The sequence below is a fragment of the Acipenser ruthenus genome, chromosome 40 (assembly GCF_902713425.1).
Source record: "Acipenser ruthenus chromosome 40, fAciRut3.2 maternal haplotype, whole genome shotgun sequence".
In the NCBI taxonomy this organism is placed as follows: domain Eukaryota; kingdom Metazoa; phylum Chordata; class Actinopteri; order Acipenseriformes; family Acipenseridae; genus Acipenser; species Acipenser ruthenus.
In genome coordinates, this window is record NC_081228.1 from 10,366,773 (window position 1) to 10,422,346 (window position 55,574).

General features: G+C 41.6%; 3 protein-coding genes and 1 long non-coding RNA gene across 4 annotated transcripts; all 4 read right to left on the reverse strand.

The window, feature by feature from the left end:
• Positions 1 to 11,480: 11,480 nt before the first annotated feature.
• On the reverse strand, positions 11,481 to 12,439 carry LOC131708052 (erythroblast NAD(P)(+)--arginine ADP-ribosyltransferase-like). The gene is made up of 3 exons (XM_059009968.1): positions 12,196 to 12,439; positions 11,861 to 12,076; positions 11,481 to 11,529 (listed from the first exon to the last, which is right to left on the reverse strand). The coding sequence occupies exons 1-3, from the start codon at positions 12,432 to 12,434 to the stop codon at positions 11,481 to 11,483; spliced, it is 504 nt and encodes a 167-aa protein (XP_058865951.1). The 5' UTR covers positions 12,435 to 12,439.
• Positions 12,440 to 18,187: 5,748 nt separating this feature from the next.
• On the reverse strand, positions 18,188 to 21,430 carry LOC131708124 (NAD(P)(+)--arginine ADP-ribosyltransferase 2-like). Its single transcript, XM_059010312.1, has 3 exons — positions 21,325 to 21,430; positions 20,338 to 20,995; positions 18,188 to 18,470 (listed from the first exon to the last, which is right to left on the reverse strand). The coding sequence occupies exons 1-3, from the start codon at positions 21,409 to 21,411 to the stop codon at positions 18,445 to 18,447; spliced, it is 771 nt and encodes a 256-aa protein (XP_058866295.1). The 5' UTR covers positions 21,412 to 21,430; the 3' UTR covers positions 18,188 to 18,444.
• A 6,009-nt stretch (positions 21,431 to 27,439) lies between these two features.
• Positions 27,440 to 29,743, reverse strand: LOC131708113 (uncharacterized). Its single transcript, XR_009311261.1, has 3 exons — positions 29,708 to 29,743; positions 28,704 to 28,820; positions 27,440 to 27,827 (listed from the first exon to the last, which is right to left on the reverse strand). It is a non-coding gene; the product is annotated as an uncharacterized LOC131708113 (long non-coding RNA).
• Positions 29,744 to 41,259: 11,516 nt separating this feature from the next.
• On the reverse strand, positions 41,260 to 41,916 carry LOC131708053 (NAD(P)(+)--arginine ADP-ribosyltransferase 2-like). The gene has a single exon (XM_059009969.1). The coding sequence runs from the start codon at positions 41,914 to 41,916 to the stop codon at positions 41,260 to 41,262; it is 657 nt and encodes a 218-aa protein (XP_058865952.1).
• Between the last annotated feature and the right edge of the window lie 13,658 nt (positions 41,917 to 55,574).

The following is a 55,574-nucleotide window of genomic DNA, read 5'->3' on the forward strand; positions in this document are numbered from 1 at the left end:
CTAGGCATCTTTAATCGTCAAATACCTTTGAATCAATTGAAAAGTCATTCAATCAATTCCTTTATTAAGGGGGCCTGGGTAAAACAAAACCAGGAGGGTCTGTCTGTGGCACTCCAGAGCCAGGGGGTGATTTGAATTCCTCTTCAATCGCCCCCACCCCGCCCCGTCCCGAATATGCAAAACTACAGACCCATCTCTTTGGTGTATTTCATTATCGGAGCTATAACATAGGAGAAAATAAAGAAACCTGCAGTTAATGCTTATTTGAATACTGATAGAAAGTGTGTATGAATATTGAAGAGATTAGTAAATGGATGATTGTACCATTGCCGATAGTAAAATTGGTTTCAATTGCAGGTATTTTCTGTGAAACAGCTCATTTTAGTAACTGCAGCATTTTAAATAAAAGTCCTATTTTTTTATTTTTTTTTAATAATGTAAGAAGAATTGAGTGTACTGCAGTCTCATTGAAACTGCTGTGCGATAGGAGTCTCATTGAAACTGCTGTGTAATGGGGAGTCTCATTGAAACTGCTGTGTAATGGGGAGTCTCATTGAAACTGCTGTGTAATGGGGAGTCTCATTGAAACTGCTGTGTAATGGGGAGTCTCATTGAAACTGCTGTGTAATGGGGAGTCTCATTGAATGTTATGTAATGTGCAGTCTCATTGAAACTGCTGTGTAATGGGGAGTCTCATTGAAACTGCAGTGAGATAGGAGTCTCATTGAAACTGCTGTGAGATAGGAGTCTCATTGAAACTGCTGTGTAATGGGGAGTCTCATTGAAACTGCTGTGAGATAGGAGTCTCATTGAAACTGCTGTGTAATTGGGAGTCTCATTGAAACTGCTGTGCGATAGGAGTCTCATTGACACTGCTGTGTAATGGGGAGTCTCATTGAAACTGCTGTGTAATGGGGAGTCTCATTGAAACTGCTGTGTAATGGGGAGTCTCATTGAAACTGCTGTGTAATGGGGAGTCTCATTGAAACTGCTGTGAGATAGGAGTCTCATTGAAACTGCTGTGAGATAGGAGTCTCATTGAAACTGCTGTGTAATGGGGAGTCTCATTGAATGTTATGTAATGGGCAGTCTCATTGAAGCTGCTGTGCAATAGGGAGTCTCATTGAAGCTGCTGTGCAATAGGAGTATCATTGAAACTGCTGTGCAATAGGAGTCATATTCCCACCCGTGAAGTGCATGAATGCCAGATTATGCTCTATAGTTAAAGTAATAACTCCACACAGACGCACAAGTGATTTTTGAATGATGCTCAAAAAGCTGTTTTATTGCAGAAAGAAAACGAAAGAAAGACCACATCAAAAGCCACGGAGAGAGAGAGACTCCATACAATGCTTTTTCTTTTTTTTTTTTTACATTTCATGTTCTGAACATTCAAACACGGACCCTCTATTTCTGAATGTAGCTTTGCTCTTATAAAAGCTGCCAAGTCTTTGACTTAAAAAAACAACAAAAAAAAACAAGTCAATTTGTGTCTCTCCATCTGTTTGAAATGGTTAATACAGCGCACAGCAAATGGCCCACAATGAATGAATTTAGATTGAATATCTGTATTGTGCAGCCTGCGTTGGTCACATGACTCGTGTCACATGACTGTAGACTCAACTCTGACATCACCCGTGTGTCTTTCCTTTATGCACTGCAATGAAAAAGAGAAATAAATGACAAGTGGGTAGCAATGTGAAACACAGACTATATTCATGCAAAAACTGTTCAAGTAACGCTAAGCTTTCTCAAACAAAACCTGCAAAACTAATGCAATTACTAGTTAACATTTTTGTTTTATTTGGAATCAGCAATTATTTTAACCACGTTTTCTCCCCAATTTGGAATGCCCAATTACTTTAAAAGAGCCTGTCTGACCACTGCAACTTCCCCCCCCACTCCCCCCTGCAGTGACTCAGCTTGAAGAGACGAAGACAGACAAGTATGGCAAGCCGTTTTAACATTTAATCCTCAATTGCTGATATCAAGAATGGTATTATTGATATCACGAATGGCATTTCTGATATCAAGAACTGTGTTATTGATATCACGAATGGCATTTCTGATATCAAGAATTGTGTTATTGATATCACGAATGGCATTTCTGATATCAAGAATTATATTATTGATATCAAGAATGGCATTTTTGATATCAGTAATGTAATCGTGTTCTTGATGTCAAAAATAGAATTGTTTATTGGAAATACAATTGTTGATATCAAAATAAAAGGTACTATTTTTGATATACACAATTGTATTTCCGATATCAGCAATTCTAATTTTGATATCAACAATTCTATTTTTGATATCCTGAATTGTATTTCCAATATCAATAATTCTATTTTTGATATCAAAAAATAACATTGAGAATTGTTGATATCAAAAATAGAATTGCTAATATCAGCAATACATTACTGATATCACTATTAAAATTGCTGATATCAGCAATTGAGGATTAGATGTTAAAACGGCTTGCCATAGACAAGCGCACTCAAGCTTCAGTCCTCCGAAACAACAACGTGCTTCAAGCTGTCAAGTCGAGCTGCCTGCTTTCTTTCACACTGCAAGCCAGCTGTGAAGCCAATCGAGCAATCTAAGAAACCGCTGTCACTGTAATGACCTACTGCCCAGTTTGTAATGTACCTGGCGTAGGTAGGTTGTTTTTCCACATCGCTCTCTGTCTGGAAATTATTATTATTATTATTATTATTATATAAATTGGTTTACTTATTGTACATATCGTTATTATAGTGTTTGTATACTGTAATATGTGGTGGGAAAGCTTTGTTTTTAGTCTTTATTTTTTATTATTGTTCTCGAATCTATTTAGAAAATAAAACCGTAACGCAAATAAATACCAATGTATATAGAATACAATAATTATGTTTATTGGTAAATGTTCTCATGTAAAAATGGAAAATTACAATGAGAAAACATTTAAAAAGTATATGTATAAATCAACCGCTAGCGGTATGATGCGTGTGCAGTTCACATTTGAATGTGTGTGTGTGTGTGTGAATGAACACTGTATAAAGTAATAACCGTTATTCTTTATGGATGTATATTTTGTTTTATATTATTATTTTTGTCTAGCAAATTAATTGTTTTCCTTTGATCCTTTGAAGTATGTAGGTGTGGTATTGAAGGAGGGCCACTTAATTCATCCTTTTCTTCTTTACTTTTGCCTTGAAACAGACAGGCCGTATGATACGGTAGACTCAATAAACAGCTGTTGGTGAATGACTAATCCAGGACTGATTCTTTAAAAAAAATAAAAATAAATTACACAAAGCAAAATAAGGCCAGCTACACTTGGTCAATTTGCCACCCCCTGGGACCTCCTAGCTTCAGCCGACAATGGCATAGCCCCGGATTCGAACCAGCGATCTCCTATAGGGCGCATCCTGCACGCCAGCAGATTGCCTTTACTGGATATGCCACTTGGAAGTCTGCAACCAAGAGTTAAAGGTCAAACTAAACTTCCTGCGTTTTTGAGCCAGATGGCCTGCCGCAAGATCTCTCTCCTTACCTGCCAGACAGTTGTAAATGCTTGTGGTTTTTGGCAGTGGTGTCAGTCTGATTTGATTCCCGTTGACGTCCTCCACTCGGAACCTCTCGAATGGCGGCACCAGCACCTCGTCTTCAGCTGGGAACATCGAATAACTTTGAATCGATGCGCCCTGGCATGTGCGCATGTGGAAAATTGTTCCGGATCCAAAATGCATGGCTTTTTGTAGGCTTCGTGAAGTGGAGGTGAACTGGCCGAAGCGGACAGTTTTACCCTTGCCCACGCTTGTGGGCTTGGAAACGCCCCTGTACACATGATAACAGTTTTTAAATTTGGTTTTCAGCTTCTTCAGGGCATCGGTTATGTAAAAATGCATCGCCTTGAACGGGAACCCCTTGTAATTCTTTCCGCCTCCGTTTCTGACCGCTGTGTTGAAGTCACTGTAAACGCCTGGCATTGTGTAAGCGTAGATGGCAGTGGCTTGTTCTAGAGTCAGATATCCCAGCGATTTGGATTTCATTGCCGATTTTGCGTTGGACCAGGCGGAATTAAATTTTGGGTTCTGTTTCAGTTCTCTAGGCAGGTAAACCTTTTGAACTTTTTGTAACATTGCGTTTCTGCAGCCTTTATATTGATCATCCAGGGAATGTTTTGAGAAGTCCATCGGTATTGGAGAATTCTGAAAATAGGAAAAACAAAATGGCCGCCTGTGGCGGAGTGTCCTGCCCCTATTTATTATTATTTGTATTTTTGTTTGCGGCGCGGGTAAAAGCGCTGCGTCTTTTATTATTATTTAAAAACCCCGTGAGGATGCATGGCTGATCAGCTACTGACTATTTAAATAGCTGACAGTCATGCATCCTTACCAAACGCGTGCAGACTCTGGCCGGGGGATAATAAGATAATTACCAACTAGTTAAATCCCTCGGCCAGAGTATATAAACCAGCAGCACTCTGCACTCGGGGTTGGGGTGTTGGAGTAGAGAGTACGGGGAGCGGAGAGAAAGCAACATTTAAAAAAACAATTGCTAATACGTGCTGGATCATCCAGCACGGCACTTACTTGTTTGTTTGTTCATTCGTTTGGCCCTCGTGCCCTTTTGTTTTGTTGTTTTGTTTAAATCTTGTTTTTGTTTTGTTTATTAAATTCGCTGAGTGCACGAGCATTCAGCTTCACCCGCCCATCCACTGTTTTTGTGTCAGTAACTTCCTGGTCCGTGACGTCATCACACTCACCACTGCGAGCCAGACTGTCACATATGGTGGCAGCGGTGGGATAAACAACGCCTCCAACAGCCGGACCAGGAACAGCAAAGGAAGTTTTTTTTGTGTTCGTTTTTTTCAAATAGTGTTTTTTTGTGTTTGGGAAAAAAAAAAAAGAGACTGCAGAGGAGTGGATCCACCTGAAGGCCATACCATCGCCACAGGTGGATCAGGAAACCTGCCTCACCTGCCTCAAAGAGGAGGAGGAACCAGCCCAAAGGAGGAAGGTGAGGAGAAGGAGGCAGAGAGGGGGAAAAGTGAGGAGGAAGCAGAGGGAGCCAAGGTGGTGCACCATGTGCATTGCCTATGGGCATGAGGACAAGGACTGCCCAGAGCAGGAGCCAGGGGATGAGGAGCCCGCACGTCCTGCGCCTGAGTGGGAGGAGCCCGAACGTCCTGCGCCTGAGTGGGAGGAGCCCGAACGTCCTACGCCTGAGTGGGAGGAGCCCGAACGTCCTACGCCTGAGTGGGAGGAGCCCGAACGTCCTAAGCCCAAGAGGGGGGAGTCGGTGCGTCCACAGCCCAAAAGGGAGGAGTCGGTGTGTCCACAGCCCAAAAGGGAGGAGTCGGTGCGTCCACGGCCCGAAGAGAGGGAAGTCGGGGCTTCCACAGCCTTAGGACCTAAGCTGCAGTCCCAAGAGCCAGAAGGGGAGGAGTTACAGGCTCAACCCCCTGAATTTTTCTGGGGGGGAGAAGGGCAGGATGCTGGTGTTCCCCAGCAGCCTCTATTTATGCTGCTGAAGGGAGCACGGCACACACCAGCCCAGCCGCCACAGCCTCCCTCTGAGTGGCCAGCATCCGCCCCATCGCCTCTGCCTCCACCACCACCAGGAGCAGAGCAGCGGGAGCTGCCTCTGCCTCCGCCACCTCCACCGCCAGGAGCAGAGCAGCGGGAGCTGCCTCTGCCTCCGCCACCTCCACCAGCAGAGGGTGAATGCCTGCTGGTTATGCCTCCACCGCCGTGGGAGGACGACGTGTTGCTCCCGCCTCCGCCAGCAGAGGGTGAGTTCCTGCTGGTGCCACTTCCACCCCCGTGGGAGGACTATGTGTTGCTCCCGCCTCCGCCAGCAGAGGGAATATGCCTGCTGGTTCCGCCTCCCTCGCCACCACCAGCAGAGGGAGCATGCCTGCTGGTTTCCCCACTGCAGCCTGAAGGGGAGGAAGCCCTGCGGCCTTGGCAGCCTGAAGGGGAGGAAGCCCAGCGGCCTTGGCAGCCTGAAGGGGAGGAAGCCCTGCGGCCTTGGCAGCCTGAAGGGGAGGAAGCCCTGCGGCCTTGGCAGCCTGAAGGGGAGGAAGCCCTGCGGCCTTGGCAGCCTGAAGGGGAGGAAGCCCGGCCGCCTTCGCAGCCTGAAGGGGAGGAAGCCCTGCCGCCTTCGCAGCCTGAAGGGGAGGAAGCCCTGCCGCCTTCGCAGCCTGAAGGGGAGGAAGCCCTGCCGCCTTCGCTGCCAGAAGGGGAGGAGCCGCCTTCGCTGCCTGAAGGGGAGGAAGCCCTGCCGCCTTGGCCGCCAGAAGGGGAGGAGCCCCTGTCGCCTTGGCCGCCAGAAGGGGAGGAGCCCCTGTCGCCTTGGCCGCCAGAAGGGGAGGAGCCCCTGCCGCCTTGGCAGCCTGAAGGGGAGGAGCCTTGGCCGCCAGAAGGGGAGGAGCCCCTGCCGCCTTGGCCGCCAGAAGAGGAGAAGCCCCTGCCGCCTTGGCCGCCAGAAGAGGAGGAGCCCCTGCCGCCTTTACCGTCAGGAGGAGAGGAGCAGGAGCTACCTCTACCTCCACCACCACCACCATTGGGAGAAGTGGAGCTCCTGCTGCCGCCTTCATGGCCAGGGGCTCCCCTCCCGCCGTCGGCATCGCCTAGGGTCGCCTGTGTCTCCTTTGCATCTCCTAGGGTTGCTGCCGGTCCTGCGTCGCCTCCCGAGGGTCCGCTGCCGTCGCCTCCCGAGGGTCCGCTGCCGTCGCCTCCCGAGGGTCCGCTGCCGTCGCCTCCCGAGGGTCCGCTGCCGTCGCCTCCCGAGGGTCCGCTGTCGTCGCCTCCCGAGGGTCCGCTGCCGCTGCCGTCGCCTCCCGAGGGTCCGCTGCCGTCGCCTCCCGAGGGTCCGCTGCCGTCGCCTCCCGAGGGTCCGCTGCCGCTGCCGTCGCCTCCCGAGGGTCCGCTGCCGCTGCCGTCGCCTCCCGAGGGTGCCGTCGCCTGGGGTCGCCAGGGATCCGGCTTCGCCTGGGGTCGCCACACTATGGCCGGAGCCCCACGGAGGGGAACTGCCGGCCATCAAGAAAGGGGGGGAGGTCAGGAGACCAGCTCCCCCAGCCGCACTTTCGCGGCAGGAGTTTGGGTGGTCAGAGCCCCACGGAGGGGAACTGCTGGCCACGAAGAGGAGGGGGAAGGTCAGGAGACCAGCTCCCCCAGCCGCACTTTCGCGGCAGGAGAGAGTGTGGAGGGAGCCCCGGAAGAGGGAGCTGCCGGCCACGGAAAATTGGGGGGTGCCGGAGATTCCACCATGGCCACCCCCCAGAAGCAACTCGCTTCCCCCTCGTCCGGGACTTTGAGACTGAGGGGGGAGGTGGCCGTTGGGGCCATGTGTGCTGCGCACAAGGGGGGGCATGTGTGGCGGAGTGTCCCGCCCCTATTTATTATTATTTGTATTTTTGTTTGCGACGCGGGTAAAAGCGCCGCGTCTTTTATTATTATTTAAAAACCCCGTGAGGATGCATGGCTGATCAGCTACTGACTATTTAAATAGCTGACAGTCATGCATCCTTACCAAACGCGTGCAGACTCTGGCCGGGGGATAATAAGATAATTACCAACTAGTTAAATCCCTCGGCCAGAGTATATAAACCAGCAGCACTCTGCACTCGGGGTTGGGGTGTTGGAGTAGAGAGTACGGGGAGCGGAGAGAAAGCAACATTTAAAAAAACAATTGCTAATACGTGCTGGATCATCCAGCACGGCACTTACTTGTTTGTTTGTTCATTCGTTTGGCCCTCGTGCCCTTTTGTTTTGTTGTTTTGTTTAAATCTTGTTTTTGTTTTGTTTATTAAATTCGCTGAGTGCACGAGCATTCAGCTTCACCCGCCCATCCACTGTTTTTGTGTCAGTAACTTCCTGGTCCGTGACGTCATCACACTCACCACTGCGAGCCAGACTGTCACACCGCCATTCATGGACAGCAGATTTTGTGCAGTTGTGCAGTTTTGTGTAGATTTTGTGCAGTTGCATAAATCATGACGATGTGATCACAAAATATACTTAATCTCCCAACCTAAACAATTTTAAAACATTTCCAATTAAGCAAATTGTTTTAGTTCAATTTAAGGGCTCAATGAAGTAAACTCCTCGGTTGGAACAAAACCCAGCAGAGACACAGACAGACAGTCTGTTAGTTTAGATATTCTTAGAAAAAAACAAATATATATATAAAAATAAATATAAATTAGGGCTTCTAGTTTTGAGTTTTTATTTTTGATAATCACCCTGTGACGACGTCCCTTTAAACATGTTTTGATATGTTAATCAAACTCTAATTACCAAAATAACTAGTTTCTTTTTACCCTCATATACATCTTGATTGATTTAACAAACGACATTGTGCAGCATTGATCTCTCCTGATTCATTTCGTTCTGGCTTCAGTCTAATTATTGCCTAATTCAGCCTTGCAGCTTGTTGTTTTCTAGGCATCTTTAATCGTCAAATACCTTTGAATCAATTGAAAAGTCATTCAATCAATTCCTTTATTAAGGGGGCCTGGGTAAAACAAAACCAGGAGGGTCTGTCTGTGGCACTCCAGAGCCAGGGGGTGATTTGAATTCCTCTTCAATCGCCCCCACCCCGCCCCGTCCCGAATATGCAAAACTACAGACCCATCTCTTTGGTGTATTTCATTATCGGAGCTATAACATAGGAGAAAATAAAGAAACCTGCAGTTAATGCTTATTTGAATACTGATAGAAAGTGTGTATGAATATTGAAGAGATTAGTAAATGGATGATTGTACCATTGCCGATAGTAAAATTGGTTTCAATTGCAGGTATTTTCTGTGAAACAGCTCATTTTAGTAACTGCAGCATTTTAAATAAAAGTCCTATTTTTTTATTTTTTTTTAATAATGTAAGAAGAATTGAGTGTACTGCAGTCTCATTGAAACTGCTGTGCGATAGGAGTCTCATTGAAACTGCTGTGTAATGGGGAGTCTCATTGAAACTGCTGTGTAATGGGGAGTCTCATTGAAACTGCTGTGTAATGGGGAGTCTCATTGAAACTGCTGTGTAATGGGGAGTCTCATTGAAACTGCTGTGTAATGGGGAGTCTCATTGAATGTTATGTAATGTGCAGTCTCATTGAAACTGCTGTGTAATGGGGAGTCTCATTGAAACTGCAGTGAGATAGGAGTCTCATTGAAACTGCTGTGAGATAGGAGTCTCATTGAAACTGCTGTGTAATGGGGAGTCTCATTGAAACTGCTGTGAGATAGGAGTCTCATTGAAACTGCTGTGTAATGGGGAGTCTCATTGAATGTTATGTAACGGGCAGTCTCATTGAAGCCGCTGTGCAATAGGGAGTCTCATTGAAGCTGCTGTGCAATAGGAGTTTTATTGAAACTGTTGTGCGATGGGAGTATCATTGAAACTGCTATGTAATGGAGAGTCTCATTGAAACTGCTGTGCAATAGGAGTCATATTCCCACCCGTGAAGTGCATGAATGCCAGATTATGCTCTATAGTTAAAGTAATAACTCCACACAGACGCACAAGTGATTTTTGAATGATGCTCAAAAAGCTGTTTTATTGCAGAAAGAAAACGAAAGAAAGACCACATCAAAAGCCACGGAGAGAGAGAGACTCCATACAATGCTTTTTCTTTTTTTTTTTACATTTCATGTTCTGAACATTCAAACACGGACCCTCTATTTCTGAATGTAGCTTTGCTCTTATAAAAGCTGCCAAGTCTTTGACTTAAAAAAACAACAAAAAAAAACAAGTCAATTTGTGTCTCTCCATCTGTTTGAAATGGTTTATACAGCGCACAGCAAATGGCCCACAATGAATGAATTTAGAATGAATGTCTGTATTGCGCAGCCTGCGTTGGTCACATGACTCGTGTCACGTGACTGTAGACTCAACTCTGACATCACCCGTGTGTCTTTCCTTTATGCACTGCAATGAAAAAGAGAAATAAATGACAAGTGGGTAGCAATGTAAAACACAGACTATATTCATGCAAAAACTGTTCAAGTAACGCTAAACTTTCTCAAACAAAACCTGCAAAACTAATGCAATTACTAGTTAACATTTTTGTTTTATTTGGAATCAGCAATTATTTTAACCACGTTTTCTCCCCAATTTGGAATGCTCAATTACTTTAAAAGAGCCTGCTGACCACTGCAACCTCCCCCCCCACTCCCCCTGCAGTGACTCAGCTTGAAGAGATGAAGACAGACAAGTATGGCAAGCCGTTTTAACATTTAATCCTCAATTGCTGATATCAAGAATGGTATTATTGATATCACGAATGGCATTTCTGATATCAAGAATTGTGTTATTGATATCACGAATGGCATTTCTGATATCAAGAATTGTGTTATTGATATCACGAATGGCATTTCTGATATCAAGAATTTTGTTATTGATATCAAGAATGGCATTTTTGATATCAGTAATGTAATCGTGTTCTTGATGTCAAAAATAGAATTGTTTATTGGAAATACAATTGTTGATATCAAAATAAAAGGTACTATTTTTGATATACACAATTGTATTTCCGATATCAGCAATTCTAATTTTGATATCAACAATTCTATTTTTGATATCCTGAATTGTATTTCCAATATCAATAATTCTATTTTTGATATCAAAAAATAACATTGAGAATTGTTGATATCAAAAATAGAATTGCTGATATCAGCAATACATTACTGATATCACTATTAAAATTGCTGATATCAGCAATTGAGGATTAGATGTTAAAACGGCTTGCCATAGACAAGCGCACTCAAGCTTCAGTCCTCCGAAACAACAACGTGCTTCAAGCTGTCAAGTCGAGCTGCCTGCTTTCTTTCACACTGCAAGCCAGCTGTGAAGCCAATCGAGCAATCTAAGAAACCGCTGTCACTGTAATGACCTACTGCCCAGTTTGTAATGTACCTGGCGTAGGTAGGTTGTTTTTCCACGTCGCTCTCTGTCTGGAAATTATTATTATTATTATTATATAAATTGGTTTACTTATTGTACATATCGTTATTATAGTGTTTGTATACTGTGATATGTGGTGGGAAAGCTTTGTTTTTAGTCTTTATTTTTTATTATTGTTCTCGAATCTATTTAGAGAATAAAACCGTAACGCAAATAAATACCAATGTATATAGAATACAATAATTATGTTTATTGGTAAATGTTCTCATGTAAAAATGGAAAATTACAATGAGAAAACATTTAAAAAGGATATTTATAAATCAACCGCTAGCGGTATGATGCGTGTGCAGTTCACATTTGAGTGTGTGTGTGTGTGTGTGTGTGTGTGTGAATGAACACTGTATAAAGTAATAACCGTTATTTTTTATGGATGTATATATTGTTTTATATTATTATTTTTGTCTAGCAAATTAATTGTTTTCCTTTGATCCTTTGAAGTATGTAGGTGTGGTATTGAAGGAGGGCCACTTAATTCATCCTTTTCTTCTTTACTTTTGCCTTGAAACAGACAGGCCGTATGATACGGTAGACTCAATAAACAGCTGTTGGTGAATGACTAATCCAGGACTGATTCTTTAAAAAAAATAAAAATAAATTACACAAAGCAAAATAAGGCCAGCTACACTTGGTCAATTTGCCACCCCCTGGGACCTCCTAGCTTCAGCCGACAATGGCATAGCCCCGGATTCGAACCAGCGATCTCCTATAGGGCGCATCCTGCACGCCAGCAGATTGCCTTTACTGGATATGCCACTTGGAAGTCTGCAATCAAGAGTTAAAGGTCAAACTAAACTTCCTGCGTTTTTGAGCCAGATGGCCTGCCGCAAGATCTCTCTCCTTACCTGCCAGACAGTTGTAAATGCTTGTGGTTTTTGGCAGTGGTGTCAGTCTGATTTGATTCCCGTTGACGTTCCTCCACTCGGAACCTCTCGAATGGCGGCACCAGCACCTCGTCTTCAGTTGGGAACATCGAATAACTTTGAATCGATGCGCCCTGGCATGTGCGCATGTGGAAAATTGTTCCGGATCCAAAATGCATGGCTTTTTGTAGGCTTCGTGAAGTGGAGGTGAACTGGCCGAAGGGGACAGTTTTACCCTTGCCCACGCTTGTGGGCTTGGAAACGCCCCTGTACACATGATAACAGTTTTTAAATTTGGTTTTCAGCTTCTTCAGGGCATCGGTTATGTAAAAATGCATCGCCTTGAACGGGAACCCCTTGTAATTCTTTCGCCTCCATTTCTAAACGCTGTGTTGAAGTCACTGTAAACGCCTGGCATTGTGTAAGCGTAGATGGCAGTGGCTTGTTCTAGAGTCAGATATCCCAGAGATTTGGATTTCATTGCCGATTTTGCGTTGGACCAGGCGGAATTAAATTTTGGGTTCTGTTTCAGTTCTCTAGGCAGGTAAACCTTTTGAACTTTTTGTAACATTTTGTTTCTGCAGCCTTTATATTGATCATCCAGGGAATGTTTTGAGAAGTCCATCGGTATTGGAGAATTCTGAAAATAGGAAAAACAAAATGGCCGCCGTTCATGGACAGCAGATTTTGTGCAGTTGTGCAGTTTTGTGTAGATTTTGTGCAGTTGCATAAATCATGACGATGTGATCACAAAATATCCTTGAAATCTCCCAACCTAAACAATTTTAAAACATTTCCAATTAAGCAAATTGTTTTAGTTCAATTAACGGCTCAATGAAGTAAACTCCTCAGTTGGAACAAAACCCAGCAGAGACACAGACAGACAGTCTGTTAGTTTAGATATTCTTAGAAAAAAACAAATATATATATATATATATATATATATATATATATATATAAATATAAATTAGGGCTTCTAGTTTTGAGTTTTTATTTTTGATAATCACCCTGTGACGACGTCCCTTTAAACATGTTTTGATATGTTAATCAAACTCTAATTACCAAAATAACTAGTTTCTTTTTACCCTCATATACATCTTGATTGATTTAACAAACGACATTGTGCAGCATTGATCTCTCCTGATTCATTTCGTTCTGGCTTCAGTCTAATTATTGCCTAATTCAGCCTTGCAGCTTGTTGTTTTCTAGGCATCTTTAATCGTCAAATACCTTTGAATCAATTGAAAAGTCATTCAATCAATTCCTTTATTAAGGGGGCCTGGGTAAAACAAAACCAGGAGGGTCTGTCTGTGGCACTCCAGAGCCAGGGGGTGATTTGAATTCCTCTTCAATCGCCCCCACCCCGCCCCGTCCCGAATATGCAAAACTACAGACCCATCTCTTTGGTGTATTTCATTATCGGAGCTATAACATAGGAGAAAATAAAGAAACCTGCAGTTAATGCTTATTTGAATACTGATACAAAGTGTGTATGAATATTGAAGAGATTAGTAAATGGATGATTGTACCATTGCCGATAGTAAAATTGGTTTCAATTGCAGGTATTTTCTGTGAAACAGCTCATTTTAATAACTGCAGCATTTTAAATAAAAGTCCTATTTTTTTTATTTTTTTTTAATAATGTAAGATGAATTGAGTGTACTGCAGTCTCATTGAAACTGCTGTGCGATAGGAGTCTCATTGAAACTGCTGTGTAATGGGGAGTCTCATTGAAACTGCTGTGTAATGGGGAGTCTCATTGAAACTGCTGTGTAATGGGGAGTCTCATTGAAACTGCTGTGTAATGGGGAGTCTCATTGAAACTGCTGTGTAATGGGGAGTCTCATTGAATGTTATGTAATGGGCAGTCTCATTGAAGCTGCTGTGCAATAGGAGTTTTATTGAAACTGCTGTGCGATGGGAGTATCATTGAAACTGCTATGCAATAGGAGTCATATTCCCACCCGTGAAGTGCATGAATGCCAGATTATGCTCTATAGTTAAAGTAATAACTCCACACAGACGCACAAGTGATTTTTGAATGATGCTCAAAAAGCTGTTTTATTGCAGAAAGAAAACGAAAGAAAGACCACATCAAAAGCCACGGAGAGAGAGAGACTCCATACAATGCTTTTTCTTTTTTTTTTTTACATTTCATGTTCTGAACATTCAAACACGGACCCTCTATTTCTGAATGTAGCTTTGCTCTTATAAAAGCTGCCAAGTCTTTGACTTAAAAAAACAACAAAAAAAAACAAGTCAATTTGTGTCTCTCCATCTGTTTGAAATGGTTTATACAGCGCACAGCAAATGGCCCACAATGAATGAATTTAGATTGAATATCTGTATTGTGCAGCCTGCGTTGGTCACATGACTCGTGTCACGTGACTGTAGACTCAACTCTGACATCACCCGTGTGTCTTTCCTTTATGCACTGCAATGAAAAATAGAAATAAATGACAAGTGGGTAGCAATGTAAAACACAGACTATATTCATGCAAAAACTGTTCAAGTAACGCTAAACTTTCTCAAACAAAACCTGCAAAACTAATGCAATTACTAGTTAACATTTTTGTTTTATTTGGAATCAGCAATTATTTTAACCACGTTTTCTCCCCAATTTGGAATGCCCAATTACTTTAAAAGAGCCTGTCTGACCACTGCAACCTCCCCCCCCCCACTCCCCCCTGCAGTGACTCAGCTTAAAGAGATGAAGACAGACAAGTATGGCAAGCCGTTTTAACATTTAATCCTCAATTGCTGATATCAAGAATGGTATTATTGATATCACGAATGGCATTTCTGATATCAAGAATTGTGTTATTGATATCACGAATGGCATTTCTGATATCAAGAATTGTATTATTGATATCAAGAATGGCATTTTTGATATCAGTAATGTAATCGTGTTCTTGATGTCAAAAATAGAATTGTTTATTGGAAATACAATTGTTGATATGAAAATAAAAGGTACTATTTTTGATATACACAATTGTATTTCCGGTATCAGCAATTCTAATTTTGATATCAACAATTCTATTTTTGATATCCACAATTGTATTTCCAATATCAATAATTATATTTTTGATATCAAAAAATAACATTGAGAATTGTTGATATCAAAAATAGAATTGCTGATATCAGCAATACATTACTGATATCACTATTAAAATTGCTGATATCAGCAATTGAGGATTAGATGTTAAAACGGCTTGCCATAGACAAGCGCACTCAAGCTTCAGTCCTCCGAAACAACAACGTGCTTCAAGCTGTCAAGTCGAGCTGCCTGCTTTCTTTCACACTGCAAGCCAGCTGTGAAGCCAATCGAGCAATCTAAGAAACCGCTGTCACTGTAATGACCTACTGCCCAGTTTGTAATGTACCTGGCGTAGGGAGGTTGTTTTTCCACGTCGCTCTCTGTCTGGAAATTATTATTATTATTATTATTATATAAATTGGTTTACTTATTGTACATATCGTTATTATAGTGTTTGTATACTGTGATATGTGGTGGGAAAGCTTTGTTTTTAGTCTTTATTTTTTATTATTGTTCTCGAATCTATTTAGAAAATAAAACCGTAACGCAAATAAATACCAATGTATATAGAATACAATAATTATGTTTATTGGTAAATGTTCTCATGTAAAAATGGAAAATTACAATGAGAAAACATTTAAAAAGTATATGTATAAATCAACCGCTAGCGGTATGATGCGCGTGCAGTTCACATTTGAATGTGTGTGTGTGTGTGTGTGTGTGAATGAACACTGTATAAAGTAATAACCGTTATTTTTTATGGATGTATATATTGTTTTATATTATTATTTTTGTTTAGCAAATTAATTGTTTTCCTTTGATCCTTTGAAGTATGTAGGTGTGGTATTGAAGGAGGGCCACTTAATTCATCCTTTTCTTCTTTACTTTTGCCTTGAAACAGACAGGCCGTATGATACGGTAGACTCAATAAACAGCTGTTGGTGAATGACTAATCCAGGACTGATTCTTTAAAAAAAATAAAAATAAATTACACAAAGCAAAATAAGGCCAGCTACACTTGGTCAATTTGCCACCCCCTGGGACCTCCTATCTTCAGCCGACAATGGCATAGCCCCGGATTCGAACCAGCGATCTCCTATAGGGCGCATCCTGCACGCCAGCAGATTGCCTTTACTGGATATGCCACTTGGAAGTCTGCAATCAAGAGTTAAAGGTCAAACTAAACTTCCTGCGTTTTTGAGCCAGATGGCATGCCGCAAGATCTCTCTCCTTACCTGCCAGACAGTTGTAAATGCTTGTGGTTTTTGGCAGTGGTGTCAGTCTGATTTGATTCCCGTTGACGTCCTCCACTCGGAACCTCTCGAATGGCGGCACCAGCACCTCGTCTTCAGTTGGGAACATCGAATAACTTTGAATCGATGCGCCCTGGCATGTGCGCATGTGGAAAATTGTTCCGGATCCAAAATGCATGGCTTTTTGTAGGCTTCGTGAAGTGGAGGTGAACTGGCCGAAGCGGACAGTTTTACCCTTGCCCACGCTTGTGGGCTTGGAAACGCCCCTGTAGACATGATAACAGTTTTAAAATTTGGTTTTCAGCTTCTTCAGGGCATCGGTTATGTAAAAATGCATCGCCTTGAACGGGAACCCCTTGTAATTCTTTCCGCCTCCATTTCTGACCGCTGTGTTGAAGTCACTGTAAACGCCTGGCATTGTGTAAGCGTAGATGGCAGTGGCTTGTTCTAGAGTCAGATATCCCAGAGATTTGGATTTCATTGCCGATTTTGCGTTGGACCAGGCGGAATTAAATTTTGGGTTCTGTTTCAGTTCTCTAGGCAGGTAAACCTTTTGAACTTTTTGTAACATTTTGTTTCTGCAGCCTTTATATTGATCATCCAGGGAATGTTTTGAGAAGTCCATCGGTATTGGAGAATTCTGAAAATAGGAAAAACAAAATGGCCGCTGTTCATGGACAGCAGATTTTGTGCAGTTGTGCAGTTTTGTGTAGATTTTGTGCAGTTGCATAAATCATGACGATGTGATCACAAAATATCCTTGAAATCTCCCAACCTAAACAATTTTAAAACATTTCCAATTAAGCAAATTGTTTTAGTTCAATTAACGGCTCAATGAAGTAAACTCCTCAGTTGGAACAAAACCCAGCAGAGACACAGACAGACAGTCTGTTAGTTTAGATATTCTTAGAAAAAAAGAAATATATATATATATATATATATATATAAAAATAAATATAAATTAGGGCTTCTAGTTTTGAGTTTTTATTTTTGATAATCACCCTGTGACGACGTCCCTTTAAACATGTTTTGATATGTTAATCAAACTCTAATTACCAAAATAACTAGTTTCTTTTTACCCTCATATACATCTTGATTGATTTAACAAACGACATTGTGCAGCATTGATCTCTCCTGATTCATTTCGTTCTGGCTTCAGTCTAATTATTGCCTAATTCAGCCTTGCAGCTTGTTGTTTTCTAGGCATCTTTAATCGTCAAATACCTTTGAATCAATTGAAAAGTCATTCAATCAATTCCTTTATTAAGGGGGCCTGGGTAAAACAAAACCAGGAGGGTCTGTCTGTGGCACTCCAGAGCCAGGGGGTGATTTGAATTCCTCTTCAATCGCCCCCGCCCCGCCCCGTCCCGAATATGCAAAACTACAGACCCATCTCTTTGGTGTATTTCATTATCGGAGCTATAACATAGGAGAAAATAAAGAAACCTGCAGTTAATGCTTATTTGAATACTGATACAAAGTGTGTATGAATATTGAAGAGATTAGTAAATGGATGATTGTACCATTGCCGATAGTAAAATTGGTTTCAATTGCAGGTATTTTCTGTGAAACAGCTCATTTTAATAACTGCAGCATTTTAAATAAAAGTCCTATTTTTTTTATTTTTTTTTAATAATGTAAGAAGAATTGAGTGTACTGCAGTCTCATTGAAACTGCTGTGCGATAGGAGTCTCATTGAAACTGCTGTGTAATGGGGAGTCTCATTGAAACTGCTGTGTAATGGGGAGTCTCATTGAAACTGCTGTGCGATAGGAGTCTCATTGAAACTGCTGTGTAATGCGGAGTCTCATTGAAACTGCTGTGTAATGGGGAGTCTCATTGAAACTGCTGTGCAATAGGAGTATCATTGAAACTGCTGTGCAATAGGAGTCATATTCCCACCCGTGAAGTGCATGAATGCCAGATTATGCTCTATAGTTAAAGTAATAACTCCACACAGACGCACAAGTGATTTTTGAATGATGCTCAAAAAGCTGTTTTATTGCAGAAAGAAAACGAAAGAAAGACCACATCAAAAGCCACGGAGAGAGATAGACTCCATACAATGCTTTTTCTTTTTTTTTTTACATTTCATGTTCTGAACATTCAAACACGGACCCTCTATTTCTGAATGTAGCTTTGCTCTTATAAAAGCTGCCAAGTCTTTGACTTAAAAAAACAACAAAAAAAAACAAGTCAATTTGTGTCTCTCCATCTGTTTGAAATGGTTTATACAGCGCACAGCAAATGGCCCACAATGAATGAATTTAGATTGAATATTTGTATTGTGCAGCCTGCGTTGGTCACATGACTCGTGTCACGTGACTGTAGACTCAACTCTGACATCACCCGTGTGTCTTTCCTTTATGCACTGCAATGAAAAAGAGAAATAAATGACAAGTGGGTAGCAATGTGAAACACAGACTATATTCATGCAAAAACTGTTCAAGTAACGCTAAGCTTTCTCAAACAAAACCTGCAAAACTAATGCAATTACTAGTTAACATTTTTGTTTTATTTGGAATCAGCAATTATTTTAACCACGTTTTCTCCCCAATTTGGAATGCCCAATTACTTTAAAAGAGCCTGTCTGACCACTGCAACTTCCCCCCCCACTCCCCCCTGCAGTGACTCAGCTTGAAGAGACGAAGACAGACAAGTATGGCAAGCCGTTTTAACATTTAATCCTCAATTGCTGATATCAAGAATGGTATTATTGATATCACGAATGGCATTTCTGATATCAAGAATTCTGTTATTGATATCACGAATGGCATTTCTGATATCAAGAATTGTGTTATTGATATCACGAATGGCATTTCTGATATCAAGAATTATATTATTGATATCAAGAATGGCATTTTTGATATCAGTAATGTAATCGTGTTCTTGATGTCAAAAATAGAATTGTTTATTGGAAATACAATTGTTGATATCAAAATAAAAGGTACTATTTTTGATATACACAATTGTATTTCCGATATCAGCAATTCTAATTTTGATATCAACAATTCTATTTTTGATATCCTGAATTGTATTTCCAATATCAATAATTCTATTTTTGATATCAAAAAATAACATTGAGAATTGTTGATATCAAAAATAGAATTGCTAATATCAGCAATACATTACTGATATCACTATTAAAATTGCCGATATCAGCAATTGAGGATTAGATGTTAAAACGGCTTGCCATAGACAAGCGCACTCAAGCTTCAGTCCTCCGAAACAACAACGTGCTTCAAGCTGTCAAGTCGAGCTGCCTGCTTTCTTTCACACTGCAAGCCAGCTGTGAAGCCAATCGAGCAATCTAAGAAACCGCTGTCACTGTAATGACCTACTGCCCAGTTTGTAATGTACCTGGCGTAGGTAGGTTGTTTTTCCACATCGCTCTCTGTCTGGAAATTATTATTATTATTATTATATAAATTGGTTTACTTATTGTACATATCGTTATTATAGTGTTTGTATACTGTGATATGTGGTGGGAAAGCTTTGTTTTTAGTCTTTATTTTTTATTATTGTTCTCGAATCTATTTAGAAAATAAAACCGTAACGCAAATAAATACCAATGTATATAGAATACAATAATTATGTTTATTGGTAAATGTTCTCATGTAAAAATGGAAAATTACAATGAGAAAACATTTAAAAAGTATATGTATAAATCAACCGCTAGCGGTATGATGCGCGTGCAGTTCACATTTGAATGTGGGTGTGTGTGTGAATGAACACTGTATAAAGTAATAACCGTTATTCTTTATGGATGTATATTTTGTTTTATATTATTATTTTTGTCTAGCAAATTAATTGTTTTCCTTTGATCCTTTGAAGTATGTAGGTGTGGTATTGAAGGAGGGCCACTTAATTCATCCTTTTCTTCTTTACTTTTGCCTTGAAACAGACAGGCCGTATGATACGGTAGACTCAATAAACAGCTGTTGGTGAATGACTAATCCGGGACTGATTCTTTAAAAAAAATAAAAATAAATTACACAAAGCAAAATAAGGCCAGCTACACTTGGTCAATTTGCCACCCCCTGGGACCTCCTAGCTTCAGCCGACAATGGCATAGCCCCGGATTCGAACCAGCGATCTCCTATAGGGCGCATCCTGCACGCCAGCAGATTGCCTTTACTGGATATGCCACTTGGAAGTCTGCAATCAAGAGTTAAAGGTCAAACTAAACTTCCTGCGTTTTTGAGCCAGATGGCCTGCCGCAAGATCTCTCTCCTTACCTGCCAGACAGTTGTAAATGCTTGTGGTTTTTGGCAGTGGTGTCAGTCTGATTTGATTCCCGTTGACGTCCTCCACTCGGAACCTCTCGAATGGCGGCACCAGCACCTCGTCTTCAGCTGGGAACATCGAATAACTTTGAATCGATGCGCCCTGGCATGTGCGCATGTGGAAAATTGTTCCGGATCCAAAATGCATGGCTTTTTGTAGGCTTCGTGAAGTGGAGGTGAACTGGCCGAAGCGGACAGTTTTACCCTTGCCCACGCTTGTGGGCTTGGAAACGCCCCTGTAGACATGATAACAGTTTTTAAATTTGGTTTTCAGCTTCTTCAGGGCATCGGTTATGTAAAAATGCAGCGCCTTGAACGGGAACCCCTTGTAATTCTTTCCGCCTCCGTTTCTGACCGCTGTGTTGAAGTCACTGTAAACGCCTGGCATTGTGTAAGCGTAGATGGCAGTGGCTTGTTCTAGAGTCAGATATCCCAGAGATTTGGATTTCATTGCCGATTTTGCGTTGGACCAGGCGGAATTAAATTTTGGGTTCTGTTTCAGTTCTCTAGGCAGGTAAACCTTTTGAACTTTTTGTAACATTGCGTTTCTGCAGCCTTTATATTGATCATCCAGGGAATGTTTTGAGAAGTCCATCGGTATTGGAGAATTCTGAAAATAGGAAAAACAAAATGGCCGCCATTCATGGACAGCAGATTTTGTGCAGTTGTGCAGTTTTGTGTAGATTTTGTGCAGTTGCATAAATCATGACGATGTGATCACAAAATATACTTAATCTCCCAACCTAAACAATTTTAAAACATTTCCAATTAAGCAAATTGTTTTAGTTCAATTTAAGGGCTCAATGAAGTAAACTCCTCGGTTGGAACAAAATCTAGCAGAGACACAGACAGACACACAGACAGACAGACAGACAGACAGACAGAAAGACAGACAGACGGGGGGAAGGGGGTCCCTAGGAAGGGAAATTACAAACTTACTTGTTTAGGGGCCACAAACCACTGAGGGGCCACAAACTGAGCGGCCAATAGGAGAAGAAAGCAGAATTTCAAGAGAGATGGAGCCATCTTCTTCACTGTCCTGTTAGTTTAGATACTCTTAGAAAAAACAAATGTATATATATATATATATAATCTATAATTAGGGCTACTGGTTTTGAGTTCTGGTTTCAGGAGTTATAATATACAGTATATATATATATATATATATATATATATATATATATATATATATATATATATATATATATGCACTGCTGTGCAAGAGTCTTAGACAATATTCAGGAGTTATAATAGATATGGCAGTTGTCAAAGGCTCCACTAGTGTTTTCTACTATTATAACAACTTTGACGGTTAGTTTGGGTGAGAAGAAACCAAACCTGTCAACCCCCATCCATCCATCCATCCATTATCTTTAACCGCTTCATCCTGTGATCACAACAACTCAATGCAAACTACACATGAGCAGCAGCAACTAACATGAAGTGCTGCAGAAACCGTCCAGCAAGGATGAACAACACTGAAGAGAACATCCAGCTTCACTCTTTACACCCAGCACTATTCCCGCCTGCTTTGTACTAGGCTCATCATTTAACATACAACTTCTTGGAAGCTTGTGCTATTTTCACATACAGTTTACCAATAGAAAGTCGTTTAAAAATCCTTTAAATTGATGTGAGGAACAGCAAGGATCAGATAAACGATGCAAAGAGTAGAAACATGCAAAGAAAGATGTCTAAGTTAACCTAATGTCTAAGACTTTTGCACAGCATTAAATTATCCATTTCTTAACATCTGGAAGAATTTCATTGTGATCAATCAGGTTGTGATTTTGTTAAATGAAATCATTTGGAGATCGTTTGAAACAAAAAAAGCTCTTTTTGTATGCATTGTATTTGAATCGCAGCTAACTGTGCCTGCGTTTATTAGTTCATACACAGTCCTGCTGCCTGTTCAGGGAGTTTTCAGGTTTAACCCTGAATGCAGATCCAATTAAACTGGGTAAAACCCTAAAATCAGACCCCTGAATTACAACCAATAGAAACTTTGTAGGATGTCTCTGTGGAGTTTGGAATTGCCCTTACCTGTCAATTGTAATGCAGTCCAGTAGCCTGTCTCTTCAAACACTCAAGGGGTGAGTTGAATTCCTCTTCAATCGCCCCCACCCCGCCCCGTCCCGAATATGCAAAACTACAGACCCATCTCTTTGGTGTATTTCATTATCGGAGCTATAACATATGAGTAAAGAAAGAAACCTGCAGTTAATGCTTATTTGAATACTGATAGAAAGTGTGTATGAATATTGAAGAGATTAGTAAATGGATGATTGTACCATTGCCGATAGTAAAATTGGTTTCAATTGCAGGTATTTTCTGTGAAACAGCTCATTTTAATAACTGCAGCATTTTAAATAAAAGTCCTATTTTTTTATTTTTTAATAATGTAAGAAGAATTGAGTGTACTGCAGTCTCATTGAAACTGCTGTGCGATAGGAGTCTCATTGAAACTGCTGTGTAATGGGGAGTCTCATTGAAACTGCTGTGTAATGGGGAGTCTCATTGAGACTGCTGTGTAATAGGGAGTCTCATTGAAACTGCTGTGTAATGGGGAGTCTCATTGAAACTGCTGTGTGATAGGAGTCTCATTGAAACTGCTGTGTAATGGGGAGTCTCATTGAAACTGCTGTGTAATGGGGAGTCTCATTGAAACTGCTGTGCGATAGGAGTCTCATTGAAACTGCTGTGCAATAGGAGTCTCATTGAAACTGCTGTGCGATAGGAGTCTCATTGAAACTGCTGTGTAATGGGGAGTCTCACTGAAACTGCTGTGTAACGGGGAGTCTCATTGAAACTGCTGTGCGATAGGAGTCTCATTGAAACTGCTGTGCGATAGGAGTCTCATTGAATGTTATGTAATGGGGAGTCTCATTGAAGCTGCTGTGCAATAGGGAGTCTCATTGAAGCTGCTGTGCAATAGGAGTTTTATTGAAACTGCTGTGCGATGGGAGTCTCATTGAAGCTGCTGTGCAATAAGGAGTCTCATTGAAGCTGCTGTGCAATAGGAGTTTTATTGAAACTGCTGTGCGATGGGAGTATCATTGAAACTGCTGTGCGATAGGAGTCTCATTGAAACTGCTGTGTAATGGGGAGTCTCATTGAAACTGCTGTGCGATAGGAGTCTCATTGAAACTGCTGTGTAATGGGGAGTCTCATTGAAACTGCTGTGTAATGGGAAGTCTCATTGAAACTGCTGTGCGATAGGAGTCTCAATGAAACTGCTGTGTAATGGGGAGTCTCATTGAAACTGCTGTGTAATGGGGAGTCTCATTGAAACTGCTGTGTAATGGGGAGTCTCATTGAATGTTATGTAATGGGGAGTCTCATTGAAGCTGCTGTGTAATGGGGAGTCTCATTGAAACTGCTGTGTAATGGGGAGTCTCACTGAAACTGCTGTGTAATGGGGAGTCTCATTGAAACTACTGTGCGATAGGAGTCTCATTGAAACTGCTGTGCGATAGGAGTCTCATTGAAACTGCTGTCTAATGGGGAGTCTCATTGAAACTGCTGTGTAATGGGGAGTCTCATTGAAACTGCTGTGTAATGGGGATTCTCATTGAAACTACTGTGCGATAGGAGTCTCATTGAAACTGCTGTGCGATAGGAGTCTCATTGAAACTGCTGTGTAATGGGGAGTCTCATTGAAACTGCTGTGTAATGGGGAGTCTCATTGAAACTGCTGTGCGATAGGAGTCTCATTGAAACTGCTGTGCGATAGGAGTCTCATTGAAACTGCTGTGCGATAGGAGTCTCATTGAAACTGCTGTGCGATAGGAGTCTCATTGAAACTGCTGTGTAATGGGGAGTCTCATTGAAACTGCTGTGTAATGGGGAGTCTCATTGAAACTGCTGTGCGATAGGAGTCTCATTGAAGCTGCTGTGTAATGGGGAGTCTCATTGAAACTGCTGTGCGATAGGAGTCTCATTGAAACTGCTGTGCGATAGGAGTCTCATTGAAACTGCTGTGTAATGGGGAGTCTCATTGAAACTGCTGTGTAATGGGGAGTCTCATTGAAACTGCTGTGCGATAGGAGTCTCATTGAAACTGCTGTGTAATGGGGAGTCTCATTGAAACTGCTGTGTAATGGGGAGTCTCATTGAAACTGCTGTGCGATAGGAGTCTCATTGAAACTGCTGTGTAATGGGGAGTCTCATTGAATGTTATGTAATGGGGAGTCTCATTGAAGCTGCTGTGCAAAAGGGAGTCTCATTGAAGCTGCTGTGCAATAGGAGTTTTATTGAAACTGCTGTGCGATGGGAGTCTCATTGAAGCTGCTGTGCAATAGGAGTTTTATTGAAACTGCTGTGCGATGGGAGTCTCATTGAAGCTGCTGTGCAATAGGGAGTCTCATTGAAGCTGCTGTGCAATAGGAGTTTTATTGAAACTGCTGCGCGATGGGAGTAACATTGAAACTGCTATGTAATGGAGAGTCTCATTGAAACAGCTATGCAATAGGAGTCATATTCCCACCCGTGAAGTGCATGAATGCCAGATTATGCTCTATAGTTAAAGTAATAACTCCACACAGACGCACAAGTGATTTTTGAATGATGCTCAAAAAGCTGTTTTATTGCAGAAAGAAAACGAAAGAAAGACCACATCAAAAGCCACGGAGAGAGAGAGACTCCATACAATGCTTTTTCTTTTTTTTTTTTTACATTTCATGTTCTGAACATTCAAACACGGACCCTCTATTTCTGAATGTAGCTTTGCTCTTATAAAAGCTGCCAAGTCTTTGACTTAAAAAAACAACAAAAAAAAACAAGTCAATTTGTGTCTCTCCATCTGTTTGAAATGGTTTATACAGCGCACAGCAAATGGCCCACAATGAATGAATTTAGATTGAATATCTGTATTGCGCAGCCTGCGTTGGTCACATGACTCGTGTCACATGACTGTAGACTCAACTCTGACATCACCCGTGTGTCTTTCCTTTATGCACTGCAATGAAAAAGAGAAATAAATGACAAGTGGGTAGCAATGTAAAACACAGACTATATTCTTGCAAAAACTGTTCAAGTAACGCTAAGCTTTCTCAAACAAAACCTGCAAAACTAATGCAATTACTAGTTAACATTTTTGTTTTATTTGGAATCAGCAATTATTTTAACCACGTTTTCTCCCCAATTTGGAATGCCCAATTACTTTAAAAGAGCCTGTCTGACCACTGCAACTTCCCCCCCCACTCCCCCCTGCAGTGACTCAGCTTGAAGAGACGAAGACAGACAAGTATGGCAAGCCGTTTTAACATTTAATCCTCAATTGCTGATATCAAGAATGGTATTATTGATATCACGAATGGCATTTCTGATATCAAGAATTGTGTTATTGATATCACGAATGGCATTTCTGATATCAAGAATTGTATTATTGATATCAAGAATGGCATTTTTGATATCAGTAATGTAATCGTGTTCTTGATGTCAAAAATAGAATTGTTTATTGGAAATACAATTGTTGATATCAAAATAAAAGGTACTATTTTTGATATACACAATTGTATTTCCGATATCAGCAATTCTAATTTTGATATCAACAATTCTATTTTTGATATCCTGAATTGTATTTCCAATATCAATAATTCTATTTTTGATATCAAAAAATAACATTGAGAATTGTTGATATCAAAAATAGAATTGCTGATATCAGCAATACATTACTGATATCACTATTAAAATTGCTGATATCAGCAATTGAGGATTAGATGTTAAAACGGCTTGCCATAGACAAGCGCACTCAAGCTTCAGTCCTCCGAAACAACAACGTGCTTCAAGCTGTCAAGTCGAGCTGCCTGCTTTCTTTCACACTGCAAGCCAGCTGTGAAGCCAATCGAGCAATCTAAGAAACCGCTGTCACTGTAATGACCTACTGCCCAGTTTGTAATGTACCTGGCGTAGGTAGGTTGTTTTTCCACGTCGCTCTCTGTCTGGAAATTATTATTATTATTATTATATAAATTGGTTTACTTATTGTACATATCGTTATTATAGTGTTTGTATACTGTGATATGTGGAGGGAAAGCTTTGTTTTTAGTCTTTATTTTTTATTATTGTTCTCGAATCTATTTAGAAAATAAAACCGTAACGCAAATAAATACCAATGTATATAGAAGACAATAATTATGTTTATTGGTAAATGTTCTCATGTAAAAATGGAAAATTACAATGAGAAAACATTTAAAAAGTATATTTATAAATCAACCGCTAGCGGTATGATGCGCGTGCAGTTCACATTTGAATGTGTGTGTGTTTGTGTGAATGAACACTGTATAAAGTAATAACCGTTATTCTTTATGGATGTATATATTGTTTTATATTATTATTTTTGTCTAGCAAATTAATTGTTTTCCTTTGATCCTTTGACGTATGTAGGTGTGGTATTGAAGGAGGGCCACTTAATTCATCATTTTCTTCTTTACTTTTGCCTTGAAACAGACAGGCCGTATGATACGGTAGACTCAATAAACAGCTGTTGGTGAATGACTAATCCAGGACTGATCCTTTTAAAAAAATAAAAATAAATTACACAAAGCAAAATAAGGCCAGCTACACTTGGTCAATTTGCCACCCCCTGGGACCTCCTAGCTTCAGCCGGCAATAGCATAGCCCCGGATTCGAACCAGCGATCTCCTATAGGGCGCATCCTGCACTCCAGCAGATTGCCTTTACTGGATATGCCACTTGGAAGTCTGCAATCAAGAGTTAAAGGTCAAACTAAACTTCCTGCGTTTTTGAGCCAGATGGCCTGCCGCAACATCTCTCTCCTTACCTGCCAGACAGTTGTAAATGCTTGTGGTTTTTGGCAGTGGTGTCAGTCTGATTTGATTCCCGTTGACGTCCTCCACTCGGAACCTCTCGAATGGCGGCACCAGCACCTCGTCTTCAGTTGGGAACATCGAATAACTTTGAATCGATGCGCCCTGGCATGTGCGCATGTGGAAAATTGTTCCGGATCCAAAATGCATGGCTTTTTGTAGGCTTCGTGAAGTGGAGGTGAACTGGCCGAAGCAGACAGTTTTACCCTTGCCCACGCTTGTGGGCTTGGAAACGCCCCTGTAGACATGATAACAGTTTTTAAATTTGGTTTTCAGCTTCTTCAGGGCATCGGTTATGTAAAAATGCAGCGCCTTGAACGGGAACGCCTTGTAATTCTTTCCGCCTCCGTTTCTGACCGCTGTGTTGAAGTCACTGTAAACGCCTGGCATTGTGTAAACGTAGATGGCAGTGGCTTGTTCTAGAGTCAGATATCCCAGAGATTTGGATTTCATTGCCGATTTTGCGTTGGACCAGGCGGAATTAAATTTTGGGTTCTGTTTCAGTTCTCTAGGCAGGTAAACCTTTTGAACTTTTTGTAACATTTCGTTTCTGCAGCCTTTATATTGATCATCCAGGGAATGTTTTGAGAAGTCCATCGGTATTGGAGAATTCTGAAAATAGGAAAAACAAAATGGCCGCCGTTCATGGACAGCAGATTTTGTGCAGTTTTGTGTAGATTTTGTGCAGTTGCATAAATCATGACGATGTGATCACAAAATATACTTGAAATCTCCCAACCTAAACAATTTTAAAACATTTCCAATTAAGCAAATTGTTTTAGTTCAATTTAAGGGCTGTGGCAATGTGCCCCGCCCCTGTGTGCATATTATGTGTTGTATGTTGCGTGCGTGTGTTAATGTTGGTGTATAGATTGGTACACGGGATATAAGCTGGTCTGTGTTTCACATGTGATTTAAAATTGTATAATAATATGTAAGCACGGGGATGCACAGAATTAATTCACGTGCTGGGATTCAAGTGAATAATTAATTAGTAATTGAATCCCAACACAACAGTATATATAGATGCACATTTCATTCAGTCAGGGTTGGGTGTTCGGTGAGTGGAGAACGGGATTGGAGAGGGAGGTAATTGTGAAAAGAAAGCGTAAATAGTTAAATCTGCTCACTGTGTTTTGTTTGTCTGTCTGTGCTCTGTTTAGTTCGTCTTGTTTGTCTTTTTATTTTGGCGTATAGTGCCGTGTCCTGTTTTGTGTTCCAACCTTTTATTTTCTGTTCTGTTTATTAAATGCTGAGCGAAAGCATTCGCTCAGCTTCACCAAACCACACATTTCTGTCTGTTTATTTCCTGCTTCTGGTCTGACGCCACCCACTCCGGCCGTCTTTGTGACAGGGCTCAATGAAGTAAACTCCTCGGTTTGAACAAAATCTAGCAGAGACACAGACAGACAGACAGACAGACAGACAGACAGACAGACAGACAGACGGGGGGAAGGGGGTCCCTAGGAAGGGAAATTACAAACTTACTTGTTTAGGGGCCACAAACCACTGAGGGGCCACAAACTGAGCGGCCAATAGGAGAAGGAAGCAGAATTTCAAGAGAGATGGAGCCATCTTCTTCACTGTCCTGTTAGTTTAGATACTCTTAGAAAAAACAAATGTATATATATATATATATACACTGCTGTGCAAGAGTCTTAGAAAATATTCAGGAGTTAAAATAGATATGGCAGTTGTCAGCATCAATAATTTACTCAAAGGCTCCACTAGTTTTTTCTACTATTATAACAACTTTGACGGTTAGTTTGGGTGAGAAGAAACCAAACCTGTCAACCCCCATCCATCCATCCATACATTATCTTTAACCGCTTCATCCTGTGATCACAACAACTCAAAGCAAACTACACATGAGCAGCAGCAGCTAACATGAAGTGCTGCAGAAACCGTCCAGCAAGGTTGAACAACACTGAAGAGAACATCCAGCTTCACTCTTTACACCCAGCACTATTCCCGTCTGCTTTGTTTTAGGCTCATCATTTAACATACAACTTCTTGGCAGTTTGTGCTATTTTCACATACAGTTTACCAATAGAAAGTTGTTTAAAAATCCTTTAAATTGATGTGAGGAACAGCAAGGATCAGATAAACGATGCAAAGAGTAGAAACATGCAAAGAAAGATGTCTAAGTTAACCTAATGTCTAAGACTTTTGCACAGCATTAAATTATCCATTTCTTAACATCTGGAAGAATTTCACTGTGATCAATCAGGTTGTGATTTTGTTAAATGAAATCATTTGGAGATCGTTTGAAACAAAAAAAGCTCTTTTTGTATGCGTTGTATTTGAATCGCAGCTAACTGTGCCTGCGTTTATTAGTTCATACACCGTCCTGCTGCCTGTTCAGGGAGTTTTCAGGTTTAACCCTGAATGCAGATCCAATTAAACTGGGTAAAACCCTAAAATCAGACCCCTGAATTACAACCAATAGAAACTTTGTAGGATGTCTCTGTGGAGTTTGGAATTGCACTTACCTGTCAATTGTAATGCAGTCCAGCAGCCTGTCTCTTCAAACACTCAAGGGGTGAGTTGAATTCCTCTTCAATCGACCCCACCCCGCCCCGTCCCGAATATGCAAAACTACAGACCCATCTCTTTGGTGTATTTCATTATCGGAGCTATAACATATGAGTAAAGAAAGAAACCTGCAGTTAATGCTTATTTGAATACTGATACAAAGTGTGTATGAATATTGAAGAGATTAGTAAATGGATGATTGTACGATTGCAGATGGCAAAATTGGTTTCAATTGCAGGTATTTTCTGTGAAACAGCTACAATGGGTTCTGAATCATCCCAATGTTACTTTGTTGTCAGTTTACAAATCGGAATGAAGAAATGGAAAGCAATCGCGACATTTTAATAACTGCAGCATTTTAAATAACAGTCCTTTTTTTAATAATTGGGTTAAAGAATAACTGAGTGTACTGCTGTGCAATAGGAGTTTTATTGAAACTGCTGTGCAATAGGGAGTCTCATTGAAGCTGCTGTGCAATAGGAGTTTTATTGAAACTGCTGTGCGACGGAGTCTCGTTGAAACGGCTGTGCAATAGGAGTCATATTCCCACCCCTGATGTGCATGAATGCCAGATCATGCTCTATAGTTAAAGCAATAACTCCACACAGACGCACAAGTGATTTTTGAATGATGCTCAAAAAGCTGTTTTATTGCAGAAAGAAAACGAAAGAAAGACCACATCAAAAGCCACGGAGAGAGAGAGAGACTCCATACAATGCTTTTTCTTTTTTTTTACATTTCATGTTCTGAACATTCAAACACAGACCCTCTATTTCTGAATGTAGCTTTGCTCTTATAAAAGCTGCCAAGTCTTTGACTTGAAAAAACAACAAAAAAAACAAGTCAATTTGTGTCTCTCCATCTGTTTGAAATGGTTTATACAGCGCACAGCAAATGTCCCACAATGAATGAATTTAGATTGAATATCTGTATTGCGCAGCCTGCGTTGGTCACATGACTCGTGTCACGTGACTGTAGACTCAACTCTGACATCACCCGTGTGTCTTTCCTTTATGCACTGCAATGAAAAAGAGAAATAAATGACAAGTGGGTAGCAATGTGAAACACAGACTATATTCATGCAAAAACTGTTCAAGTAACGCTAAGCTTTCTCAAACAAAACCTGCAAAACTAATGCAATTACTAGTTACCATTTTTGTTTTATTTGGAATCAGCAATTATTTTACCCCTGTTTTCTCCCCAATTTGGAATGCCCAATTGTTTTAAGACCGTGTCTCATCACTGCTGCTGCTGCTGCAACCCCCTGGCAGTGACTCGGGAGAGGTAAAGACAAGAGCCCTCAAGCTTTAGTCCTCCGAAACGTGCTTCAAGCTGTCAATCCACCCGCTTTCTTTCTTTCACACTGCAAGCCCCACACAGTGAAGCCAACCAGACCTATCACGCCTTCAGAGGACTAACGCAGATCCAGTGACAAGAAGAGAGCCAGCTCGCAGACAGACACCTGGTCGCAACAGGAGTCACTGGTGCGCCGCAGTGTAGAGACAGGGATTACCCAGCCGACTTCAGCACTCCCCATCTGGGCAATGCTTGGACAATTTTGCGTCGCCCCCTGGAAAGTCCCAGCCACAGCCGGCGATGGCATAGCCCGTATTCAAATCAGCGATTTCCAGGCTATAGCTCCTACACACACTGACACACACATATGCTCAACACAGCCAACTATCTCTCCTTACCTGCCAGACAGTTATAAATGCTTTTGGTTTTTGGCAGTGGTTTCAGGTTGATTTGATTCCCGTTGACGGCCACCACTTGGAACCTCTCGAATGGCGGCACCAGGACCTCTTCGTTTTTAATGAACCACGAATAATCATCGATCGATGTGCCTCGGCAGGTTTTCATATCAAACACAGTTTCCGTCCCGTAACCTGTTGCAACCTTTAGGCTTCGTGAAGTGGAGGTGAACTGGCCGAAGCGGATGATTTGACCCAAGCTCACTTTTGTGGGCTTGGAAACGCCCCTGTAGACATGATAACAGTTTTTAAATTTGGTTTTCAGCTTCTTCAGGGCATCGGTTATGTAAAAATGCAGCGCCTTGAACGGGAACGCCTTGTAATTCTTTCCGCCTCCGTTTCTGACCGCTGTGTTGAAGTCGGTGTAAATGTGTTTGGTGGAGTAAGCGAAGAGAGCCGTGGCTTGTTTTGGCGTCAGGCCTTTGAGAGGTTTGATTTTCATTGTCATATTAGCCATAGACCAAGCCTTTCTAAAGTTCTCGCTGTTTTTCAATTCTTTCTTCAGGTAAACATTTCACACTTTTTGGAACATTTGCTGTCTGCAACCTTTATATTCATCATCCAGGGATTGTTTTGCAAAGTCCCTCGGTATTGGAGAATTCCGGATATAATTCTGAAAATAGAAAAACAAAATGGCTGCCGTTCATGGAGAGCAGATTTTGTGCCGTTGCATAAATCATGACGATGTGATCAAATTGTTGATGTAAGCAAATTGTTTTAGTTCAATTAACGGCTCACTGAAGTAAACTCCTCAGTTGGAACAAAACCCAGCAGAGACACAGACAGACAGTCTGTTAGTTTAGATATTCTTAGGAAAAAACAAATATATACAGACGTGCTCAAATTTGTTGGTACCCTTACAGCTCATTGAAATAATGCTTCATTCCTCCTGAAAAGTGATGAAATTAAAAGCTATTTTTCATGTAAACTTGCATGCCTTTGGTATATCATAGAATAAAACAAAGAAGCTGTGAAAAGAGATGAATTATTGCTTATTCTACAAAGATATTCTAAAATGGCCTGGACACATTTGTTGGTACCCCTTAGAAAAGATAATAAATAACTGGATTATAGTGATATTTCAAACTAATTAGTTTCTTTAATTAGTATCACACATGTCTCCAATCTTGTAATCAGTCATTCAGCCTATTTAAATGGAGAAAAGTAGTCACTGTGCTGTTTGGTATCATTGTGTGCACCACACTGAACATGGACCAGAAAAAGCAAAGGAGAGAGTTGTCTGAGGAGATCAGAAAGAAAATAATAGACAAGCATGGTAAAGGTAAAGGCTACAAGACCATCTCCAAGCAGCTTGATGTTCCTGTGACAACAGTTGCAAATATTATTAAGAAGTTTAAGGTCCATGGAACTGTAGCCAACGTCCCTGGGCGCGGCCGCAAGAGGAAAATCAACCCCAGATTGAACAGAAGGATAGTGCGAATGGTAGAAAAAGAACCAAGGATAACTGCCAAAGAGATACAAGCTGAACTCCAAGGTGAAGGTACGTCAGTTTCTGATCGCACCATCCGTCGCTTTTTGAGCGAAAGTGGGCTCCATGGAAGAAGACCCAGGAGGACTCCACTTTTGAAAGAAAAACATAAAAAAGCCAGACTGGAATTTGCTAAAATGCATATTGACAAGCCACAATCCTTCTGGGAGAATGTCCTTTGGACAGATGAGTCAAAACTGGAGCTTTTTGGCAAGTCACATCAGCTCTATGTTCACAGACAGAAAAATGAAGCTTTCAAAGAAAAGAACACCATATCTACAGTGAAACATGGAGGAGGCTCGGTTATGTTTTGGGGCTGCTTTGCTGCGCCTGGCACAGGGTGCCTTGAATCTGTGCAGGGCACAATTAAATCTCAAGACTATCAAGGCATTCTGGAGCAAAACGTACTGCCCAGTGTCAGAAAGCTCTGTCTCAGTCGCAGGTCATGGGTCCTCCAACAGGATAATGACCCAAAACACACAGCTAAAAGCACCCAAGAATGGATAAGAACAAAACATTGGACTATTCTGAAGTGGCCTTCTATGAGTCCTGATCTGAATCCTATCGAACATCTATGGAAAGAGCTGAAACTTGCAGTCTGGAGAAGGCACCCATCAAACCTGAGACAGCTGGAGCAGTTTGCTCATGAATAGTGGGCCAAACTACCTGTTAACAGGTGCAGAAGTCTCATTGAGAGCTACAGAAAACGTTTGAGTGCAGTGATTGCCTCTAAAGGTTGTGCAACAAAATATTAGGTTAGCGGTCCCATCATTTTTGTCCATGCCATTTTCATTTGTTTTATTATTTACAATATTATGTTGAATAAAAAATCAAAAGCAAAGTCTGATTTCTATTAAATATGGAATAAACAATGGTGGATGCCAATTACTTTTGTCAGTTTCAAGTTATTTCAGAGAAAATTGTGCATTCTTTGTTTTTTGTGGAGGGGTACCAACAAATTTGAGCATGTCTGTATATATATATAAATATATATATATATATAAATATATATATATATATATATATATATATATATATATATATATATATATATATATATATATATATATATATATATATAAATATAAATTAGGGCTTCTAGTTTTGAGTTTAATTTTTGATAATCACACTGTGACGACATCCCTTTAAACATGTTTTCATATGTTAATCAAACTCTAATTACCAAAATAAATAGTTTCTTTTTATATACATCTTCATATACATCTTGATTGATTTAACAAACGACATTGTGCAGCATTGATCTCTCCTGATTCATTTCGTTCTGGCTTCAGTCTAATTATTGCCTAATTCAGCCTTGCAGCTTGTTGTTTTCTAGGCATCTTTAATCGTCAAATACCTTTGAATCAATTGAAAAGTCATTCAATCAATTCCTTTATTAAGGAGGCCTGGGTAAAACAAAACCAGGAGGGTCTGTCTGTGGCACTCCAGAGCCAGGGGGTGATTTGAATTCCTCTTCAATCGCCCCTGCCCTGCTCCTTCCTGAATATGCAAAACTACAGACCCATCTCTTTGGTGTATTTCATTATCGGAGCTATAACATAGGAGAAAATAAAGAAACCTGCAGTTAATGCTTATTTGAATACTAATACAAAGTGTGTATGAATATTGAAGAGATTAGTAAATGGATGATTGTACCATTGCCGATAGTAAAATTGGTTTCAATTGCAGGTATTTTCTGTGAAACAGCTCATTTTAATAACTGCAGCATTTTAAATAAAAGTCGTATTTTTTTATTTTTTTTTAATAATGTAAGAAGAATTGAGTGTACTGCAGTCTCATTGAAACTGCTGTGCGATAGGAGTCTCATTGAAACTGCTGTGCGATAGGAGTCTCATTGAAACTGCTGTGTAATGGGGAGTCTCATTGAAACTGCTGTGTAATAGGAGTATCATTGAAACTGCTATGTAATGGAGAGTCTCATTGAAACTGCTGTGTAATGGGGAGTCTCATTGAATGTTATGTAATGGGCAGACTCATTGAAGCTGCTGTGCAATAGGGAGTCTCATTGAAGCTGCTGTGCAATAGGAGTTTTATTGAAACTGCTGTGCGATGGGAGTATCATTGAAACTGCTATGTAATGGAGAGTCTCATTGAAACTGCTGTGCGATAGGAGTCTCAGTGAAACTGCTGTGCAATAGGGAGTCTCATTGAAGCTGCTGTGCAATAGGAGTTTTATTGAAACTGCTGTGCGATGGGAGTATCATTGAAACTGCTATGTAATGGAGAGTCTCATTGAAACTGCTGTGTAATGGGGAGTCTCACTGAAACTGCTGTGCGATAGGAGTCTCAGTGAAACTGCTGTGTAATGGGGAGTCTCATTGAAACTGCTGTGCAATAGGAGTTTTATTGAAACTGTTGTGCAATAGGGAGTCTCATTGAAGCTGCTGTGCAATAGGGAGTCTCGTTGAAACGGCTGTGCAATAGGAGTCAAATTCCCACCCGTGAAGTGCATGAATGCCAGATCATGCTCTATAGTTAAAGTAATAACTCCACACAGACGCACAAGTGATTTTTGAATGATGCTCAAAAAGCTGTTTTATTGCAGAAAGAAAACGAAAGAAAGACCACATCAAAAGCAACGGAGAGAGAGAGAGAGACTCCATACAATGCATTTTCTTTTTTTTTTACATTTCATGTTCTGAGCATTCAAACACGGACCCTCTATTTCTGAATGTAGCTTTGCTCTTATAAAAGCTGCCAAGTCTTTGACTTAAAGACTTGTGTCTCTCCATCTGTTTGAAATGGTTTATACAGCGCACAGCAAATGGCCCACAATGAATGAATTTAGATTGAATATCTGTATTGTTCAGCCTGCGTTGGTCACATGACTCGTGTCACATGACTGTAGACTCAACTCTGACATCACCCGTGTGTCTTTCCTTTATGCACTGCAATGAAAAAGAGAAATAAATGACAAGTGGGTAGCAATGTGAAACACAGACTATATTCATGCAAAAACTGTTCAAGTAACGCTAAGCTTTCTCAAACAAAACCTGCAAAACTAATGCAATTACTAGTTACCATTTTTGTTTTATTTGGAATCAGCAATTATTTTACCCCTGTTTTCTCCCCAATTTGGAATGCCCAATTGTTTTAAGACCGTGTCTCATCACTGCTGCTGCTGCTGCAACCCCCTGGCAGTGACTCGGGAGAGGTAAAGACAAGAGCCCTCAAGCTTTAGTCCTCCGAAACGTGCTTCAAGCTGTCAATCCACCCGCTTTCTTTCTTTCACACTGCAAGCCCCACACAGTGAAGCCAACCAGACCTATCACGCCTTCAGAGGACTAACGCAGATCCAGTGACAAGAAGAGAGCCAGCTCGCAGACAGACACCTGGTCGCAACAGGAGTCACTGGTGCGCCGCAGTGTAGAGACAGGGATTACCCAGCCGACTTCAGCACTCCCCATCTGGGCAATGCTTGGACAATTTTGCGTCGCCCCCTGGAAAGTCCCAGCCACAGCCGGCGATGGCATAGCCCGTATTCAAATCAGCGATTTCCAGGCTATAGCTCCTACACACACTGACACACACATATGCTCAACACAGCCAACTATCTCTCCTTACCTGCCAGACAGTTATAAATGCTTTTGGTTTTTGGCAGTGGTTTCAGGTTGATTTGATTCCCGTTGACGGCCACCACTTGGAACCTCTCGAATGGCGGCACCAGGACCTCTTCGTTTTTAATGAACCACGAATAATCATCGATCGATGTGCCTCGGCAGGTTTTCATATCAAACACAGTTTCCGTCCCGTAACCTGTTGCAACCTTTAGGCTTCGTGAAGTGGAGGTGAACTGGCCGAAGCGGATGATTTGACCCAAGCTCACTTTTGTGGGCTTGGAAACGCCCCTGTAGACATGATAACAGTTTTTAAATTTGGTTTTCAGCTTCTTCAGGGCATCGGTTATGTAAAAATGCAGCGCCTTGAACGGGAACGCCTTGTAATTCTTTCCGCCTCCGTTTCTGACCGCTGTGTTGAAGTCGGTGTAAATGTGTTTGGTGGAGTAAGCGAAGAGAGCCGTGGCTTGTTTTGGCGTCAGGCCTTTGAGAGGTTTGTTTTTCATTGCCATATTAGCCATAGACCAAGCCTTTCTAAAGTTCTCGCTGTTTTTCAATTCTTTCTTCAGGTAAACATTTCACACTTTTTGGAACATTTGCTGTCTGCAACCTTTATATTCATCATCCAGGGATTGTTTTGCAAAGTCCCTCGGTATTGGAGAATTCCGGATATAATTCTGAAAATAGAAAAACAAAATGGCTGCCGTTCATGGAGAGCAGATTTTGTGCCGTTGCATAAATCATGACGATGTGATCAAATTGTTGATGTAAGCAAATTGTTTTAGTTCAATTAACGGCTCACTGAAGTAAACTCCTCAGTTGGAACAAAACCCAGCAGAGACACAGACAGACAGTCTGTTAGTTTAGATATTCTTAGGAAAAAACAAATATATACAGACGTGCTCAAATTTGTTGGTACCCTTACAGCTCATTGAAATAATGCTTCATTCCTCCTGAAAAGTGATGAAATTAAAAGCTATTTTTCATGTAAACTTGCATGCCTTTGGTATATCATAGAATAAAACAAAGAAGCTGTGAAAAGAGATGAATTATTGCTTATTCTACAAAGATATTCTAAAATGGCCTGGACACATTTGTTGGTACCCCTTAGAAAAGATAATAAATAACTGGATTATAGTGATATTTCAAACTAATTAGTTTCTTTAATTAGTATCACACATGTCTCCAATCTTGTAATCAGTCATTCAGCCTATTTAAATGGAGAAAAGTAGTCACTGTGCTGTTTGGTATCATTGTGTGCACCACACTGAACATGGACCAGAGAAAGCAAAGGAGAGAGTTGTCTGAGGAGATCAGAAAGAAAATAATAGACAAGCATGGTAAAGGTAAAGGCTACAAGACCATCTCCAAGCAGCTTGATGTTCCTGTGACAACAGTTGCAAATATTATTAAGAAGTTTAAGGTCCATGGAACTGTAGCCAACCTCCCTGGGCGCGGCCGCAAGAGGAAAATCGACCCCAGATTGAACAGAAGGATAGTGCGAATGGTAGAAAAAGAACCAAGGATAACTGCCAAAGAGATACAAGCTGAACTCCAAGGTGAAGGTACGTCAGTTTCTGATCGCACCATCCGTCGCTTTTTGAGCGAAAGTGGGCTCCATGGAAGAAGACCCAGGAGGACTCCACTTTTGAAAGAAAAACATAAAAAAGCCAGACTGGAATTTGCTAAAATGCATATTGACAAGCCACAATCCTTCTGGGAGAATGTCCTTTGGACAGATGAGTCAAAACTGGAGCTTTTTGGCAAGTAAGATCAGCTCTATGTTCACAGACGACAAAATGAAGCTTTCAAAGAAAAGAACACCATACCTACAGTGAAACATGGAGGAGGCTCAGTTATGTTTTGGGGCTGCTTTGCTGCGCCTGGCACAGGGTGCCTTGAATCTGTGCAGGGCACAATTAAATCTCAAGACTATCAAGGCATTCTGGAGCAAAACGTACTGCCCAGTGTCAGAAAGCTCTGTCTCAGTCGCAGGTCATGGGTCCTCCAACAGGATAATGACCCAAAACACACAGCTAAAAGCACCCAAGAATGGATAAGAACAAAACATTGGACTATTCTGAAGTGGCCTTCTATGAGTCCTGATCTGAATCCTATCGAACATCTATGGAAAGAGCTGAAACTTGCAGTCTGGAGAAGGCACCCATCAAACCTGAGACAGCTGGAGCAGTTTGCTCAGGAAGAGTAGGCCAAACTACCTGTTAACAGGTGCAGAAGTCTCATTGAGAGCTACAGAAAACGTTTGAGTGCAGTGATTGCCTCTAAAGGTTGTGCAACAAAATATTAGGTTAGCGGTCCCATCATTTTTGTCCATGCCATTTTCATTTGTTTTCTTATTTACAATATTATGTTGAATAAAAAATCAAAAGCAAAGTCTGATTTCTATTAAATATGGAATGGATGCCAATTACTTTTGTCAGTTTCAAATTATTTCAGAGAAAATTGTGCATTCTTTGTTTTTTGTGGAGGGGTACCAACAAATTTGAGCACGTCTGTATATATATATATATATATATATATATATATATATATATATATATATATATATATATATATATATAAATAAATATAAATTAGGGCTTCTAGTTTTGAGTTTTTATTTTTGATAATCACCCTGTGACAACATCCCTTTAAACATGTTTTGATATGTTAATCAAACTCTAATTACCAAAATAAATAGTTTCTTTTTACCCTCATACAACTTGAGTTATTTAACACACGACATTGTGCAGCATTGATCTCTCCTGATTCATTTCGTTCTGGCTTCAGTCTAATTATTGCCTAATTCAGCCTTGCAGCTTGTTGTTTTCTAGGCATCTTTAATCGTCAAATACCTTTGAATCAATTGAAAAGTCATTCAATCAATTCCTTTATTAAGGGGGCCTGGGTAAAACAAAACCAGGAGGGTCTGTCTGTGGCACTCCAGAGCCAGGGGGTGATTTGAATTCCTCTTCAATCGCCCCTGCCCTGCCCCGTCCCGAATATGCAAAACTACAGACCCGTCTCTTTGGTGTATTTCATTATCGGAGCTATAACATAGGAGAAAATAAAGAAACCTGCAGTTAATGCTTATTTGAATACTAATACAAAGTGTGTATGAATATTGAAGAGATTAGTAAATGGATGATTGTACCATTGCCGATAGTAAAATTGGTTTCAATTGCAGGTATTTTCTGTGAAACAGCTCATTTTAATAACTGCAGCATTTTAAATAAAAGTCCTATTTTTTTATTTTTTTTTAATAATGTAAGAAGAATTGAGTGTACTGCAGTCTCATTGAAACTGCTGTGCGATAGGAGTCTCATTGAAACTGCTGTGTAATGGGGAGTCTCATTGAAACTGCTGTGTAATGGGGAGTCTCATTGAATGTTATGTAATGGGCAGACTCATTGAAGCTGCTGTGCAATAGGGAGTCTCATTGAAGCTGCTGTGCAATAGGAGTTTTATTGGAACTGCTGTGCGATGGGAGTATCATTGAAACTGCTATGTAATGGAGAGTCTCATTGAAACTGCTATGCAATAGGAGTCATATTCCCACCCGTGAAGTGCATGAATGCCAGATTATGCTCTACAGTTAAAGTAATAACTCCACACAGACGCACAAGTGATTTTTGAATGATGCTCAAAAAGCTGTTTTATTGCAGAAAGAAAACGAAAGAAAGACCACACCAAAAGCCACGGAGAGAGAGAGAGAGACTCCATACAATGCTTTTTCTTTTTTTTTTATACATTTCATGTTCTGAACATTCAAACACGGACCCTCTATTTCTGAATGTAGCTTTGCTCTAAAAGCTGCCAAGTCTTTGACTTAAAAAAACAACAAAAAAAACAAGTCAATTTGTGTCTCTCCATCTGTTTGAAATGGTTTATACAGCGCACAGCAAATGGCCCACAATGAATGAATTTAGATTGAATATCTGTATTGCGCAGCCTGCGTTGGTCACATGACTCGTGTCACATGACTGTAGACTCAACTCTGACATCACCCGTGTGTCTTTCCTTTATGCACTGCAATGAAAAAGAGAAATAAATGACAAGTGGGTAGCAATGTGAAACACAGACTATATTCATGCAAAAACTGTTCAAGTAACGCTAAGCTTTCTCAAACAAAACCTGCAAAACTAATGCAATTACTAGTTACCATTTTTGTTTTATTTGGAATCAGCAATTATTTTACCCCTGTTTCCTCCCCAATTTGGAATGCCCAATTGTTTTAAGACCGTGTCTCATCACTGCTGCTGCTGCTGCAACCCCCTGGCAGTGACTCGGGAGAGGCAAAGACAAGAGCCCTCAAGCTTTAGTCCTCCGAAACGTGCTTCAAGCTGTCAATCCACCCGCTTTCTTTCTTTCACCCTGCAAGCCCCACACAGTGAAGCCAACCAGACCTATCACGCCTTCAAAGGACTAACGCAGATCCAGTGACAAGAAGAGAGCCAGCTCGCAGACAGACACCTGGTCGCAACAGGAGTCACTGGTGCGCCGCAGTGTAGAGACAGGGATTACCCAGCCGACTTCAGCACTCCCCATCTGGGCAATGCTTGGACAATTTTGCGTCGCCCCCTGGAAAGTCCCAGCCACAGCCGGCGATGGCATAGCCCGTATTCAAATCAGCGATTTCCAGGCTATAGCTCCTACACACAATGACACACACATATGCTCAACACAGCCAACTATCTCTCCTTACCTGCCAGACAGTTATAAATGCTTTTGGATTTTGGCAGTGGTTTCAGGTTGATTTGATTCCCGTTGACGGCCACCACTTGGAACCTCTCGAATGGCGGCACCAGGACCTCTTTGTTTTTAATGAACCACGAATAATCGTCGATCGATGTGCCTCGGCAGGTTTTCATAACAAACACAGTTTCCGTCCCGTAACCTGTTGCAACCTTTAGGCTTCGTGAAGTGGAGGTGAACTGACCGAAGCGGATGATTTGACCCAAGCTCACTTTTGTGGGCTTGGAAACGCCCCTGTACACATGATAACAGTTTTTAAATTTGGTTTTCAGCTTCTTCAGGGCATCGGTTAAATAAAAATGCAGCGCCTTGAACGGGAACGCCTTGTAATTCTTTCCGCCTCCGTTTCTGACCGCTGTGTTGAAGTCGGTGTAAATGTGTTTGGTGGAGTAAGCGAAGAGAGCCGTGGCTTGTTCTGGCGTCAGGCCTTTGAGAGGTTTGTTTTTCATTGCAATTTTAGCCATAGACCAAGCCTTTCTAAAGTTCTCGCTGTTTTTCAATTCTTTCTTCAGGTAAACTTCTCGCACTTTTTGTAACATTTTGTCTCTGCAGCCTTCATATTGATCATCTAGGGACTGTTTTGCGAAGTCCATCACTATTGGAGAATTCTGAAAATAGAAAAACAAAATGGCCGCCACTCTTGGACAGTACATTTTGACCAGTGGAAAAAGTCATAATGATCACACAAAATCTCCTACTTGCATAAACAGACATGTTTTTTTTTTTTTTTTGAATCAGCAATTATTTCACCGCCAGCTTTCTGTCACACTGCAAGCCCCACACAGTGAAGCCAACCAGACCTGTTACGCTGTCGGAGGACTAACGCAGATCTGGTGTCAACAAGATCTTTTTAAACTTTAGCTCTTCAAGTTTAACTACTGAGTCCATGGACTGATCTCAGGGGGAAGTACTCCAGGATCAGGGTTGAGAACCACTGCTGTAGCATGTCTCTGCGGAGTTTGGAATGGCTCATCACAAAACATTTAACAACATCAATCGCTTGTGTGTACTAATGGTACTAATGCATCTCTTTATTGTTTAAACCACTTGAGAAGCGTGTCTTCTAATTCAGCGTACATCGAAGTGCGCACCTGTTTACAGGCAGGTGCACATACTGAAGAATCAATCACTGACTGGATTTTCTCCCGACTTTTCCATATCGTATTCACAGTGCTTTTTGACAACCCCAGTTTACTACATAATTGTGCCTGCTTTCGTCCCTTTTTGATTTCACTGATAATGTAGAGTTTATCCTTGAGTGAGATAGACACTCGTTTAGCTCTCGCCATGTTAATACAGTACATGAACTGTAATCAAGAGCAACGCTCAAACAGCAAGCACGTAATATCCGCCGCACAGACGTGCTGCGTGCCATCGTGGTGCGTGCGTAATAACAGCAAGCATGTACCATAAGAGTATGCAATAAACAAGCTTTTTAAAAAGGATTTAATACGATATTTATTTGGGCCCACGATACAGGTACATTATATCAGAGTGTACGTTATATACCAGGTATGTTGTAAACGAGTTTGACTATATATATATATATATATATATATTGTACTTGCTCTTAGTTAAACTGGCTCTTTATTTAGGACTGAAGACAGTTCCTGTTTGTACTGTATTGTGTTATTAAGCTATTCTTTTTTAATGTGGTGAATTGAACACTAAAGGGAAATTACAAACTTACCGGTTTAGGGGCCTGAGGGGACACACAGACAGACAGACAGACAGACAGACAGACAGACGGGGGGAAGGGGGTCCCTAGGAAGGGAAATTACAAACTTACTTGTTTAGGGGCCACAAACCACTGAGGGGCCACAAACTGAGCGGCCAATAGGAGAAGGAAGCAGAATTTCAAGAGAGATGGAGCCATCTTCTTCACTGTCCTGTTAGTTTAGATACTCTTAGGAACATGTATATAGTGACCATATGTATTGATTTTAGAAGAAAGAAAGAAAGAAAGACAAAGAAAGAAAAAGAAGGAAGGAAAGCAAGCAGGGCTGTCGCTCAATCAAAATATATGGGCTTTACTTGATTAACTGGTAGATTAATCAGTGCACAAAGGAAGAAAAGAGAAAGCAAGAATAACAGAAAGAAAGAGAAAACAGGCAAGGAATAAAAGAAAGAACTAAAAAAATAAAGAATGAATATATGTAGGGCTTGATGTTTTGAGTGTTTATTTTACATCTCTCTCTCCCTTTTAAACCTGTAATCAATAGTTGTTTTTAAGCCTTGAAATGATCAAATGCACTGTAAATGACTGCATGCTGTGAAATGCACTGTAAATGACTGCATGCTGTTAACCTCTGCTGCTTACATGTGATGGTGAACTGTTTTTAGTCCTTGAGCCCTTTATATATATATATATATATATATATATATATATATATATATATATATATATATATATATATATATATGATTCAATATGTTTCCTATTCATTTAGAGTGTGGAACCCTGTAATGCTAAAAATGAATTAAAAAATTAAAAAAATAATCAGCTACTTTAGTTGTATATGGACATCACAATAGTGATCAAAAATAAAAACAGAAAACTTCAAGCCCCGTATTTTGTAAGACTGTGTGGAGTAAACCCAACAACCCCCCCGCCTGCCTGCCTGCCTCCCTGCCTGCCTGCCTCCCTGCCTCCCTGCCTCCCTGCCTCCCTGCCTGCCACCCCTCCTGCCTGCCTGCCTGCCTGCCTGCCTCCCTGCCTCCCTGCCTCCCTGCCTGCCTCCCCGCCTGCCTGCCTGCCTGCCTGCCTGTCTGCCTCCCTGCCTCCCTGCCTGCATGCCTGCCTGCCTCCCTGCCTCCCTGCCTGCCTGCCTCCCTGCCTGCCTGCCTGCCTGCCTGCCTGCCTGTCTGCCTCCCTGCCTCCCCGCCTGCCTCCCCGCCTGCCTGCCTGCCTCCCCTCCTGCCTGCCTGCCTGCCTGCCTGCCTGTCTGCCTCCCTGCCTCCCCGCCTGCCTCCCCGCCTGCCTGCCTGCCTCCCCGCCTGCCTGCCTGCCTGCCTGCCTGCCTGTCTGCCTCCCTGCCTCCCTGCCTCCCTGCCTGCATGCCTGCCTGCCTCCCAGCCTGCCTGCCTGCCTCCCTGCCTCCCTGTCTGCCTGCCTGCCTCCCTGCCTGCCTGCCTGCCTGCCTGCATGCCTGCCTGCCTGCCTGCCTGCCTTCCCTCCTGCCCTGCAGGTTTATGTTTAAACCACTGAGCTGCTCTGAATTACTTCACTGAACTCATAATTTCTAATCTGAGTTTTTGAATTATTTTAAACACTTGGGAGAGATTTCAAGGTAAGTATAAAAAAAAATGTATGAGGAACTTAAATGATCCAACTTTTTATAAAGCAATGCCAGCGGTGCCCAGCCCTGGTCCTGGAGGGCCAGCGGTGCTCAGCCCTGGTCCTGGAGGGCCAGCGGTGCCCAGCCCTGGTCCTGGAGGGCCAGCGGTGCCCAGCCCTGGCTTTTCTTGTAACTGTGCCCTAAATTACTTAATTGATCCAATATAATTTGTAATAATTGGTCTAGTTAGTAATTTAGGGCACGGTTGGAACAAAAACCAGGAGGGACACCAGACCTCCAGTTCCAGGGCTGGCCACCACCAAGATACACAATAAAACAAACTCAAATTAAGCAAATTATTAGTTCAATGAAATAATTGAGAGCAGCTCGGTTGGAACAAAAAACAGCAAGGCAGGCAGGCAGGGGGAAGTACTCCAGGACCAGGGTTGAGAACCACTGCTGTAGCATGTCTCTGCGGAGTTTGGAATTGCACTTACCTGTCAATTGTAATGCAGTCCAGCAGACTCTTCAAACACTCAAGGGGTGAGTTGAGTTCCACTCAGATTATTTGCTCTTATACTTTATAATATAGACCCTCCTGAATATGCAAAACTACAGATCCCTCTCTTTGCGTGTGCGTGTGTGTGTTTCACTGTCCCAGGTAGAAGGTGTTTTAATACTAATGAAAGCCAGCCATTGTGTGGTGAACAAAGTGCAGGGGTGTTATATTGAAGGGGTTTACAATATGGAGCTTTTGCAAAAGAGCAAGTATCAGGAATCTTTATCTTTTAAAGTTCAATTTTGACATTTTTTGCACTTGGAAAGAAAGTCTCCACATAGCAATCATGGAGATTTTGTGTAGCATAAACCATAATAATGATGATTAAATGCTAAATACAGTGCCTTGCGAAAGTATTCGGCCCCCTTGAACTTTGCGACCTTTTGCCACATTTCAGGCTTCAAACATAAAGATATGAAACTGTCATTTTTTGTGAAGAATCAACAACAAGTGGAACACAATCATGAAGTGGGACGAAATTTATTGGATATTTCAAACTTTTTTAACAAATAAAAAACTGAAAAATTGGGCGTGCAAAATTATTCAGCCCCTTTACTTTCAGTGCAGCAAACTCTCTCCAGAAGTTCAGTGAGGATCTCTGAATGATCCAATGTTGACCTAAGTGACTAATGATGATAAATAGAATCCACCTGTGTGTAATCAAGTCTCCGTATAAATGCACCTGCACTGTGATAGTCTCAGAGGTCCGTTTAAAGCGCAGAGAGCATCATGAAGAACAAGGAACACACCAGGCAGGTCCGAGATACTGTTGTGGAGAAGTTTAAAGCCGGATTTGGATACAAAAAGATTTCCCAAGCTTTAAACATCCCAAGGAGCACTGTGCAAGCGATAATATTGAAATGGAAGGAGTATCAGACCACTGCAAATCTACCAAGACCTGGCCGTCCCTCTAAACTTTCAGCTCATACAAGGAGAAGACTGATCAGAGATGCAGCCAAGAGGCCCATGATCACTCTGGATGAACTGCAGAGATCTACAGCTGAGGTGGGAGACTCTGTCCATAGGACAACAATCAGTCGTATACTGCACAAATCTGGCCTTTATGGAAGAGTGGCAAGAAGAAAGCCATTTCTTAAAGATATCCATAAAAAGTGTCGTTTACAGTTTGCCACAAGCCACCTGGGAGACACACCAAACATGTGGAAGAAGGTGCTCTGGTCAGATGAAACCAAAATCGAACTTTTTGGCAACAATGCAAAACGTTATGTTTGGCGTAAAAGCAACACAGCTCATCACCCTGAACACACCATCCCCACTGTCAAACATGGTGGTGGCAGCATCATGGTTTGGGCCTGCTTTTCTTCAGCAGGGACAGGGAAGATGGTTAAAATTGATGGGAAGATGGATGGAGCCAAATACAGGACCATTCTGGAAGAAAACCTGATGGAGTCTGCAAAAGACCTGAGACTGGGACGGAGATTTGTCTTCCAACAAGACAATGATCCAAAACATAAAGCAAAATATACAATGGAATGGTTCACAAATAAACATATCCAGGTGTTAGAATGGCCAAGTCAAAGTCCAGACCTGAATCCAATCGAGAATCTGTGGAAAGAACTGAAAACTGCTGTTCACAAATGCTCTCCATCCAACCTCACTGAGCTCGAGCTGTTTTGCAAGGAGGAATGGGCAAAAATTTCAGTCTCTCGATGTGCAAAACTGATAGAGACATACCCCAAGCGACTTACAGCTGTAATCGCAGCAAAAGGTGGCGCTACAAAGTATTAACTTAAGGGGGCTGAATAATTTTGCACGCCCAATTTTTCAGTTTTTTATTTGTTAAAAAGTTTGAAATATCCAATAAATTTCGTTCCACTTCATGATTGTGTCCCACTTGTTGTTGATTCTTCACAAAAAATTACAGTTTCATATCTTTATGTTTGAAGCCTGAAATGTGGCAAAAGATCGCAAAGTTCAAGGGGGCCGAATACTTTCGCAAGGCACTGTAAATCCTATCTCCATACACAGACACCCAGAGAAAGAGATAGAGACGGGGATTCAAACCCAGGGCACTAGGGTTGTGAGGCAGGCAGGCAACAGCGCTAACTGCCTACGCACCATGCACTACTTATGAAAAAACATTGAATTGAGATCATAATAATAATACAGGGAGCTGGCGAGATCTGCAGCGTATTTGTTGGGTTTCTGTTTTTTGTTTTTTTTGTTTTAAACATATTATGAGCCAATTCGCTTTCTTTCTTTCTTTCTTTCTTTCTTTCTTTCTTTCTTACTTTCTTTCTTAATCAAACACGAATTACCAAATAATGTTTTTTTTTACCCTCATATATGAGCTGAGTTACAAACAGCATTGTGCAGCATTGCTCTCTGCTGATTCTAGTTGAACCTGCATTTCGTTCTGCCTGCAGTCTAATCACATTCGAATTCAGTTTGTTAACTTCCACTGCTCTTAGTTTCTAGTAGTAGCAGTGCTACTAGTTTGTTTTCTCTCTCTCTCATCCCCGCTAAATTAAAACAATGTTTCTCTTTATCCGGTACGCAACAGCAGCAGCAGTTAAAAGCTAAAGCGAGAGATGGAAAATAAACAGAGCAAACCACAGTATTTGCTATGGGAATGGGCCTTGTGGAGTTAACTTTGCATGTTATTGTTCATAGAGAAACGTGTCAGTAATAATAGTTTAAGAGTTTGTGTTAAAGCCTTTGTGGATACATATCGAAACGTATTACTCTGCTGTATACAATGTAAATTTGGCGATATTTGAATGGCAGTAAAGATCTGTGAACAAAAAGTGCAGGTCAATCAATCAATCTTTATTTAATATAGCACTGTGAAAGGGTGGCTTGAAGTGGTGACGTCAGACCAGAAACACAGACTCCAAACATTGAGGAATGGCGGGGCAAACTGAGACGCTAAGGCGTCCAGCGTTTTATTAAACAATACTCAAAAGATTTAAACAAACACAAAACAAAAGGGCACAAGGGCCAAACAAACAAGTAGTAAACAAATAGTATGCTGGTTGCGTGACCAGCACATGTAGCAATTGTTCCTTTCCTTTTCCTTTCCCTCCCCCTCCTCCCCCCCAAACTTACGTCTCATCTCTTACACCTTGAGCGCAGACAGCTACAGGCTTTTATATTCTGGCTGAGGGGTTAACTAGCTATTAATTAAATTACCTTATTACCCTCGGCCATAGTCTGCACGGGATTAATAAGGATGTGTGACTGTCAGCTCATTAAATAATCAGTAGCTGATCAGTCAAGCATCCTCACGAGGTTTTTAAAAATAAAAACAATAACCTGGCGGACGGCGTCTCGCTCGTCCGGCCAAACAATACATAATAATAATAATAATAATAATAATAATAATAATAATAATAATAATAATAAAGGACGGCTTTCGCCGTCACATTAACACATAAATCAAAACAATAGTAAACAAAGGGGCGGGACACTCCGCCACAAGCGCCCTTCACAATAAACTGTCACAGGGCGCTTCACAACAGAACAAAACAGCAATGGTTTGTTGAGCACAAAAAACAACAACAATAAATATAAAAATGCAAAACTATACAGATAAAATGCAGTACAATACAAGGTAATTACATTTAAAATATGAACGACAGATTATAAAAATATGTCTTCAATCGGGTTTTAAAAAACGCTACAGTTGGTGCCTCCCTTACAGAAACTGGCAGTTGATTCCATAGTTCGGGAGCCCTAAAGCCAAATGCTCTAGCTCCTGTGTTCATTTTAAAAATCGTAGGGACAGTAAGCCATCCTGCGTCCTGGGATCGCAGTGGTCGTATAGGTGTGTATGGGATTAAAATATCATTTAAATACGAGGGATGTAAACCATTTAATGCTTTGTATGTAATAAACACAGCCTTAAAATCAACCCTGAATTTTACAGGGAGCCAATGTAGGGCTGCCAGTACTAGGGTAATGTGATCATATCTCGTACTTCTTGTTAAGACCCTGGCAGCAGCGTTCTGCACAAGGTGCAGTCGAGATAAGATTGATCTGGGAATACCAGAGAACAGAGCATTGCAGTAATCTAGTCTGGATGTTATAGAAGCATGCATCAACCTCTATGCACCTTGCATGGAGAGAAAGTACCTTAGCTTAGCAATATTTCTTAAATGAAAAAAGGATTCTTTGGTTATCTTTCTAGATTTCCATTACACGAGAGTAGATGTTAAAACTTCATGCTGATTTGAACTCGGCTCTCGCCAAGGTAAGCACCAACTAAGACGTAGCTTTACAGTAAACTAATGTGATCCATATGTGTCTCCATCCATTTACGTTTCCTTCCATATGATGATGTAGCTATCCTTCTGTCTGGTGTTAATGGCTGAAGTGTAATGCTGGCTCCAGGGATCAGCTTATTTTGCCTCCCTGGCGCATCAGCACACACAACGGCTGCGATGCTGGCACCGGGGATCAACCAAAGTGCGGCCTCCCCAGCGCATCAGCATGACAACCGTCTGGATTGAGCTAAGTAGGGTACATCTCTGGGGTTTTCAAGTGGGCACCTTCCATCCTCAGTGTTTCGTCGACTAGCCCACGACACCTCAAGAGGGCTCGACGGTGATTCTGGCGTCTCAGCATCACCCCCTTCCGTCCCCCACTCACCCCAGCTTACTTACCTGTACATCAGCGTTTCTTTCTTTCTATTGTGCTTGAGATCCCCAGCCAGAATCTTTCCGTCTCAACCATAGCCAGTTGCTGCTCCTCTCTGCTGCTTCAGATAAGCTTCAGATAACTTCACTGTGCGACGCAACTCTTGGCCACTGAATCCGACGTCTCTGAGAAACCGGGTTGTAGAGTGTGCCACAAATCCTCGACAACCCACTTCCACTGGGTAAACCCGAACTCTCCATCCTCGCTGTTCCGCTTCAGTGGCTAGTTGAGCATACCGCAGTTTCTTCCTCTCATACGCCTCATCTACAGCATCCTCCCATGGCACTGTTAACTCTACCAGGTGAACAAGGCGTGCTGATCCAGACCACAAGACAATATCTGGTCGAAGGTTAGTGGTGGCAATCTCAGGTGGAAAAATAAGCCGTTGACCAACATCTGCCAGCATTTTCCAGTCTCTAGCAGCTTCCAGTTGTCCTGGGTGAGGATTGGTTTTAACACCTTTTCTTGGTGGTTGCTCTCTTGGGCAGAGGAATGTTGTCTTTTGTGTGTAATGTTTTGATGGAACAGGTGACAACTTATTGGTCATGTTACGCTTGTCTTCCAATGCTAAGGCTAAACATCGCAGCACCTGGTCATGGCGCCAAGTAAACCGTCCTTGGCTAAGAGCAACCTTACATCCTGTCAAAATGTGCCTTAATGTTGCAGGTGATGAACACAAAGGACATGAGGGATCCTCTCTTACCCAGAGGTTTAGGTTCTGTGGTGATGGGAGAACATCATATGTTGACCTGATGAGGAAACTGATCCTGCTCTGTTCCATTGACCATAGGTCTTGCCAGCCAATCTTGCGTTGTTCCACACTCTCCCATCTCATCCATTCTCCCTGCTTGGCCTGGGAAATGGCCTTTATACACCTCATCCTCTCCTCCTGCTTTTGCACCTCGTTGACTACCAGCTTCCTCCTTTGAGCTGGGGCTGCTGGTGCCATGTAGGAGGAGCTGAACTGAGACCAAGACCCCCTCTTCCATGCTGAACTTGCCCCATGATATCACCAATTCGAAGGGCAGCCTTTGCATCTTCCACAGCTTTCTTTGCCGCCCATTTTCTTCCAGTTTTCAACACAGGTGCTGCCTCCCTTACGCATTTATCGCGTGACTCTACTAATGTCATTTCCAGTCTGACCTTGGCGCACTTAAACTCCTCGGTTAGAGCAGAGACTGGTAGCTGCAGTATTCCTTTACCATAAAGTCCCACTCTGCTGAGGCAGCGTGGAACTCCCAACCATTTCCTGATGTATGAACTGATTAAAGCTTCCAGCTTCTCTACTGTTGTCAAAGAAACCTCGTACACAGTCAGTGGCCACAGCAACCTTGGTAGTAGACCAAACTGAAAGCACCAGAGTTTTAGTTTACCTGGTAGAGCGCAGCTGTCTATGCTCTTCAACCCTTCCACTGCTTGTTGTCTAACTTCTCCCACACGAACTGTGTCCTTTAGATCCCCGTCGTACCAACTCCCAAGACTCTTCACTGGCTTCTCAGACACTGTTGGTATTGCCTCACCATTAATAAAAAATGTTTTATCTACTACTTTGCCTTTAATTATAGAAATGCTCCTTGATTTAGTGGTCTTGAATTGCATTCGTGCCCATTCAATGTTATTGGTTAATTTGCCCAATAATCGATTAGTGCATGCTACTGTTGTAGTCATGGTTGTCATGACATCCATGTATGCTCGAATTGGTGGTAGTCGCATTCCAGAAGCCAAGCGCTCTCCTCCTACTACCCATTTGGATGCCCTAATGATTACTTCCATTGCCATGGTAAAAGCCAGTGGAGAAATGGTGCATCCTGCCATTATTCCAACCTCTAGGCATTGCCATGTAGTGCTGAATTCTGAAGTTGAAAAACTGAATTGCAAATCTCCAAAATAGGCTTTCACTAAATTTGTTATTGTCATCGGTACACTGAAAAAATCAAATGCTGCCCAAAGTAGTTCATGTGGCACTGAACCATATGCATTAGCCAAATCCAGGAATGTCACATGGAGCTCCTTCCTCTCCTTTTAGCTGATTGAATTTGTTGCCAGATCACATTGATGTGTTCTAAGCAACCTGGGAAACCTGGAATGCCCGCTTTTTGTATTGAAGTGTAAATGAAGCAGTTCTTTAATAGGTAAACTGACAATCTCTGAGCAATAATGCTGAAGAAAATCTTGCCTTCTACGTTTAATAGGGAAATGGGACGAAACTGACTGATGCTTGTAGAATCTTTTTCTTTAGGTATAAAAACTCCACCTGCTCGGAGCCATGCTCTTGGTACAACCTGTTTTTCCCATGCCACTTTCATCAATTTCCACAGAATTCGTAGAACTCCTGAAGCACTCTTGTACACTCTGTACGGAACTCCATTAGGCCCTGGAGATGATGAAGCCCTTGCTTTTTTCACAGCTTGCTCTATTTCTTTCCACTTAGGTGCACAGTCCTTCATTTGGTATTCTGGTGGATTGATAGGTGGGATGTCTGACAGAATTGACATAGGCTCCTGCCTTTTTGAATCTGTATGTGTTTCCTCCAAATATCTCTCCAGCTCAACCTTAGATGCTTTTAGTGTGCCATTCTTCTCACTGGTGAATAACTTTTTTAGAAATTTGAATGGGTCTTTATAAAAGTTAGTTCTCGCACACTCCTTTTTGTAGCGTTTCCGTAGGCGCTCAGCTCTGCGCAATGTTGCAAGCTTATCTTTTATGACCCTTTGTAAGAGATTGAGTCCCTCCTTCTGACTTTGTTCTGCTCTTCTCCATTGGTTCCTCAGCTGTCTCCTTTCTCTAACTAAGCGTTCAATCTCTTGCTGCCGTCTAGACTTTCCAGGAATAGTTTGTACTTTTTCCTTCCTTTTTTCAACTCCAAACCTCTCACTTCCATATGCGTAGATGATGTCCCCAAATGTATCCAGCTTCTTTTCAACTGTTCCACTTAATCTTTCCAATGCAACGCAGAGATCTGTGTTTACTGTGTCCCATGCAGTTTTCTCACAAGCTCTTGGCCATTTAACTCCAGGCTTGTGCCCGTTGAGGTTCTTTTCTCTCTTATGCTGGTTTGTCTGACCGGGTTCACAAGGATCATTAGGTTCATCACTAACTGTGTCCATGCAAGTCCTCCTCACATCTATGACAGGGGTGCTGATATCCTGCAAACTGTGGTTTGCTTCCTGTCGCTGGATTTCATTCTACTGACTTGACTGACTTCATAAGAAGTACTGATCAATGCAAGGCCCTTGTCCCTTCTCCCTCAAGCATTTCATTCTCCCTTGATGAATCTTCAAACCCCTGACCGTTGTCGCCTTGCTCCAGCCGCAGACACAAACCTGGAGTTCAATGTCTTTGTTAACTGCAGATCTTGAACTAGTCTTTTGTGAAGTACTCTCCATACTCATATCCGTTTCCGTTCCTAAGTCGTTAACCGTGTTGTCCAACGTTGAGTCATCTTCCGCCCCCGCTCTCGCAGACTCTAGTGGTATTTTTCTCTTTAATTTCTTAGAAGCCTTGGGCGGGTGTCTCCAGCATCCTGTAAACACAGAGCTGGATACTGCCGACAAGGGTAGCTAACCCTTACCAGCCCCAATGGGGTCTCTTTCCTCCTGTCAGCTGTCTCTCCAGGCTGTCACAAGGTCTTTCCCTTGTTGCCAGCTGCACTATTCACAGCAGTCACTGGACGTATCCAGATCTTCATGATTTCCATTACACGAGAGTAGATGTTAAAACTTCATGCTGATTTGAATTCGGCTCTCGCCAAGATAAGCACCAACTAAGACGTAGCTTTACAGTAAACTAATGTGATCCATATGTGTCTCCATCCATTTACGTTTCCTTCCATATGATGATGTAGATATCCTTCTGTCTGGTGTTGATGGCTGAAGTGTAATGCTGGCTCCAGGGATCAGCTTATTTTGCCTCCCTGGCGCATCAGCACACACAACGGCTGCGATGCTGGCTCCGGGGATCAACCAAAGTGCGGCCTCCCCAGCGCATCAGCATGACAACCGTCTGGATTGAGCTAAGTAGGGTACATCTCTGGGGTTTTCAAGTGTAATATAAGGTTCAAATGAAAGATATCTGTCAAAGATTACACCCAGATTTCTCATTTCAGACCTCAACTTAAATGGAAAGCTGTCAACTGCAAAAACATCTGAATTTGTATTGTTTAATTTGATCCTAATAGCATTGTACTTTTTATTTCATATACCATGATACTGTTTCTAGTAGATATAGTGCACTAGATAGCATTGTATTAATAAGATAGTTCAGGGCTGCACTGTGGCGTAGTGGTTAGGGCTCTGGACTCCTGACCTGACCGGTGGGTTGTGGGTTCAAACCCAGGTGGGGGGAAGGCACACACTGCTGCTGTACCCTTGAGCAAGCAGGCAGGTACTTTACCTAGATTGCTCCAGTACAAACCCGGCTGTATAAATGGGTAATTGTATGTAAAAATAAAGTGATATATTGTAATAATTGTAAGTCGCCCTGGAGAAGGGGGGTGTCTGCTAGGAAATATAATAATAATTGTATTCAGAGGTGGAAATGGGCTGGAACGTTACCTCTACGGGTAACTCTCCTGTGTAATAAAACTGCTTAGTGTCACCGCTCGCTCGTGTGTTTCTGAAGCGATCTCCTGCAATAAGGGAGCAGTGTGCTTCCTGGTTAGAATGAAGACTTTCTGTTTGTTATTTGAGATTATAGTTCTGACTGTTTAAAAGCTGTGAGTTAAAATGTACTTTTCAAGTTTCAAAGTGAAACGTTTGAATGTAGAGATGAAATATATAATGACTCATTCCTATAGCATGGCTTATCTACATCAGCACTATGATAAAATAAAACTATATTTGGGGCTCCTCTTGACCTCTGGTATAGGCCAAATGTTTTTATTGCCCTATAATTTAACATATTGATGCGTTGATGTTATACACATTGATGGTATAGGATGGTATAGGTCAGGGTTCTTGATTGGACCAATTTAACCATTTGTATCGGTCCTAGGAAAGAAAGGTTAAGTGGTTCCAATCAACCCAATTAGGTCATTAAGAGTTGAACTGGAATGAAAACCAGAAGCATCTCGGCCTTCCAGGTCCTGAACTTTCACCTCCGTATCTTGTTCCAAAATTCAGCGGTACAAGTAACACGAGTGACGTCACATAGACCCCCCTCCCCTTACCATAACGGAACTAAACCATACCTGGCCTGTTACTTTGTGCTGCGCTTGTGCTGGTTTTGTGTTGTCCAAATTAACTTCACGACACAAAACCACCAAAAAACTATTTTTTTTTGCTTAGTTGAGATCTTAACAAATATTGTTTTCAGGGGAGCTAGTCCAGTGTATGCCTCACCTCAGCGGGCTTGCACCCAGTTCCCTATTGTAGCATTTTTTTTTTGTCCTGAATTCTGTAGCGATTGTATTCTCTCCAGTATGTCACAGTTTGTTTCGCAGGCGCGATTACATTCAAATCTGAAAGGCAGTGTTCAATCACACAGTTCTATTTTTATATAATATAATAATAGTGAAGGGGGTTGAATTGAAAACGCTGACACATAGTATCGTAAGAGGAAAACAATAAAAAGTTGTGTAAAAAGTTATCAGTTGCTGCAATAATTATCTGTCCTTTGGTGCCATCTTGCGGAAATTTTCTGTAATGCGGGTTTGTAACAGGGCGAGCAGCCCTGTACATTGTTTTGTTTATTTTTAGAACGGAGTCCCCTCCGCCCCTGTGCAGATTATTGTTTTTTGTTTATTATGATTTATTGT

Bases quoted from the DNA above. Each gene is read 5' to 3' on its own strand.
- LOC131708124 (XM_059010312.1), bottom strand. From the start codon at position 21,411: ATGGCTCCATCTCTCTTGAAATTCTGCTTTCTTCTCCTATTGGCCGCT. The intron at 20,996-21,324 runs GTAAGTTTGTAA...TCCTATTTTCAG, and splicing joins GGTTTGTGGCCCCTAAACAA to AATTCTCCAATACCGATGGA. The intron at 18,471-20,337 runs GTAAGGAGAGAG...TTTTCATTGCAG, and splicing joins CATTTACAACTGTCTGGCAG to TGCATAAAGGAAAGACACAC.
- LOC131708053 (XM_059009969.1), bottom strand. From the start codon at position 41,916: ATGGACTTCGCAAAACAGTCCCTAGATGATCAATATGAAGGCTGCAGA.
- LOC131708052 (XM_059009968.1), bottom strand. From the start codon at position 12,434: ATGGACTTCTCAAAACATTCCCTGGATGATCAATATAAAGGCTGCAGA. The intron at 12,077-12,195 runs GTTTAGAAATGG...TCATGTGTACAG, and splicing joins TACAGTGACTTCAACACAGC to GGGCGTTTCCAAGCCCACAA. The intron at 11,530-11,860 runs ACGTCAACGGGA...ATTTTTATTTTT, and splicing joins GAGAGGTTCCGAGTGGAGGA to TTTAAAGAATCAGTCCTGGA.